The sequence below is a fragment of the Carya illinoinensis genome, chromosome 16 (genome assembly GCF_018687715.1).
Source record: "Carya illinoinensis cultivar Pawnee chromosome 16, C.illinoinensisPawnee_v1, whole genome shotgun sequence".
NCBI classification, from domain to species: domain Eukaryota; kingdom Viridiplantae; phylum Streptophyta; class Magnoliopsida; order Fagales; family Juglandaceae; genus Carya; species Carya illinoinensis.
Window position 1 is genome coordinate 19,045,780 of NC_056767.1, and position 71,721 is coordinate 19,117,500.

The 71,721-nt window shown below is 37.0% G+C and overlaps 3 protein-coding genes and 1 non-coding gene across 7 annotated transcripts; 1 reads left to right on the forward strand and 3 right to left on the reverse strand.

Annotated features, from left to right (window-relative positions):
* Nucleotides 1–10,840: 10,840 nt before the first annotated feature.
* LOC122299041 (small glutamine-rich tetratricopeptide repeat-containing protein 2) lies at nucleotides 10,841–29,425 on the forward strand. 3 transcript variants are annotated; one of them, XM_043108879.1, is made up of 6 exons: nucleotides 10,844–11,411; nucleotides 11,540–11,589; nucleotides 11,939–12,026; nucleotides 19,643–19,759; nucleotides 26,861–26,986; nucleotides 28,496–29,425. In XM_043108879.1, the coding sequence occupies exons 1-5, from the start codon at nucleotides 10,953–10,955 to the stop codon at nucleotides 26,909–26,911; spliced, it is 765 nt and encodes a 254-aa protein (XP_042964813.1). In that variant the 5' UTR covers nucleotides 10,844–10,952; the 3' UTR covers nucleotides 26,912–26,986; nucleotides 28,496–29,425. The 3 variants fall into 3 exon arrangements, with proteins under 3 accessions (XP_042964812.1, XP_042964814.1, XP_042964813.1); XM_043108878.1 differs by lacking the exons at nucleotides 26,861–26,986; nucleotides 28,496–29,425 and adding an exon at nucleotides 26,236–26,346 and having other exon boundaries at nucleotides 10,841–11,411; XM_043108880.1 differs by lacking the exons at nucleotides 26,861–26,986; nucleotides 28,496–29,425 and adding an exon at nucleotides 25,336–25,371 and having other exon boundaries at nucleotides 10,842–11,411.
* Nucleotides 29,426–30,061: 636 nt separating this feature from the next.
* On the reverse strand, nucleotides 30,062–34,197 carry LOC122299040 (kinase-interacting family protein). Of its 2 annotated transcripts, XM_043108876.1 has the most exons (3): nucleotides 33,974–34,197; nucleotides 33,083–33,263; nucleotides 30,062–31,137 (listed from the first exon to the last, which is right to left on the reverse strand). In XM_043108876.1, the coding sequence occupies exons 1-3, from the start codon at nucleotides 33,995–33,997 to the stop codon at nucleotides 30,200–30,202; spliced, it is 1,143 nt and encodes a 380-aa protein (XP_042964810.1). In that variant the 5' UTR covers nucleotides 33,998–34,197; the 3' UTR covers nucleotides 30,062–30,199. The 2 variants fall into 2 exon arrangements, with proteins under 2 accessions (XP_042964810.1, XP_042964811.1); XM_043108877.1 differs by lacking the exons at nucleotides 33,083–33,263; nucleotides 33,974–34,197 and adding an exon at nucleotides 31,312–31,952.
* Nucleotides 34,198–45,794: 11,597 nt separating this feature from the next.
* LOC122298548 (dehydrogenase/reductase SDR family member FEY-like) lies at nucleotides 45,795–60,705 on the reverse strand. The gene is made up of 8 exons (XM_043108354.1): nucleotides 60,327–60,705; nucleotides 60,114–60,234; nucleotides 59,868–59,985; nucleotides 56,825–56,961; nucleotides 55,820–55,921; nucleotides 47,877–47,969; nucleotides 47,238–47,310; nucleotides 45,795–46,560 (listed from the first exon to the last, which is right to left on the reverse strand). The coding sequence occupies exons 1-8, from the start codon at nucleotides 60,590–60,592 to the stop codon at nucleotides 46,307–46,309; spliced, it is 1,164 nt and encodes a 387-aa protein (XP_042964288.1). The 5' UTR covers nucleotides 60,593–60,705; the 3' UTR covers nucleotides 45,795–46,306.
* On the reverse strand, nucleotides 54,075–54,193 carry LOC122299945. Its single transcript, XR_006239798.1, has one exon. It is a non-coding gene; the product is annotated as a 5S ribosomal RNA (ribosomal RNA).
* Nucleotides 60,706–71,721: the final 11,016 nt, after the last annotated feature.

Sequence of the window (71,721 nt, forward strand, 5' to 3'; positions counted from 1 at the left end):
GAGGCTACAGGCAGAGAAGGTATGGGAGACCGCGAAAGTGGTGTCACTCCACTGTGCTGTCTCCCTCTCCTTGCTTGAGCTCTCTCAAAAATAAAAGAAAGCTAAGAGAAACCTAAATCAACTGGAAAAAAAAAAAAAAAAAAAGACTTCGCATCAGAGACTCTGCGTCCTTCTTTTTATAACTGAGCGTATCAGCAAAAGTGTTGTAACCCATGCTTCCAGTAGTCAAAAGAAAAGAAAGTGGAACCGCTGCTTTTTATCCGTGCGTCCACATTAAAAACCAAAGGATATAACCGTGCATCCATGTGCCCATGTTTCCATGAGAGAAAAAGCGTGCTTGCTCTGTATCCCAAACCCGACAAAGAGGACAGTTGCATTCGGACAGCTGTTGTGCATTGAACCAAGACAAGATCTATAGCCTACATTGCTTCCATCCAAAAGCAAGAAAATAATTTGCAGCATGTGTCTTTTGCATTTTCATCAGGACGTCTGCTATTTTGCGTGTGTGAGGTTCCCAAAATGCTAGAAAATCAGCTGCCCCATTCGGTTTTTGCTTCAACATGCTGCGGGGTCCAAGGTGAATTATACGGTCCAATGTGCTGTGAAAAGCTGAAACTTATAAAGGTATTTTCTTTTGTCTGATTACTTTTTGGCCAAGCGTCCATGTGCATTTATATGTGAGAGAAATAAATTCTTTGTCCACTTCATGTTAAAACATATATATATATATATATATATATATATGTGTGTTAAAAAAAGAAGTTGCCTTCCATTTCCATTTCTCTTGTCCTTTTTTATTTTTCTTGATCTTCAAGGCTTGGTGGTCCCATGTTTCTTTATCTCTTGTGAAACAAACCAACGGGTACTTATCTTGATAGTGCCATGTGCTCTTGTTGGTCTTGCCATGAAAAGAATATTCAGCTTCTTGGTGGATGAACCAAATTGACCATTTCTCTTTTCTTTATTTCAAGCATGATCCATTTCCTTGATGTACTTTCCCATTGAAAGTGCTATACGCATAAATTAGATATATATTAGTTTTATTTAAAATAATAAGAAGAATAAATAATACACTTAAGTTTGAACTAATTAATTTTATATAAATATTAAAATCACAATGTTTCTAAAAAAATATAAAACTAACTACAACTACAAATTACAATCCAAAAAATAAATATACCAAAATTAAGATCCCAATAATACCATATATGATAAATAAAATAACAAACTCATAAAGCCATGCATGCTGCATAGTGCTATAGTGCATAGTTACAATTCCAAATGTTACACACAAATTTAAAAAAATTATGAACCCACAAAAGGAAGTGTAGCGTCCTCTTTGTTTTTATTGTTCTCCAACTCTATTATATCTTCAGTTAACTTTTTCAATTACATTTATTGTGTTTCTATTAAAAAAAATGGCATTAGTAACAGAATTAAGATAGAATTTAATAAAATAAATAAATAATGTTACCCTCGACTTCGGCTTCCTCGCCATATAATCTGTGTAGATTAATACTTCAACAATATCTGATTTCAATGCACTCCTAAACTGATCAATGATACACCCACCAACACTAAAAGTAAATTCAGATGCAACTATAGAAACTGAAACACTCAACATGTCACGAGTCATACAAGCAAAATGAGGATAACGAAATTCATTTCCTTTCCAAAAAGAAAAAAAAATTAATCTTTGCATTTCTATCTGCCCTAGGTTCATCTAAGTAAAGCTTCAATTGACTTTTTTGCATATGGGCAACGAGATCATCATTTCCAAAGGAATCAAATTCCTATACCAAAAAAAAAAAAAAAAAAATCCATTGAGAATATGTGATATAAAATAAAAAAAAAATATAATATGAATCATTAAACAAAAATTATTATTTAAATCTACCTGAAACACTTGTTTATTGACCCTATTCCATCTACTAGAAGATGATTGACTTTCTATTGTACTAACACTTCTTTCAAAAGTTGTAGTAGAATTTGTGGGAGCACGAGAAAATTATATTCCATGAAAAGAGATGTTATTTTGGTACGAACATTCAAAAACTCCAAGGAACCATTTCTAGAAAGCTTCTTATAAGAAAATCAACAAAATGAAACTTGTATCGAGGATCCAATATAACTGCTTTAGCCAAATAATACATTAAACTCAATCCAATATTTCTCAAACTTAGCAAGCATTTGACAGGACATTTTTTTCATTTAGTCATCTTCACTTTCAGAGTGCTCCTTTAATGTAAAATAAATCATAAACACTGCTAGAAAGTACAAATTAGCTGTAGGGTATTTAGTTCCAAAAAACTCACAAGTGGCATCATAAAAAGCTCCCAAGAAAGTGTTAATCTTCTCCACTTTTTCTCACTCAAATGTTGATAGACAGGGTTTAAATTTGGAATCAGTTAACTCCAAATGACAAAAGGCATGATGATAAAAAAAGCACTCTCAAACATAAGAAAATTTGAATTCTATCTAGTGGGGACATCTTGTCTCAGCCATTTTTTACCATCCAAAGACATTTATTTTGTTGAATCTAAACATTTTTGTTTCCTTGATTGTGATCATTTGACGTACTTGATACTATTACGAACTTTTTAGATAGCACAATCAATTTTTTTAACCCATCTTGTACTATTAAATTGAGAATATGACAACAACAACGAAGATGAAAGAACTCCCCATCACAAACAAGGGCTTACTTAATGTTCAATTGAGTTCTTAACAACTCTACTGACACGTCATTAGAAGAAGCATTGTCTAAAGTCAATGTAAAAATCTTGTGTTGAATTCCCCACTCACATAGCAAATTATAAATTTTCTCATATAAAAATATGTCATCATGTGCTGGTGACATAAAAGAAAAGTTTAAAACCATTTTTTGTAAAACCTATTTCTTATCCAGAAAATGGTTGTAATGCACATATAACCATCAATGCTTATAGAACTCTACAAGTTAGATGTAAGATAAATTATACCAAGAGCATCACTCAACATGCATGTAATCCTTTTTTTCTTAATGATATTGCTTAACCAAATCAGCCTTAATAGTATTTCTAGAAATAATTCGAAGATATGGACGCGCATATTGTAATAAAGATCTCACCCCTGAATATTCAACAAACTGAAAAGGCAAATCATGCTTCACAATAACGCATACCAAAAGTTTTTTATATTGTTCAGGATCAAATTTAGAAGCACTTACTGAAATAGATCCACTATTTTGTGCTAACACCAACTGACCAATATCTCGTGAACTTCTTCTAGGGCATGTATTAATGTAAAGCTTCAAATTTCCAGTTCTATATTTGCTCGCTACCAAGTAAGTGGCTCCACACATCTTGCACTTGGCTCGTGCCTTACCATCACCTTTCTTAGAATTAGGAACCATCTCAAAGAAACTCCCCACGTTTGACCTTTTTCCTTCGTTTTGTTTTAGCGTCTTCATTTGTGAAACTTTCCTAATCCAGCTCGTCCAAGTCAATCAAATCATCATTTCTCCTGCTGCCTCACTCATCTCACATTTTTAAAAAGTCAAACATGAATATTAAAAGAGTAGGCAATCGAAATGAAGAGTCAAGCAAGGATTTTAAATCCTTATTCTCTTGTTTCAATGCTCCTACTTTCATATTAGACTCCTGAAGAAGTTGTTGAATGATAGAAATTTTCTTATTGAGTTTTTCAACTTCACAAGTTTTGGACTATAATTGCAAGGAAAATGTGATAATGGTTAATGAGTATCCAGTACCAAGACTCACAAGTTCATAAATGACATCATCATCTGACTTATTAGTCAGATCATTTTCATATTGCATTATGACACTTATGGCAGATGCATATATAACTGACTGAGGTGAAGAATACCTCATATATTCATCACGAGGGTTATTGAAAGAAGATTGCTAAGTTATTGTTAAAAAAAAATTACAAAGTAAGAATACAAACTGATTACAGAAAAGTGAAGAAAGATTGGATGTAGATGAAGATGAGTTGAAGACCCTTTTTATAGAGATAAACATGAAAGCAAGACAAAAATATATATGTTTTCGTATCTTTTTTAGTCAACAATACAAGATATGCTGAACAGAGATAGTCAGTAGTTATTTACTAGATGACGAAAATAAATGCAGCTTGTCCCTACTCTCTTAGACGTTAGACTTCTTCAGATACCCACCACTGCTAATCCTATATTTGACCTCTCTCTCTTTCTCTAGCTCCTGTATTAGTGGTTGAAGATCACGGGCCTACCAGTCTGCAAGCTATTTCAGCTCCTTATGCTCTTGCTTCAACCTTTTATTCTTTCTGCTTTTATTAGAAAACATTTGATGCAATGCAATTCAAGTCGATCAACCTCACTCACCCTCACTAGTAACTTCTGAGACATGGTCATGACAAATGCAATATATTGAGCACTGAGAATTTTTGTTTATGCAACAATATCATAATTAGTCATATCAGAAAAATGCATCTCTGCTCGTATCATGACATTAACAGCCTCAGAAGAGAAAATGTGTGGTTAAGGCATGAATAACCTCTTGATTCAAATCTTAAACATTGGCAGAAGGAAGCTGCCCAGCCATAATATTGTTATGGATAAACAAAGGCAAAATCAAAAAATAATCATGTGAGGATTTCCTCTCTTGTGAGTATCTGATGAGAAAGGACAATCATTTTTTAAACAAAAAATCTAGTTTTTCAAATCTTCACAACATCTTAATTGACAAAAATGATAGACGAATTTGAATCTCTATAAAAGATAAGAGAGCTACCCTCATAGCCCTCCAGCTCTTATCTAGCCTTAAATAATAAGAGAGCTATTCTTAAATGATATTCACTGCTTTTCTCATTAGATTTTTCATTGGTAAGGTTTTAACAAGGTATATTCTTTTATATATGGTCATCTAAGGAAGAGTTTTATAAATATATACATTTAGTAGATGACCATATAGACTCTATTATACTGAGTTGGATTACACGTAAAGCCTAATTCGTGAGTAGAAAAAGCACAACCCTTGAGTTCGCTTGATAAGCACTGGCACACCGCCCGAAAGGAGCACTAACCATAGTGTTTGCTTGAGCCCCTCTCAACATACCGCTCGACCCAATGTTCGATTGCAGGTTCGCTCGCTGCGTGCCCAATACACCCCTCAAGCAAAGAAACAATGCTTGACACTTGGCTCGATTGAAGAACCTAAAATTCCTATCAAACTTTCTTCTTTCGATTCGAATGGACGAAGAATTTCTCTATAAATAAAGAAGCTCTTCCACAGCTCAGTATGTGGAGAAATCAGAGAGGAAAATAAAGAAAAGAAGAAGAGAAAAGATGAGGGAGATAGGGTGAGAGCCAAAGGTCCTCATAGGGACTCTTAATAAATATGTGTACTATACAAAAAAAATAAAATTTTAATAATTAATAATATTGAACTCTTGAAAAGTCAAGTTTATCTTAAATATTTTTATTATCTCTTTTTAGTTTTACGGGAACTAAAATCTTATTATATTTTTATCTTATTACGATGATGTTGTTATGAAATCATAGAAAAGAGAGAGCCATAACGTGTTATAAAACTTTCAAAATGAGAGAGAATGAGATAGAGCTCAGAAAGGTTATGAAACTTATGAATTTCTTAAAAAATTCAACGATATATATAGGCGTACAAATGGGACTATACTTGCTCACTATGCTAGCACTATGCACTATGCATATATCGGCCAACTCACTATGCTAGTACTATGCTAACACTATGCACTATGTATATGTCGGCCAACTCACTATGCTAATACTATGCTAGCACTATGCACTATGCATTTAACGACTAGATAAATGTGGTCATACAATTCAAGATAGTTTATAACACTTCCCCTTTGGATGACCATATTTAAAGAATATGCCTCGTTAAAACCTTGCCAAGGAAAAACCCTGTGGGAAAAAACCAATGGCTAAGGAAAAAGAGTACAGTATTCATGTGTATCACCGAGTGCTTTAGGATTGCCTCATTAAAACCTTGCAAAGGAAAACCTAGTGGGATAAAACCTTAGCGAAGGAAAAAGAGTACAATCAGCACAAGTCTTCAAGACATTACTTCCCCTGAAAAGTACATGATAACAGGTCTTCAAACCTCTGCATTCCAATGTTTTGCATAATCTTCTAAAATGTTGCAGTTGGTAGTGCATGATAACAGGTCTTCAAACCTCCGCATTCCAATGTTCTGCATAATCTTCTTAAATGTTGCAGTTGGTAATGCTTTAGTGAATAAATCTGCCAGATTTTTACTTGACCGTACCTTCTTGATATCAATTTCAACTTTCTTCTCATGAATTGCAATGATCTTCTTGTATGTATCTAAAAGATAACTAGCATCTGTACATCCAACTAACTGTGGACTTGATCCATGTTGATAAAATAATCACAACTGGATCTTTCTGCTCATCACTACTCTTCTGGAGTTGTACTCTTCTAGAGTTCTTGTAAATAACACAGTTAGTGGAGAATTCATCAACATTAAACCGCTAACCTCATTTTTTAATAAAAACGGTGGCCAGCCTTTTAAGATCAGACAAGCACCGCGGATTTTCAACTCCTCTATAGGTGTCAGGTGTGCTGTCAGGTGCCGCAGCTGTCAGGCGCCGCTGAGCTATGAAGTTATATTTCTTCTCTTTTCTCTTGCTTTACGAGAGATGCTGTATCATAATTTTCTCTATAAAAGAGATATTCAGCTCATCTTCATTCGCATCTCATCCTCTTCAATTTTCTGTAATCATACTGCATTTTTACTCTGCAATCTCTTTCTGCATTCTTATCCTACAATGGCTCAGCGATCTTCTCATGACCAATATATGAGGTACTCTGCACCTCGTTCATCAGCTGTACTTGCTTCTACCACAGGTGCTATTATGCAATATAATGATATGACTCATAGGTCAGATAATGAAGCTATTTATGAGCTTGTGAGTCTCGGTACCCGATACTCATCATCCATTGTCGCATTTTCTCAGCGACTGCAATCCAGAACTTGTGGAGTTGACAATCTCCACGAGAATATTGTTATACTTCAGCGACTTCTTCTGGAATCCAACATGAGGATAGAATCAATAAAGCAAGAGAATAGGAATTTAAAATCTTTGCTTAAATCTTCTTTTCGATTGCCCACCCCTTTAGATAGGGATGCCATGCAGATTCTTGAAGAACAAGAGCGTTTAAAGAATGAGGCAAAGTGCCTCAAATTTCTGTAATTCTTGCTTCAAGATAATAAAATAATATTTCATAAATATTCATATTTGTGTTTCTATCTTTTGGTAGATGTTCTGTGTGCTCCCTTTTATTTCTTCTTTAATAATGCACACTTCATATCAAACCCATAATATGAATCTGAAATACTAATTGTATTAAAAGATGGTATTTCATGACTAATAACATCATCTATCTTCCCCTTGAAGCCGTAAGGGTTTCAGATTTATATTTCAAATATGTGCAGTTTTTATGAGCTCTTATGGAGCCTCAATGACATTTAAATCATATATATAAATTGCAATAATAGCTTGTTTCCATTTGCGTTTGGATTGCTTTAGATCATATAAGGATCTTTGAAACTTGATAGAATACATATTTCCAAATGTATTCATATTAGAAGTTTCAGACATTTTCTATCTTTCAGGGATTTTCATATACATGATCTAATGATCCATATAAATATGCAGTTAATCATGCATATCCAAACTCTCAGTAACTTTCAAGCTAATAAAAATCTCAATATGATTTCAACCACTTTAAAATCATATTAATATTGTTTCTTCGAGAAACTAACTTGTAATTTCTATATCACATTTTCATATTAAAAGTTTCAGGTTTTTTATATCATGTATATAAATATCCACTGATATTTAACAAAAATCACCTCTTTAGGTGTTTGGACTTCAAGTCCATATTTATCATATTTTACTTAGTGATATCAATTCTGCAGGAATTGAGAAACTGACTCGTGATTTATATATCACATTTTTATTTCTTTTCTATAAATACCCACTGACATTCAACAAGCATCACCTTTTTAGGTGTTTGGACTATAAGTCCCGATGCATCATAATTTACTAGTGAATCAATTCTGCAGGAATTGTTTCTTTCAAATTTGGCCAATATTTTACGTTGTATTCTTCGACGATTCTTGATTCACTTTCATCATTACTTCTGGTAATGTCAATTGCCATCTCATATGGAAATACATTGTCGACAACAATTTTATTTCTATCCATAATTTCTCTATTATTCATGAAATGTAACGAGATCTCGTTATTTTCAGGTACCTGTCCCTCTTCAAGGGAAGACATTTTCATGAAAAACCTCTTCAGGAGGCACTCTTCAAGAATTTATATAGGAGAATTTTATACAGAGAATTTGGATAGACTTTATTACTTGTTTTGTGGGTATGACCTCTTCAGGAGTACCAAATTATTTATGCATTTCTCTTTTGAGATACTCTGTCTTTTGTATCGATAAGTCTCACATGCCTTTATACATGTCTTTAGACTGCTGAATTTCTTAATTGTCCTACAGGGACTTCAATCCTTGCTGGAATTTTAGCAGCTAGAATATGAGACATTTTTATCTTATTGTATCCAAAATTTAATTATCATCCGAACTTCTGGTTCACATATGATAATCAAGATAACGTCGAATAATTTCATCTTATTTGTTTCAAGCAAATTTTTCTTTCCACTTCTGGTGGTAAGACTTTATAGTAAAAGAATCTTCTGGTTCTTTTATGGACGTCCATATGAAAATCATTTGACTTATCGTAATTGATTTTGGATGATCAAGATAACCATGAAAAGATACAAATATTTTGAATCATATCACCTTTTGATGCATCATAATATTTGATTCAATAATTTGTATAATATCATCTCAAAGAGAAAGCTTACAGCTTTTCCAATACGAGCTTCTGGCCCGAAAAGATATTTATTATCACGTCCAATTTCTTAGTTTCTTTGAATGAAACGCATCATTCTTTTCATTTCAGGGAATAGAATGATATAAATTCATTATCATTCACTTTAGGAAATGATATATATCTAGTAAGACGTGACTAATGATTCTTATCAAAAACTCATTATTTTGCTCAGTCACTGAAAGACCTGATACAAATTTAGAATATATTGTTAACGTTTGCATTTTATATTGCTACTTTAGGAGCATACTCGATATTGCTACTTCAGGAGCACATTTGAGACGTTCATTCAAATATATATTCTTTCCACAATTTTAATTATGCAACTTCAGGTGCATAAATCATAATGAGCTTTTGGTACACGTATTACTCATTTAAACTATGAGATACTCAAAAGCTATTATTGATTTAGGGCGATCCTTCAGGGATGCTCTATTTCTATTCTCAGATAAATCATATTATCAATAATTTATAACAAGTATAAAAGAATAAATAAAACTTGTATCTTAGAGATTTCAAATAATATATTGAAAAACTTACTTGAAATAGAAGATCAGTAACTTCAAAATTAACAGAACCTCTTGTATAAAGATCAAGTACACTGGAAGCAGCCCAAAGCAGTTGATTGAACTCTTCATCTCCTTAAGCACAAATTGAGTCCAAGGTCGTAGTTGGTGTACAGAGGAAGGCTCCATGTGATAATTCTAAGGATGTAATTGGTGTATAGATAAGTTGGAATAATATTTTCAATCCTCCACGTATCCTCATCAAAGCATTTCCAAAAAGGAATAATGGCATAGCCCCACACAAAAAGCAAAGTCAATAAAGTAATTAGAAAGGAGAAAAAAATAATCCAAAACATCACGTTATTCTACAAAAGAAATGATTCGAAAGCAAAAAAGTAAGATACAAAAGAAGGTGGGTTTTTAGTCGGATTTCTCTGTTTGAGTCCAAGAAACTTTTATCAGGATATTTTGATGTTTTGTCAAGCTAGCCAAGGCCTGATTAGTGAAGCCGACCCCACAACTAAGTATGATTCTACCAATAATGAGCATGGCAAGGTCTTCTGGTTGTGTAGGAATCGAAGAAGGTGGAGAAGACAAAAGAATAGAGAGAGATGGGTAAATTCAAGTCTAAGGGAGCACCTTCCTTTTGAAATCCAAACTCTCCAAGATCTGGTCCTCAAATCTCAGCTGAAAAGCTTTATTAACAATGGCAATTTCATCATTGTCTATAGATTTGATCACAAAACCAAAAAGCTTGGCTTTGAGTTTGACCTCTGTTTCTCCAACTGGGTTTTTAGCAACCCAATCGTCCACAAACCAAGATCCTTGGTTGAAGATGGTCTATAGAAAAACTAAGATTCGAGGTACATGATAGCAAGACACACAACGAGGAAGAAGATCGAGTTGGGAGAAAGAAATAGTAAAATGATGAGAATCGTGCTGATAACGTGTTATGAAATCATAGAAAAGAAAGAGCTGTAACGTGTTATAAAACTTTCAAAATAAGAGAGAATGAGATAGAACTCAGAGAGGTTATGAAACTTATAAATTTCTTAAAAAATTCAACGATATATATAGGCGTACAAAGGGGACTATACTTGCTCACTATGCTAGCACTATGCACTATGCATATGTCGGCCAACTCACTATGCTAGGACTATGTTAGCACTATGCACTATGCATATGTCGGCTAACTCACTATGTTAGTACTATGCTAGCACTATGTACTATGCATTTGACGACTAGATAAATGTGGTCATACAATTCAAGATAGTTTATAATAGATGTAATATTATTCATTAATTTTTTAATTATTTGTTTTTAAATTAAACGATGATATAAGGATGATGTAAACTGACACGTTTATAAAATGAAACGAAAAATTAAAATATGCATAAAAGAGTCCCAAAAAATAAAAACTCTATCGTTCTGTGCCTGGACGTGTGGCTCTTCTCAACTGGTCGACTGCTGACCTATACCTCTAGGGCGAGAGGCACATATGGAGGGTGGTCTGAGTCTGCTTCGCAACGCCCGACCTTCCCTCTCCTCCGCTTCCTCCAATATTCAACCGATACGGCATAGTATCAAGGCGGAAGTCCAAGAAATCCGGGTTTGCACGAACCGGACATGTCGCAGGCAAGGTTCCTTGCAGATCTTACAAACTCTCTCCGCTCTGGCTCCTCCCAACGTCTCCGTCAATTCCTGCGGCTGCCTCGGCCGCTGTGGCGCCGGCCCCAACCTCGCCGCCCTCCCGGAAGACGGCGGCGGGGTCATTCTAGTCGGCCACTGTGGTACCCCGTCCCGAGCGGCCCAGGTCTTGGTGGGATTATTATCTTGCGGTCTTGATTCGGACGACGCTGCTGCCAAGACTGGCTTGGAAGCGCTTGCGCTGAGGAAGAGAGCGGAGAACGAGTCGGATATGGGAAATTTGTCCCTGGCAGAGCAACTGCTCTCGCAGGTACGGTTATTCCCCTTCTACACGTAGAAATCGAGAGTTGCGATTTTTCCGGTGAAATGGTCTTGTTGCTGAATGCATTTGTCAGCAAGATTGGCGAGTTTACATTCTTGTTGTTCATATTGGTGCAGGCTATACAATTAAAACCGTTTGGTGGCATCCATGTTTTATATAAAGACAGGTTCGTTCAACTATATCTTATCCGCTACGGGTAGTCAGCCGTTTGAGTTGTTTTGTTTGGAGGAGTCATGGATGTCTACTGTAGTTAGCTCTCCAGTAGTTACTCCACCACAATTGTGTCTGCATATACGTCAGTGGTGTGTATTCTGTCTTGTCTCCCGGAGGAAGTTGAAGGTGTGCATGAAAAATAAATGATTTTGTTTTCAACTGCATGTCCCTGTCCTTCTAAATGCTCCGCTATGCTATCTAACAACTATTGCCTTCTACATTTTGCCTGTTCTCCTATCAACGAGTGCCTATCGTGATACAAACGAATTGTTTATGAAATCCTTTTCCCCTCCAACATTCAGGTCTATTGCACGGTTGGCATTGGGAAATTATGCTGGGGCTCTTGGAGATGCCAGAGAAGCTTTGAGACTTGCTCCACGGTACCCCGAGGTGAGCAAAATGCCAATTATTGTAGTCGCCAAATAAATGGGCCCTACTTCTGTTGCTCTTGAATCTGGCTATGTGAGAACTATGGTTTTGGTTTCAACACCAAACAACTTTTTATATACCATTAGATTCCCAGAACCCCCAGTTACAATTTAAAACTTGGAAGAAGAAAATCTAAAATGAACTACAATTAAGTCTAGCTACAAACATTAGTCCAAGGATTCAAGGGTCTTAAAAGATTTTAGCAAATTGCGCTGAGCTTAATACCATTAATGTTCAATCATTACACAATAACCATGGAATCTGCCTGACAAAGAATAATTGCTCACCCATATACTATTGGTTGCATTACAACTAAATTGCCTTTTGAGCAACTCTGCAGATTGAATTACATACATGTCTAAATGCTTATTCTATCAAGTATGGAGTAATTAGAAGCCCTGACTTCCATTTGTAGAACTCATTTACTTCCTATAAGGTAGTCAATGCTGTGAAGTTAAGACAATTTGAAATCCATGTACTTCTGTTTGCTTGCATAGCTAAAGCTCCCAATTTAAAATAATAAAACAAGGAATCATTTTTCATTTTAAAGGGATGGGCTAATGTTTGTTAAAGATCACAGAAGACAGTGTTTTTGGTACAAACCTTCTGAAAATGTCATCATATGAGGTCCTGGTAGAAAATTGTTTAGGTGGAATTTTACAAATTGGTTGGGTATGTGAGAGTGGCATCCCAATGCTGTATCATAGTATTTCCAGTTCTAAGTTCCATCTGTCAAGAGAAAATATAGTAAAACCATAAAGAAAATGTACAATTTATTGCACAATCTGTGTACATACTACAGAGGACCATTTATTTAATGGATGTGGGCATGTACAAATAAGGAAATTGTTTAGGTGAGAGCAGTTTTACAAAACCCTTGACTTCTGAAGGTCTTCTAAGACTATCCATGTTGGGCTTAATTCTATATGCTTTCAATAGCTGGTCCAAAGCCTCATTGAGAAAAGTTTTTGCTAGTTTAACGACAATGAGGCAAAGCCTTTTGATTATCATTTGTACATAAATCATGTAAATCTTAATCAAATGCTAAAGAGGATAGATATGTTCTTATATAAGCTGAATAGTGTAACACGATGAGCCTGTCCATTCTTTTTTTCTTTTTCTTTTTCTTTTTCTTTTTATTTTTATAAAAAAGTCAAGACTTCACCAGTAATCAAAGGTTGTTATCCATGTACATGGGCGCATGCATGATAGACACCTAATCTGTAACTGAGAACAATAGTAGAAAAACCAAAAAGTATAAACTGAAAAACAAAATTGAGCAGCCAGCCATTGGTATAGGGTTTTGATGAAAAGATCCTTGACTTCTGCCAATGGCTTCTCACAATTCAATGTTTTGATCATTCCTTTCTCTCATTAAGCATCACATTATGCATGATAGATCAACTTCCATGGAGTCTCCTTCTCAGGGCTAGCAAACTTTTCTTTCCAATATTTCAATAAATCTACCACTCTATAAGGCCGAAACAAGCCAAAGTTCGATAGAGCACTAACTATCTCATGGTGACGTAATAAGTGAACAATCAATTCCCCACTCCTTTTGCAGATACAGCACCTTGGTGCTGCCATTTTCCTATTTTTAAGATTTTCGTAAGGATCTTCCAGAAAGCCGTTGTCCAAATAAAGAAGTCAGTTCTCACAAAACATTATTTCTCCAAATTTATTTCCTAGGGAATAGAGTACCACTCTGATAAGAAAATTCTTGATGGAATGATCTTACTTGAAACTCCTATCACTCTAAGGGAACACAACAGTGCCTGTCCTCGCTGCCCTTTATCAAATCGGAGCAAGGATCATCAGAACGGGAAATAATAATCCTCACCTTCCAATCATGAACCTCTTGAATAAGGTTCTCTCTTCAATTTTCATTTTTACCTATAAAAAGAAAAAATGAACCTCTTGAATAAATTCAACATCCTACCATAAAATCCCTACAGACATATGGTAATGGTTCACTAGTGAAGCTTTCTTAGAACAAGTAATAAGAAAAAGTTCCAGAACCTACGAATAATAAGAAAAAGAAAAAGTCCCCCCTGCCACTCCCCCAACAGCTTCCAACCCTACCAAATGTTTTCCCAAAGATCAACACCATATGAATTAACTTCAAGACAACACCACCCATTTTTGGAATCACCACCATTCTTCCAAAACTCTCTGTTAGAAGCATATATATATATTTTGATAAGTAATTAGAAATTTATTACCAAGAATAGGCACAAGTCCAAGTACACAGGATGTATACAAAGGAAATACGTACTACACTGTAGAAAACAGGAAAACTAAAACAGAAACAGATTCAGTACATTATCATCATTCCTTACAAAGATCTTAGCCCACAAACTCAAAGTAGAAAAGAAAAAATTCTGAAGATCTTCAAAAGAACGCTCTTTGTCTTCAAAACATCTTTCATTCCTTTCCAGCCATAGACACTGCATTAAACACAAAGGAATCATTCTCCATCTGGCAGCTACACATTTCCTTGCCTCAAAACCATGCGAACATGCAAGAAGATCCCCAACTTCCTTAGGCATCACCCAATATAAACCTGTCCGACCAATAACCTCATTCCACACAGACTTTGCCACCTCACAAAGTAAAAAAAAGGGGATTTACAGATTCACTATTCTTCTTGCACATGACATGCCAATCAGCTATACACAAACCACGTTTTCTAAAGTTATCCGTGGTCAATAATTTCCCTAGAGCAACCACCCAACTGAAGAACACCACCTTAGTAGGTACCTTCACCCTCCAAATGCTTTTCCAACTAGAATGAAAATTAAGCACCTTGTAAAAAGAATTGACTGAAAACCTGGAATTTCCAGCATGGTCCCACAGTAGCCTGTCCTCTCTTCCCTGCATCACTTTTGAATTATAAATTCTTCCCAAAAAATCTGAAACAATATTCACTTTCCACTCATTTGCATCTCTAATAATGTCAACATTCCATAGAAGATAATCTGACACAGCAACATTTTGATCCCTTGCAATCCTATAAAGAGATGGAAAATCTGATTTGAGAGCTGATTCCCCACACCAAATGTCATGCCAAATGAGAATCCTCTTCCCTTCCCACACCTTAAATTTATTATGTTTAGAAAACTCCCCCCAATCTTTCCTAATAAATTTCCATAAACTCACCCCATATGCCTCTCTAACTTCATTAGAACACCAATCCCACCCACTCACTCTCATATTTAACAGCAACAACATTCTTCCATAAAGCATTTCTCTCTTCATGATATCTCCAAAGCCATTTTCCAAGAAGTGCTTTATTAAACAACCTCAAATTTCTCACCCCCAATCCTCCACAAGAAACCGTTTGGTAGACCTTGTTCCAACTAACCAAATGAAACCAAATTTTCCTCTCCTATTCCTCCCCATAAGAAATTACGATAAATTTTCTCAATTCTTTTGGCTACCCCAGCCGGCAAAGGGAAAAGTGAAAGAATATATATAGGAAGATTAGACAGCGTACTCTTTGTCAAAGTAATTCTTCTCCCTTTAGACAAATATAACTTTTTCCATCCAGCCAACCTTCTCTCGATCTTCTCCATCACCCTATCCCATATCAAAATAGATTTGTGAGAAGCACCCAAGGGAAGACCAAGATACTTCAGCGGCAATGAAGAAATCTTACACTCCAAAATATTGGCCAAATCTGAAATATTGCCTACGGCACCCACAGGTAGAATTTCAGACTTGTTTAGGTTAATCTCAAGACCTGAGACAGCTTTAAAACATAACAACATGGCTCTCAAAGTTCGAATATGTTCTTGGTTGGGCTCATTGAAAATCGATGTGTCATTGGCAAAAAGAAGATGAGATAATTTAATGCTATTTAGTTCCTCATTTCCCACCTCAAAACCCGACAAGTACCTTCCTTCTACCGCCGCTTCAAGCATTCTACTCAATGCATCCATAACAAGGACAAAAAGAAAAGGAGATAGCGGATCTCCTTCTCTCAAACCACGTGAACTATTAAAAATCCAACCGGGGTGCCATTCACCAGAATAGAAAATCTCGATGTCAAAATGCAATGCTTGATCTACATACATCATTTCTATCCAAAACCATATCTCCCTAGCAAATAAAAGAGAAAATCCCAACCCTCTCTTCGCCTCTATCTCTAAAGGCACTTCCTTCCTTTGTATTGTAATCATTAGAGCACAATAACCTCTTCATATCCCTCTTCTTCTTTAAAGCGGATCTTGCCAATGAAGGTTGACCAGGCTCTATAGCTATTAGAAGTGCTCTAAATTGTTCCTCAAATCTGACACGAGATTCCCACACAATACTTGATTTCATCCACTTGCCTCATCACCCAATCAGATGAAGAATTGGGCCAATCAATTTTAGGAAGAATAGAACATAATGGATCAAGGTCCATTTCTTCATCAGACTCCCTCAGCTCTCCTGACTCACTTGCCTCTACTTCCTTCTCACCTCCAAGAACCATCTGCATCTCAGAATTAAACCTCTGGGTGCAAGGGACTCCAGAAACAGACTCCTTGGTGGACCCAGTGACATTACCACTCATTTCCCCATCTCCCTCCACCACTTCCACCCGTTCGGAAACCCACTCAGTTCCTCCAAAACCTAGCTCAGTAGGAGCCAGTAACGGCTGAGAGGAGAACCTCCTGACACCGAGATGAGAATCTACCATTAGAAGCTCAGGCTCCAAGGAAGGCAACAAGCTCCCTTTTGCCGAAGTTGAACTCACCACCTAAGTACCCTATAAGGGATTGACTACCACTGTTGTCCCTTTCTGTGAAGAAATTGCAACCTCTTGTGCCATCGATGGTTTAATCTGGGCCTTCGTAGAGTTTCCATTCTCAAATTTGAGTAAATGAAGAGTTGCTGTGGGATAAGCCCCCACGTCGGAGAGCCTCTCGAAGACTCGCCTATTGCCACCGACCCTGTTTGTGCATTGAAGTGCGTGTTAGAGCCACTGTTTCCTTGGGTTGGACCTCCACTCCCATCGAGCTTATGGAGAACTGTATTTCATGTAAGGGCTTTACCCTCCAATGACCAGGCTTGTTTGCTGGGCCTCAATCCGGCCCATCTGCTGTCTGAACTTTAAAACCCTCAAGCCCATTCCTAGCTCCCCCATCCTTTTTCCTTCTTCCTTAAAACCCATAAACAAACCCAACCCTTCATCTACCTTCTTCAACAATGACTCCAACCTCTTCTTCCAACCAAATAACTCAACCCTTAAATGCCACAGAGAACCTTTGTCTTCTAAAACTTTCTGCAACACCTCAACAAGCCAACCATTCTTCCTTCCATCCATCTGTTCCCACCACAAAACATCATTCCTTTTGTTACCATCCAACATTGACTCATCCTTCCTAAATTACCAATGCCATAATTTTGTCGAGGACTAGAATCCTCTTGCCTTGAATTTGTTAAGGCCGAGAGGTAAGAAACTTCATGATGATGATTAACACCTCTCGAAGATGTATCAGAAATCACCTTCTTATTTCTGGAATCCCATTCACCACCACATTCATTGGAACAACTCTGTTTTCAAAAACTGAGATAGAGTTCCTAAAATCAACCATCTCTCTCATTAATAGCACAAAATCTGCCCAACCGCCCCCTTTACTCCCTTCTGGAATCATGATTCCATTCCCCATACCAATGCCAAACTCAATCAGCTTTACAAATCTGCCAAACGCATTTTGACATTTTGGACCATAAAAACTCTATTACCTTCCCTTTTAGGTTTAGTCTGAAAAGAATCTTTATTGCCTGATAACCTCAGAAAATCCTCCTCCACCTTTGCCATCCAAATAACCATTCCTCCATTGAGATGAAGAGACTTAGACATCTACTTGCTCCTCTCAGTAATACAGAAAAACTTACCACCTTTCTTACTAAACACAAACATCTTAGCTTCAATCCAAAAACTATGATCAATCTTCATCAAACTAAAGATAAAACTAAAAGAAGAAAAAAGAAAAAGGGAACACGAATCAGGAAATCAAAGAAATATTAAGGATTATCCCTGGTGAGAAGTGCTAGGAATGGAAGATGAAGGTCATACTGAGAGAAGAAATTACATGATGAAGAGTGGTGCTCTAATGCATACACAGAACTCTGCTAACTGTGTTTCAAATGAGCCAAAGGATAAAAAACAATGTTCTATGATGATTTCACCAATAACAAAATATACATATTGACCCGGGGTGGCGACTAGGATTGAAAAATTTTTTCGGGCTTTTTTGTTGGGGGGAGTGGGGGAGGAAACAAAATTTCACCTTGTTAATTAGAACAAAGTTTGTTTCCCAAATTCGTATGGTGGATTGGGAGTTTGCAATTTGAGGAAGTTTGTGGTTGGAGAGGGTTCCCGAGTCAGATTTTGGCATGATGTTTGGTGTGAAGATTGTGCTCTCCACAAGGCATTTCCAACACTGTATCGTATTGCAGCTAATCATGAGGCTTCTGTGGCAGATATGCGGGTATTTTCTCATGGTTCTTACCAGTTGAATGTCCTTTTCAATAGGGATATTCATGATTGGGAATTGCACATCGTTTCAGAATTTTTCAGGTTGTTATACTCCCTAGGAAATACTACGGCAAGGGAGGATAAGATATAGTGGAGGGCCAATGGTAGCAAAAAATGTACAGTTAGGGTGTACTACAAGATCTTGATAGCACAAGGCCATGTTTCATTCCCTTGGAAGAGGATTTGGAGGTCTCGTGTGCCCACTAAGGTAGCTTTCTTCGTATGGACTGTCGCCCTTGGGAAGATTTTGACCACAAACAACTTTAAAAAGAGGGGACTCATTGTGATGATTGGTGCTCTTTGTGTAAAAAGCATAGAGAATCTGTGGATCACTTATTATTGCACTTTGAGGTGACAAGGGGGCTGTGGAATGAGATCTTTAGAAGAGTGGACGTCACTTGGGTGATGCCATTGAGGGTAGTGGACTTACTGGCCTGCTGGAAGGAAATTCAAGGCTGTCCTCAAGTGGCGGTAATGTGGAAGATGATCCCGTTGTGTATCATGTGGTGTACGTGGTCGAAAAGAAATGAGCGATGATTTGAAAATAGGGAGCGCATAGTGGCGGAGCTTCAGAATTTTTTTATGCACACTTTAATGCTTTGATTCTCAGCCATTGTACTTGATGGAAACAATGCTTATGATTTTTTGTCCCTAATCTAGAATGTATTTAGGTATTCTTTTGTATACTTCCTGTGTATATGGACTATGCCTACTTCATTCATATCAATAAATTTACTTCTTACATATCAAAAAAAAAAAAAATGTTGGATCAGTCATTTAGCTCTGATTTTATTGTTTGTCATATTTATCTAAAATGGGAATTAGAGGGAGCCGGCATCAAGGCTTCTTCCATGTGGTGAGTTAAAGAATGTACTTGTTTTTACATTTATCAACAAATGCTTCTTGATCCATAGATTCTATTTGTCATATTTTGCCTTATTAAGTAAAAAGGTTAATCGTTCAATCATGATTTTCGTTTATTCATGCAGCACAGTGAGCAATGCATCAAGATTTAATTAATTTCTGATGTCTAATATATCTTTTGCAGGCTTATATCTGCCAAGGCGATGCTTTCTTGGCTATGGACCAATTTGATTCAGCTGAGAAGTCATATTTAATGTCTTTGCAGATAGATCCTTCACTTCGCCGTTCAAAATCATTTAAGGTATCTGTCTACCTCTATGATTATCCACAGATTGCAGTTACATTTTAATTTTATTTCTAATTTATCAAAATATTTGGTTTCTTGCCTCCAAAATTTAGTTGAACAGTGGATTTAAAAAATAGAAGGATTGGTCACTTTCTCCCTTTTTGCGAACCAGTCTTGATATTGAATATGGTCTATTAGCAAGTTCTGGCCAACCTTTATGCTCACCACGCTGATGGCCTTTTAGTTTGAACCACCTTTATATCCTTGATTTGCATCAGTGAAGTACCACTTATGGTCATTGATAAAGTCAGACACTCGTTACCCGCCTTATCTCTTACAATTGCAGTCTTGTGTGATATAGTGTGCCTGGTATATTTTGCACTTTATGGTCGTTTTGATTAGTTAGAATGAAAATCAAGAGGATGTTTTGTTATAGTTTAGACTAAACTATACCAGTTCTCATCTTAGATACTCTACCCAACTACTAAACTGTTTATTAGGGGAGGTTTGGATAGAGAGTTAAGATGAAAGTTGAATAAAATAAAATATTGTTAGAATATTATTTTTTTAATATTCTTATTGTTTTGAGATTTGAAAAAGTTAAATTGTTTATTGTATTTTGGTGTGGGAATTTGGAAAAGTTATAATGATGAGATGAGATGAAATACTTCTTGTATTTCATACACTTCTTGGTTGGGTAGAGCATCTAAGATGAGAACTGGTATGCTATTACTATCTGCCTGTATTTGCGTGCTTGTGTTCATAACATAATTTCATATATATTACAAGGAAAATGACCGATGGCAATTGAAACAGATCAAATGATTACTTACGAAATAGCAATTAAATCATCAAGTTTGTGGAACCTGAGGATTACAATTAAATACAGCTCTATTCCTAGATCAGTCCAAGTGAATCTGATATATAAAGTGGTTGAGGATTCCATCACTTGATTGTCCATCTCTCCATGCCATATTTGAATGTCTTGAAGTTTGTTAATGTAATTGTCCTCTCGAGTTGCTTATAAAAAAAATGTCCTCTCTGAGTTTTCAGAAAAAAAAAAATGCCCTTATTCCCGTAAGGTAACAAATTCTGAAATGAAATGGTGGGCTTAAAACTTACAAAGCCCACATGTTTAATATTTATAGATGAAATGCAATCCAAAGATTAACATTTTTTCCACTAGCAAGATTTTTATTTTTTTTTTATAGGTAAGAGAAAATATTATTGAAGTGAATGAAAAATGCATAAGCCATGTACACCAGAAGTGTACAGAAGAACACCTAAATACAATCTAGCTATGCTGAATTAAAGACAAAAATTCATGAGCATTATCCCCATTTAGTACAATAGCTGAAAACCAAGACAATAGAGTGTGCAGAAAAAAATTCTTCAGCTCCTCTCTTGTTCGTTCCTTATCCTCGAAACAACGTGCATTCCTCTCTAACCAAAGGCACCACATGATACATAGCGGAATCATCTTCCACACCGCAGCCACCTGATGACAGCCTTGCAACTTCCTCCAACAACCCAATAGATCCACAACCCTCAGGGGCATCACCCAAGGAACATCAATCCTTTGAAAAATCTCATCCCACAACCCCCTTGCTACCTTAAAATGCAATAGCAGGTGGTCCACAGATTTTACATTCTTTTTGCACATATAGCACCAATCTACCATGACACAACCCCTCTTTCTCAAGTTGTCCGTAGTTAAGATCTTCCCAAGAGCAGCACTCCATACAAAAAAAGCAACTTTGGATGTCACCCAGGACCTCCATATATTTTTCCAGGGAAACAGAATATGATCTTGTGTTATCAAGATCTTGTAATACGCCTTAACCGTGCATTTCTTATTATTAGCACTCCACTTCACTCTATCCCCCTGTACTGTTGGCAATCCCTTGGAGTATAGCAAGCTGAAAAAATCTGATACATTAGTTAGTTCTCAATCATGAAAATTCCTATTAAAAAGAATATTCCATTGATGAGAGCCATGCAAAAAGAAATGCATATCTGCCACTGAAGCCTCCCTATTCGCTGCAATACTATAAAGAGCCGGGAATGCCCTTTTCAAAGCCCGGTCTCCGCACCACACATCTCGCCAAAAACTGATACGGTTGCCCTCACCTGCTACAAAACAAATTTTTTGTTCAAAACATGGCCACCCCATCCTTATAAACTTCCATAAACCCACACCATAGCCCCCTCTCACTTCATTAGAACGCCATCCACCCCAAGCCGCTCCATATTTAACATCGATGATTGTCTTCCACAAAGATCCCCCTTCAGAATGATATCTCCACAACCATTTCCCCAACAACGCTTTATTAAAAATTCTCAAGTCACACACTCCCAACCCCCCTGCTCAATTGGGGCACATACTGTCTTCCATTTAACCAAATGGAATTTCTTCTCCTCCCCTACAACCCCCCCAAAGGAACGCCTTAAAAAGTTTCTCAATCCTATTCACCACCCCTACAAGCATTGGAAATAGGGATAGATAATAAATGGGAAGATTAGTAAGGGTACTCTTAATAAGGGTGAGAGGACCTCCTTTCGATAAATACATCCGTTTCCATCCAGCCAACCTTTTCTCAATCTTCTCCACTACCCCATCCCAAATAGCTCTAGCCTTGAATGTTGCGCCCAATGGTAGGCCCAAATATTTCATCGGCAAATCAGACACCTTACAATCCAAAAAGCTTGCTAAGCTGGGAATATTAGAGACCGCACCCATTGGAACCATCTCGGACTTCCCAAGATTCACCTTGAGACCTGACACTGCTTCAAAGCAACGTAGCAATGCTCGTAGAGTTTGGATCTGACAAATATCTGCATCACAGAAGAGAAGGGTATCGTTTGCAAATAATAGATGTGAAATGATAATAGAGTCACCCATGCCATTGCCCACCTGATAACCCGATAAGAGACTACCATCCACAACCGCCTTTACCATCTGATTAAGAGCCTCCATGACTATAACAAACAGAAGCGGAGATAATGGATCACCTTGTCGCAAACCCCGAGAACTATTAAAGAAACCAACAGGTGTTCCATTAACAAGCACCGAGAACCTTGCAGTAGAAATACAATGACTCATCCATGAAATCCACCTCTCACCAAACCCACACCTCCGAAGTAGATATAATAAGAATTCCCAGTTCACATGATCATACGTCTTTTCCATGTCTAACTTGCAAAGAATACCTGGAACTCCCTCCTTCAACCTGTGATCCAAGCACTCATTAGCAATGAGCACTGAGTCAAGAATTTGTCTCCCGCGAATAAAAGCGTTTTGTGGTTTGGAGATAATCTGTTCCATCACAGGGCTTAACCTGTTGGCAAGCACCTTCGAAATTATTTTGTATATACCACTAACCAAACTTATAGGGCGAAAATCCTGAATGATCGATGCCCCTTGTTTCTTGGGAATAAGAGCAATAAAAGTCGCATTAAGAGATCTTTCAAACTTTTGAAACGAATGAAATTCCTTGAAGACCTGCATAACATCACCTTTCACTATGTCTCAGCAAGATTGAAAGAAACCCATAGAGAAGCCATCCGGTCCAGGTGCTTTATCCTTCGCCATCCCAGAAATGACCTTGTAAACCTCGTCTTCATCAAAAGGTCTCTCCAGAACATACACACTCTGAGTATCGATAGACTCAAACCGCAGGCCATCAAGCTTCGGCCTCCATTCAACCGGTTCAGTAAGAAGGGACTCATAAAAATGCACAATATGATTCTCTATATCAGTCTTCGAAGACAGCACCTCGGTACCTGAATGTAGAACCTCAATGGCATTACTCCCCCGATGAGAGTTTGCCACTTTATGAAAAAAACTTCGTGCACCTATCCCCTTCTTTCAACCAAAGTGCCCTAGATTTTTGGCACCACGAAGTCTCCTCCGCCAACAAAACTCTCTCCAAATTTGCCATAACCGTGCCCTTCCTCATTAACCCCTCCTCTGAGATGTCTCCCTGTAATTCCTGTACCTCTATTTCCTGCAATTCCTCCAGAAGGACTAATTTCTGATAACCACCAGTCTAGATAACGTAAAAAAATACTCTACACTTCCCTGCAAGTTGAGGAATATATATATATGTATATTATATTTACATGACCATATATCGTATCCTAACTTGGAACAAATAAATACAGCCATATGTGAACAAATCTGCCAGTTGATCTTCTAATTTCACATAGGTAGTGACCATTTCTTTATTAATCAACTTGCTTTGAACAAAATGACAATCTAGTTCTATATGTTTTAATTGTTTTGTGAAAGATTGGGTTTGTTGCTGTTTGAAGAAAATTCCTTAACTGCTCAAATTCACAAGAACTATCAGATGTATCTCAGTATCAATGTCATGCCCTATATCCAGCAACAACAGTTCATTTCTTACTTTTCCATGTTATCAGATTACTTCCAAGAAATGTATAGTAACCAATGGGATATTCTCTATGAGGGTGAAAGCATAGTCTGCGTCTGTAACCTTCAATACCCAAGTAATGATTACTCTTGTCTGATAGCATGAGTCCTCATGACCCTTTTAAAGTACCTGAGAATACGTTGTGCTGCAAGCAATGCAGTTTTCCTGGTTTCTCAATAAATTAGCTGACCACACTCGCACTACAAGGGAAATATTGTCAACATATACTGCCAATAAAAAATATTTATCACCACAGAATATAGAAGATCGAGTGTCCAGTTTTACATCATGACATGCTAAACAAAAGTATTGCCTCACTGGATTGTCCAAACCATGCCATGGGTGCCTGTTTAGACCATATCGGCAGTTTTTAAGATGCACACATTCCATATGCACATTTAGCAGAAAATCTAGGAGGTTGCTCTGTGTATACTTGGAAAAGATCCCCATGAAGAAAATCAATTTTCACATCAAGTTCAATTTAATGGCAAGTGAAATGTATGACCATGAAACATATCATTCTTCACATCAAGTTAACTATCTAGTTGTAAATGCCAGAACAAGCCTATTGTACGACCATTAATACCACAATCATTGCACTGTTTGGAATCACAATAATGTCTTGCTCCTCCCCCTGAATCTGCCAAACCCTTTACCCCACAACCAACCTAATTTCCGTGACCATCATATCCAAATGTGATAGCAAGAGTACATCGTTCAGTAGAGTGATTGGGATCTAAGAACTTGGAGTCCTAAAGCTCGAGAGAAGACTTATTTGAATATGACCTCAATGGAGATGGGTCATATTCACATTGTTTTTTCAATATGACCTCAAACCTAACAAAATTGTCACTTGGCTAACAATTAAGTTGCAATTTGCTTTTCATTTAAGATCCGAAAGTTAGGATTGTGTTATATCACCTATCTTTTGTTCATCTTAATGGCCATATTGATGAGGGTGCATGTTGAAACATGTTTCAAATTGAGGTGCCTGGCAACAACTTCGATAGTTTTGGGATCAAATTGCAAAATTCGTGGTACTTTTATTTTTGGGCGAGGGGGTGGGGTCGGTGTCTGTGGGGGAGGGGGTAAGTGTTCTTTCCGCAAAACTTCAAATAAGAATGGAATTGCTTCCTAAAATTTGTGACTTGACAGGTTCATACTTGGAATGAATAGCAGAAATTGGATGACATGCATGTTTTCACACTGTTTTCCCATCTGCTTGATGTCAGTAGTAGGCTGGTACCGATCAAGCTCCACAGAAGTCCAAACTATTAAAATATGACCCCTCCAAGTCTTTCATTATCTTCTTAGAATGAAAAGCCTTCATTAGATTTCTAATGAACTCCGGTTATATTATTGACACCATATACAAGTCAGCAGCATGACCCCCAACCTCCTTAACTGTCCGAGCAAAGTAAGGTCAGCTGCTATTTTTTTTAACCACTCTATGACCAAGTCATAATAATCTGTGCATCTTCCTGCTCCCAAGCATTAACCTTAGGGTCAGAGGAAGGAAGATAGTGGTTAAATAGATGCCTTATCCTTTGGCTTGCGGAAATACCTCCAAAGTTACTTCCATTATGTTTAATGGAAGCCATTTGAATTATGGACCAATCAAGAGGAACCAATGTACTGGACTTTGTCTTTGTAGAGAAAAAGCAGCAACCAAGTTCAATAAAGCCAGCCACTCAACTAGAAACAAGCGTTTTGTAGACAGCCAAATCTCCAACCAAAAGCAGAAGCAGAATATGTTGTTGCTGAATGAAGAAAATTGGCAGAAAAATACCTTGGATTGCTCAAACTATACAGAAAACCATGAACTGATTTAAACCAGCTGAAAAATATCTTTGGACCAGACTAGGTTGGAGTTGAACAGGCCAAACAGAATGGAGTTGAAGAAAAACCAGCTGGGTTGAGGGAATGGGTAGCAATTGGGGTTGGCCCAATCTTTATTGACCAGGACTAGTCATGAATCGAAAAAAATTAGTAGACACTACCTCAGTATTCCCTTTGAGCATTAAACTTAAGCGATTGCTCTATCTATAATTCCAGCAAGTCACCCTGGTGAAGCTGATGGGGACAACTGGCAGCACTCTTATGAAGTTTATTAAAGGCAAGGTAAAGATTCTTCCCAGGCCCAAACTTTAAGTTGGCATATACTAGATGATGTAAAGCCCACTTGGGAGTAACATCATGTTGGGCTATTGAATTGGCTTTGAAAACAATCTAGCCTAGAACACTTACTTATGCCTTGGTTAGCCTGGTCAGCTTATGGCAAAATTGGGGGGCTTAAGGGTAAAAATAGATATGATCTTCACTCATTTTAGCATTGGTTCAATACAACCCCGGCAATTTGGTATTGATGCAGTTTTGGAAGGGATGTCCAACGTTGATCTTATCAAATAACTCTGCATTTGCTTTGTTGTGTATGATGAAAAACTAATATTTGTGCACAAAATTGGTCATGCTGTTATATTGTGTAAGTACGGTATGTTTTCAGGCTTGCAATTAGTACGCTTATTCATTTGGCTTTCTATCTTCTTGATTATATAATCACCTCTAAATACTAATATTTATTTAACAAGCGTAGGCATCGGTTCTGTCTTAATCTTTTTTCCCTGGAGTTCTTGTTATGAATATCAATATCATATTGTGGGATTGTTCTGTGTTCTTGCAGGCTCGGATTGCTAAGCTTGAGGAGAAACTTGCTGCTACTGATATGCCTTGAGAACTTTAATGTGACTGAAGTCACTGTTGAATCAATGAAAATAATAACATAAGAAGTTAAGGTTCTGCTTTCCAGGTTAGAACTTTTAGCTTTAATAATGTTTTAAAACGTTTTGACAAAATATGTTTCAATGCATCTGGAGCATCAGAGGAAATTATAAATTCCTACTTACAATTAAGAAGCACTACGAGATTTAATATGGCAGTGTATTCTGGCTCCATTTCACTAGTCACTCATGTGTGGGTACTGGGTATCACACTTGTATATGTCCCGTGTACTTGGGCTATGCCTATATCACATGTGTGGGTACTGGGTATCACACTTGTATATGTCCCGTGTACTTGGGCTATGCCTATATCAATATCATCAATAAAATCTTGTTTACCAATAAAAAAGTTACGGAATACGACACCTCCATAAAAGTTCTTCCACCGTTTCTGTTTGGTTGCATTTGTTTGCCAACATGTTTTAGCAGGCACCTTGAAAATTGACCAAGTTTTTAACTGGACCAAGTTTTAAAGCAGAATTGGCTCCTAATATATATAGATTTTTGTTATATTATGCATATCTGCAAGCACCTTGAAATAAGGTAAGTGAGTGAGGAGTGCCATGGCTGAATATCATGATCAGCTTTACAAGGAACAGTGCAACTATGTTGAATCATGAGGGTAATGACACGGGTTTTTATGCCCATTTCGGTCAAAGTTCATGTTAGTGTCAGTCAATTCTCATACCAGGAGGCTTGAAAGATGGGCTTGCTTCCTCTTTAAGCACAAAAAGTGGTCCCAAGCCCAAAAAGTGGACCTCACAACCCATCATACATAGACGAAGTGTCATGGCTTAGAACCCACCTGAGCCCTGGGAGCTGACCGACTCCTCTGAATCCTCCATCAATCAGTGTGTGGTTAATAATATTACAACAGAAGTAAATGTTGAACTGGCATTATAAAACAGCTAACCTACCTTAAAGTCATTTTTTCATCTCTTACTCTATCGTTAGATTCAGTCTCTTCTCCACAAGGGATCCACGCTCCAACTTTCACCCATATAGGTTCACTTAAGGAACCTTGGCTTCCTTGGCCAAGTAATAAGCCCATTACACGTAGTGTCATTTAAAATCGCGTAATTAAACCCCACACTAGCTCTTTGTCGACCATTAAAATGTTTAGGTCCTAATCATCAAGTATGTGTTGGGGTTTGTGGAAAGCATTTGACAATGAATGGGTATGGCCTTGAGGGTTGGTTTCGTCTGTATTAAAAACCAAAACAAAAAATGAAGTTATTAGTCATATACAAAAAGTCAAATCTACATGCATATATAGTGATGGTATTGGTTATTGGAATGTATACTAATTTTAGCTAGTCTGGATATCCTTGAAAAGCAAGTACGAAATTGTTCTCATATTCTATGAATTTTTATAAAGTTGCATGCTAGAGATAACATTGAAGAATATTTTGAACGAGGTCAATTGAAGATTTTTTGAATTTTTCCTACTCTTTGAACTTACGTGGAGTACAAAGTTCCTTATGATGTTTTACAATTTTATTTAGAATTTTAACATAAACATTCACTGTCTGTTGCAGAATGCATAGAACTTCTGTAGCCTGGGCTTATGTGATGGAAAGGGTCACACCTGGTACAAGAAATCTTTGGGAGCAGGCTTGTGTATTTTAAAAACTGTTATTTTTTTAAGTTTTATATGGTTAGGAATGCTCATTGGCGAATCAAGTATTACAAAATGTGGTTAGGAATGCTTTTAATGTCTTTTAGTTTTAATTGTACAGAAATTCTATGTAAGAACTTGGGTACTTTTATGATTTCATTCTTTCCAGATGTTTTTATAATAAATTCATGACTTGATGATGTGGATAGTGAAAAACAACTAATGGCATTGTCAGGGAGTCGGGATTGGTTTGGTCAGGGAGTAGGGTGATTATAACATGCAGAAATAGTCATCTATTGATAATACATAAGGTGAATGATATCTAGGAGGTTGAGTTGCTTCCAACCGCCAATGCTTTGCAACTCTTTAGTATGGTGGATTGAAGACCGACAAACTAAAGTGTTACTTTGGAGTCGCAAAGTATCGACGGTTTGAAACAGCTCAACGTCATAGATATCATTCACTTTATGTGTTATCAACATATGACTATCTCTGCATGTTATAATCACTCTACTTCCTGGACCAAACCAATCCCGAGTCCCTGATAAGCCATTAGTTGTTTCTCACTATCCACATCATCGAGTCATGAATTTACTATAAAAACATCTGGGAAGTATGAAACCATAAAGTACCCAAGTTCTTGCACAGAATTTCTGTATAATTAAAGCTAAAGGGCATTAAAAGCATTCCTAAACATATTTTGTAATATTTGATTTGCCAATTAGCATTCCTAACCATATATAAAACTTACAAAAATAACAAAGTTTTAGGTGAGTTTATTTTATAAGTTTCATACTTGGTACCAGTACCATTCTAATAAGAAAGGTCACTCATTCACGCTTGGGTCCAATTTTTTATGTGAGTTTATTTTATAAGTTTCATGCACCCGAATTTAAGCAATACAGATGCTTTCCCCCTTTCCTTTCGTATCCTATGTGATCAACTTTATTAATCATTGCTTTTATAATTTTTAAATGAGAATTGGTAAAGCCACAAAGAGAGTTTACTTAAACCTCTTATAAATTAACGTGATTTTATGTAATCCGTTAGATCTACTTACAATAAAAATAACTTTACAATTTTAACAAATTATAATAAAGCACATTAATTTGCGAGATTATCTTTATATAATTCTTTTGTGAATAAAGTATTTCTCTTTTTAAATTCACCACCTGTTTAAAGCAAGAGAGACGCCCCAAAGTTAGATTGCGAATCTCATATATGGAGTTTAAGGAGTTTGATATGTAAGCTTAAGACATGGTTAAACTTCTCTTTTATTGTTTTTTTCCTTTTTCTCTCATTGATTTCACAAAAGATTCGACTCAGATGTTGCAAAAGCTCAATGCCTTTAAATCAATAAATCCATAAAGTACAGGGAATTTTTACTCTGTCGTTTCTTCCTTGATTCCTTTTGGTTTTCTTTTTTGTTCCTTTTTCTTTTGCTATTTCTTCATAATTCATTCGTTACTGGTAAAAATACACGACATTTTATCAATACATCATTAATATTGAGAGATTAGATTGACTATCAAATGTTCCAGAAAAACCTAATAAAAAAGAAAGTTCCAGGGGATGCTACGCTATATCATAACACCATGTAATAGTTTGACCCAAATACACATTGTCAAGTACAACTTAAGTCGAGCCCACAAAAAAACAAGTCCATGTTCTTGAACCTTTTCCACCATCCATGACCTTTCTTCCCACGGATACTACCCTTCTTCAATCTCAGATTGGGCTGCTTCTCCCTTTTAGAGCAATCATCCACGACATCATCCTCAACAACATTCTTTTTTCCTGTGCATTCTTTAACACGTTGGTCTCTCTGTACAAGCTGCTCATAGTACTCCTTGTTCCTCTTCTCCAACCCATAAATCTGTGCCTGAAGATCCTCTATTCTACGATTGAGCATGAAAACCCTATGACCTTCCCTCATCTTCAGCACACATCTTGCCAACTCGCTAGCCTTCCTCTTCATGAGTGTAGATTCTGACGCCAACCCTTTGTTCTCATCCACCAATGCATGCACCCTATACCGTAACCTTGCATTCTCATTCAGTAGTATTAGCCTCTCTGACTCTAGCACTTCAAGCAAGCTCTTCTGCAAATCTATCTTCCTTGAGGACTCACTACTGCGCTGCTCTATAACGCCCATCTCATGCTGTAATATGTCATACTCAACGTTCTTGATCACGAGATCTGCAACAATGGCATCACCTACCGATGTGCCATATCCATCAAGCATTATCTGAGGAGGTTGTTGGTAAGACAGGGAGCTCTCGGCATCCGAATCAAACACGTTGGTCATGCCATCTTCTTCTTCAAGATCAGACTTATCAAAATCCACAGCTGAGATTCGGGACGAATTACTTCGATGAGATTTGGCCAATGTTTGAATGTAACGATCAGATAAGGTGATGTAGCCATTGTAGAGGTCTTGGAGTAGGGCAATTAGCTGAGGCCGTTTCTGATAGTAAGATTCAGCACGCTCCCGAAAGGTGTCACCGGTGTTGTCTTCTACAACCGTCTTCATTGTCAATGTCATCATCCTAGCATCCAAATCTATCATACCATACGAAAATTCAAAAATTTAATTACAATGCAGTCAACAACAAAAAATAATATTTAGGCATAAATTCCGAAAATGGACAAAAAAAAAAAAAAAGGTTATCAGCGTAAACTAAATGAACAAACATGTTGGAACAAGGAACATGCGGACTCAGACACATGACTCACTTGATTGGTTCTCAAAAAGTCATTTCATCTTCCCACCAGCATTGAAGCTGTCTGAGCTTGGGTCATGAACAGAAGGGGACTGAAGGGGAGAGACATGTGCCGTTTGTACTTAAATTTTGACATAATCCCATTTTTGTATATAGCTAAATGTACTAATTCCGAGGGTGCCCTTGCAGGAATCTCTTTATCTGCATATATATATTTATATAAATATATATATAGTAGAAAGCCCTATGGAATTGCCAAAAACAACCAAATTTAACTTAACCCATTTATTTTATGGACCATGTAACAAAAAAGGCTCTTATCTGCATCTCCTAAAAAAGTACAGACCCTATCTCCTACTTTTTTATTTTTTTGAGATCCGACATCTTTCAAATCTCATTTGGGAAACCATGGACAGCAAGCACCGACGAAATTATAAATGTGTGAGAAAACGAAAGATCTTACTACATAATCTTTTGTATACAACATGGCAAAAACAACAGAGACAGGTCTGTTCGCGAAGTTTGAAAAAAAATTTGAATTTAATTGTTTGTTTCGATTGGAACATGGAATGGGACATCTATCTACGGCTACGCCAGAGTTGTTCTCAGGGTAAGGTCAACATCATGGTCCCATGTGCTACTCTGTGTACGCTCCAAGTTTTAGGAAAAAAAAATACATTAAAATATTAGTTCATATATATTTTTACAGTTTTAGTATGAGAATGAAAGAGAAGATAGGACCCAAGTTCAATTTATAATATAATTTAAATCCCATTAAAATTAAAATAATATTAAGTAAATTCTTAAAGAAGTAAAGGATGACAAAATGTAGGAAATTTGAAAGAAAATTATACAAATACAATTTTTTTTTATAATTTTTTACATAATTATGTTTTAAACTAAGAATATTCTTATAAAATAATTTGTAAAAAGAAAATTTATTTAGAAATCTTATTAATAAAATACCTAATAAATCACTGATTTTTCACATTGTTTTATAAAAATATTATGAATTTAAAATATAAGAAATTAACAACCGTATCACTCATTTTACATCGTTTTCCGATGTGTTGGCTCGATCATTACTCTTTCGAAATACCACGCAAAAAAAAAAGGATAAGGACACGAGTAAAGAGGATGTGGTAGGAAAAGACTCACGAGGAACTGAACATTGACAACGACGAAACACGAAAGAACAGAAAGGTCGCCGTTGCGAATACCAACCAAAAATAATTCAATAGTACACTGCATTGTATAATTTTATTTATTTATTTATTCTGGGTTTGGCCTTGGGATTGCTTTCTTTATGCGTCAAGAGTTTGAAATTTAAACACACAGAGGAAGTATACACTGCCACATACGCTAAAGTCTTCAAGATGTATATGTATTCTATGACAGTACTTTTTCAACTTGGCTTTTTCAAATTCAAACTTGTTTCCCAAAGTGTCCCATTTGAATCAATAAGAAAATTGTTGTGGTTTAAGCCAGACATTCGCTGTCCTGAGCTGACAAACAACACAAACAGCAACAATAATTCTTAAAACATTGTCACAAGACATTATATTTATACAACATATATTGTTGTTGTTCAAGTTCGATTCAGTTAATTGGTTTATTGTAAAGCATTAGATATTAGTAGCCCATGTCAATGAAGATTCAGATAAAAAAAAAAAGATGGGACATGGGAATACCCTTATCCTGAAATCAAATACATTGGAAGCAAGGAATCAGCACAGGCACAAACAAGTTAAGACATACTTGTTAGGTGGAGTTAGGATGTGTACCGGAAAGGGTGGACAGAAGCCAGGATGGCTTTGAGCGACTTTCCCTGAAACTGCTTCTTCCTCTTGGTGTAGGATTTGCCTCATTTTGATCATCAGAAGTTGAAAAAGATGAAGCTATTTTCTCTGTTGTCATGTCTCCCTCCCACAACCCCATTATTATTGAATTCACCCACCTCTCAACCTGCACATACGAAGGTTCAATAAATACAGATAATAATTTTATGGGGCCGCAGCCTTGTATTTTACGCAAGATTGTTACTTTCTTTGGTACTGTCAAACTCGCTTAAATCTTCTGCATATTTTCTTGCTAGTTAAGTGCCTGACATTGCATTTAACAGGGAGACCATACGACATATAGTTCGCGGTCTCGTAATGGAAGTAGAAAAGAAGATAGGAAACATGAAAAGCGCGCATCTCGAGGAACAATAAATAACCAAATAATCGAGGAGCCCACAAGCAATCAAATCCCATGTAGTAAAGTGAACATTCAATGTGTTGGAATGGTAATGAGTAATGACCCAAAACCACCCGCATGTATGGATCGCCTTCAAACCCCTTTTTTTCATGTTTTTCTGCTTCATTAGCAAATCACAAAACATTGGAGAAGGGGGAAAATGAGAGCTTTTCGATGTCCTCCAATTTGTTACTTTTGAAAAATAAACGAACCCAAGTCGCAAAGAGATGGCTAGTGTTTGAAAACTAAGACGAGGAGTATCAGAAGAGAGAATCATGCAAATATAAGATATCTTTTCGAAAACTTGTTTAAGCAACCAGACAAAGAGATATTCCAAACAAAAACTTGCCAAGAAGTCCTACGCAGACACAGAATATCGTCGGAGAAGACAAGGGTAAACGGCTGAGGTTGAGAAAGACACAGAGAGAGGGACTTACAGGAGAGGAGAGGGCAGATAGCATGCACGCGAATGGCTGGTGAAGGTGACGAGAGAAACGTATTTGAAAAGTAAGCCTGCAGAAAATCTTGCGAGAATAAGGTAGAGAACTGAGAAAGGAAGGTGCTGGGGAAAGAGATACAGTAATCTGTATAGGGTTGCAGTACGTATCATGGAAGCAGGGGGAGATCGTTCCAAATCCGCCTCACAATTTATTTTGTGATTTGACCACTCGAAAACGGACACCCCCTTTTATGTTTTTTTCATCTTTTTCAATTGTGTCAGTATGGTTTTTTTTCCTGATTTCGTATTGTATTTAATTTTCAAATCTGCTCATTTAATGCTTAAGGTTAAAAGTTGATGAGGTTAAATAAAATATTAATTTTTAATATTATTATTATTTAAAATTTTTAAAAAGAATTAAATTAATATTTAAAAAATTAAAATGATTTATTATTATAATTTATATAAAAAAATTTATAATAATAAAATAAAATTAGATAAATTAAAATAATACATCGTGCTCTATAACTTTTAAAACTTTGACTTTTCAATACCTACTACTACTTTCCCTCGCACATCCATCATATCCCATTCCATATCTTAAAATTTATTTATTTTAAGATTACAACGCTCCATTTTTTTAAAAAGATAATGTCTGATAAATTTTTTATACAAATTTTATATTTAGTTAATTTTTTCAACAGTTGTACTACTTTACAACTTAAATATTATTTTTATTTTTTAAATACTAATTACTAAGAATTTATTTTGCAACCAATTGCTTTCAAATAATTTTAGATATTTCATTCTTAAATATAAAATAATTTTTAATTTAAAATCTTCAATTTTTTTATTTAATCATTATAATTTTTCTAAACTCTTAAACAAAACACAAAAACAATCATACTTTTTTTAAATTTTAAAATAATACTAATAAAAAATTATATTCAAACAATTTTTTAATTTTATACTATTTTTTATTTTATAAAATTGAATAAATCATCTTAACTCAAATTATTTCACTATAATTAACAGATATACTGCGATATTCCAAGTATTCAAATGAGTCCAAAAATCTCAAAAGTCTAAGCTTGATAGTCCATTTGTTATACAAATCCAAATTGATACGAGATATTTAGGTTCAGATTCTACATTTATTATATTGAAATACTACTTTGAAGGTGAATTTTTACAAATATGGAAGAAAAAGTTTAGTATCTTCCTTGGACTAAGGGCATTATTAGTTATTTTCCCTCAAATCATATATTTATACTCATTTTTGTCTTATTAGTAAATATTTAGTTTTAAATTTTGGAAGTGATTCTGATTTTAATTTTGGCTAAAACTTTAGTAAAATTCTTGTCTATTTATGTATTTATTTCTCATACAATAATTTAGATTTTTTCATTTTTAAAAAATCATTATAATGATTACAAATTTTACTATTAATCAATATTATTCAGAGTTTTATCTATGTTTTGGGCGAATCTCTTATCTTCTTTATTTTGATCATTTGTTTAAACTAGTTTACAGAAAAATCTCTATTATGTTCATCATCAATTGGCATTAGAGTTTAAGCATCTTTCTTGAATTAATATCTCGTCAGTTTTTATGGTTGGTGGTCATCGCGAGTAGGTTCCGAACGAAGAAGTCCAACATTGTGATTGTAGTGTTCAAGAACTAATGATTGAAGATTTGCAGAAACAGGTTGCAAAGTTATCCCAGCATCTAACGGCGCAGGATATCGGTGATCATGAAATGAAAGATCACGATTCCAATTCTAGTCTTGAGAACTCGTCTCACAATCATGCTCTATTTTGATAACACCGTGATTGAGAGGAGCATTATGGGATCTTAATTTTAAAGTGATTTACCAGAATTTCATAATACTCTTCAAACTGAAGGTTTTGTTGATTTATTGTATGAGGTTGAATGGATTTACTACTATAAGGAATAAGAGTTTGAGGATGAATATTATTCCATAGGGCGGAACTCTATACCAATCTACGATATTTATCATGAGGAAGATAACGTAATAGATGAGGTAACTATTTTAATTGAAAACATAGAAAATTTGGAAAAAGAAAATGGTATTGAAGTTTTGAAGTTTGAAGATCATGAAACAAGTTTTAAGACAATTAATTATGTTGATTTTTTTGAAGTTGAGGATTTTTTTCGAATTCTCCTATGCAAAATATATATATTTTTATTTGAGATGTGGGAAATACACTTAATTTTGAAATATAAGATGTTTGATATTATTTTACTTTGATATGATCAAATCAATTTTAATTTTTTTATGATCATCGAAACGATACAATAAAACGAAAAAAAGTTTAGTCTAATTGGATATCCAAAAGATCGAGGCAAAAAAATTTAGATTTCGAGGACAAATTTTATCCAACCTGGGGAGAATGATGCAAATTCAAATTGATATGGGGTATCTACGTCCAGATTCTACATTGATTGAATTTGTACAAATATGGAAGGAAAAGCTTAGAGCCGATTTGGTTACCAGATACATATAAGATGTTTTCATCTCATTTATACCATACACTGATTTTTCCTATCCAAACACACTATATTTCATCTCTAAATTTTAAAAATATTCACTTAAATAAACAATAATGAACAGTGAAATCTGGCAGTGAATAGTTTATGAATAGTATAAAAATAGTACAAACTGACATAAACAGTGCGTGAACAGTGACATAAACAATACGTAAATGGTACACAATTCGGTTGAAAATTAAAGATGTGGGACCACACCTTTTTCAAATCTCAAAAATTAAAAACTATATGATTTCATTTCATCTCACTATCCAAACACATTTTTTTTTTTACAAATTATTTCACCTTACCTTAACTCAAAAATTTTAGTACTATTCAAAATATCTTATCTCATCTCATTTGAACTATGTATCCAAACTGAGCTTAATATTTTCCTTGGAATAAGGGCATTATTAGTTATTTTCCCTCAAATCATATATTTATGCTCATTTTTGTCTTATTAGTAAATATTTGGTTTCAAGTTTTGGAAATGATTCTAATTTCGGTTTTGGCCAAAGTTTTGGTAGAATTTTTGTTTATTTATGTATTTATTTCTAATACAATAATTTAGATTTTTTATTTTTAAAAAATATCATAATTTCAAATTTTACAACTATTTAAGTCCGGCTTGTGGGTTTTATAAAGTGATTTTGAATTTTACTATTAATTAATATTATTCAAAAATTTCTCTGTGTTTTGAATGAATCTATTGTCTTCTTGTTTTGATCATTTGTTGAAACTTGCCTTCAGAATTAATATAAATTCTGGTCGGCATCAATTTGGGAACACAATCGTTCTCAAAAGTTCTTAGACTATTTCATCACTATTCATAAACTGTTCACTATTATTCTCACTACTATTAACAGATTATCTAATATACTCTTAGGTTTTATTTGGATGTTGAGATGAGATGAGAAATCTGTAAATAGTAATGAGATAATTTGTCAATAATAGTGAATAATTTGAGTTAAGATGATTTATGAGATTTTGACAAACGAGAAAGAAAAAAAGTTATTTTTATTTTGAAAATTGAAAAAATTGAATTATTTTTTATGTTTTGTTTAGAAGTTTGGAAAATTTGTAATGATTAGATAAAAAAAAGTTAAAAATTAATTTGTAATTGATAAGTACTTGTTTTTTAGGGAATATGGAATGAAATGAGATGAGAGTTTTGTAAATAGTAATAAGATAACTTGTAAATAGTAATAAGATGATTTATGAATAGTAGTGAGATAGTTTGAGTTAAGTATTTATTAGATTTTGAAAAATGAGAGAGTGAGAACGTTGAATAAAAAATATTATAAAGTTAAAATAATAATTTTTTAATATTATTTTTGTTTTAAGATTTGAAAAAATTGAATTATTTTTTATTTTTTATTTGAAAATTGAGAAAGTTATAATGATTAGCTTGAAAATGTTCTAATGATTAGTTTAAAAGTATTTGTATTTGAATGATATTTGAGAATGGAATGAGGTAGGATGAGATGAGCTAAGATAGATTTTTTTTTTTTCCAAACATCACCTTATGGTGTTTGGGTTGAGATTAGGACTGGTTTTCGACTCTGACAGAGTCGAAGAAGTGCTTTTCGATTGGAACTTTGACCTCCGATTGGAATTTCGATTTTGTAATGGGCCCAATTGGCCCATTGGGCCAATTTTGAACCCTAAAATAAAAATAATAAAAATAATGTAATACATCATTCAAGAACTCCTATACAATAGTTCAAAACATTGATAATAGTAAAAACAATCAATTTATAACAATTGGCCCATAAGGAAAAACATATTGAACAATCTATAAAAGTAAAAAATATCTGCAACATTGTAATTGGTCATCGGTGGTATTTGAAATTAAGATAAAAAGTCACAATCAATAATAGTAAAAAAAAATTTGATGCAACTTCTTCTTTTTCAACAGTAGAAATATATCATTTGTGAGTTTTCATTTAATTAGAAAAGACTTCAAAATTATTGCTAATTCATCAATTTTTCTAGACTTATTACATATATATATATATATATATATATGTGCTCATGCAGGAGATCGAGAAGATTTATTGCTAATTCATGATCAATTATATTCGTAAGGTTTAGGCCATCCTGAAATGATTTATAATCTCAAGATTTTTCATATTTCCTTTTCAAACATCAATCAAATATAAAATATTTTTTAATTTCAAGTTTTTAACTTTTTTCTCTAATCATTACAATTTTTTTAAATTTAAAAAAAAAATACATCTCTCTACAGTTTCAAAACAATAATAATATTAAAACATTATATCGAAACAATTTTTTAACTTCATATTATTTTTATTCAACTTTTTCTATCTCATTTTTCAAAATTTAATAAAAATATCTTAACTTAGACTATTTTACTAGTATTTACAGAATTATCATCTTATTATTCAAACATGTCATAATTAATCCATTTCCTAATCATTTGCTTGGATTTGTTGCTTAGCACGCAAGTGTTTGGTGAGGAATTCTAGCTTCTTCTTCTTCTTCTTCCTTATTATTATTATTATTTTTTTAGCTTTAGCAGCTCATCTTTTTTTTTTAAAAAAATTTATTTTAATTTATTTTTATTATTATTGGGACCGTCTACAGGGAGCCAATGGGCTCTAGCTTAGGAGAGTAATAGATTGCTGGCAGCCATGAGAGAGCATTGACTCGCTTATGAATCTCTTTCGAAAGAGTTATATTATGATCGCTCTGTGGTCTCCATGGAGAAGCCCCTCGGACAGTGTAACACTACTGTGAGTAAAATATGTGAAATCGTAGAAAGAGGGAAGGAAATCACAATGCTATCTTCGAGGGAAAGCGCCTCCAGAATCAAGAGATGAGAAAATAGGATTTTTGGATAAAATGTTCGATGCCATTTCTGTTCTAGGTATCCCGCATAAGAGGGACTCTATTAAAAGCAGTAACATAGAAGGCCCTCAACACCCAGCCCACGCCGGACTACTTTGGACCATAACCAGACTTAAGCCCACGTGCTAGACAACCCAGTTCATCAGAACACCCGTGTACTTCCTTCTGAACTTAACACCGAACCTCTTCACTTCTTCTTCTCTTTTCTGTCGGCATCAGTCTCCTTTAGGTAGGGTTCCACTTCCATTTTCTGCTGCCACTTTCTTCCACCGTGTGTTCCTCTTGCCTGGCCAGAGTTGTTACACGTCCCCCCTCCCCCCCCCCCCCAAATTCAAAACACCTTGCCCACAAGGTGAGGGAAGTCCTCCTTGAGTTTCGAATAGCCCTCCCATGTCGCGTCGGCCATTGCCTGACCTTGCCACTGGACTAGAAGCTCCGCCCGAGCCTGATTTCCAGCTTTTACCATGCGCCTGTTCAGGATCTGTATGGGCTCTAGCCGAATAAGCCCTTCCTCGTCTACGGGTGGTAGTGTGGGTAGTGCCGTGACCTTGGATCCGAGTTTCCGTTTGAATTGGGAGACATGGAAGGTGGAGTGAATCTGTGAAGTTGATGGAAGGTTAAGCTTGTAAGCCACCTGTCCGATCTTCTTAGTGATACGGAACGGACCAAAGAAACGAGGGGATAGCTTCAGGTTACACCGCTGTTCCACCGTGCTCTGTCTATAGGGCTGTAGCCGCAAGTATACTTCATCTCCCTCACTGAATTGTTGCTCCTTACGCCTGAGATCTGAGTATTTTTTCACTCTATTTTGTGTACTGAGTAGATTTTGTTTGAGCACCTTTGAGATTTGGTCCCGTGTCCTTAGAGTAGTGTCTACGGCTTCATGGTGCGTTGTTCCTGGCACATAATCTAGTAGCCTAGGTGGTGGTTGGTCATAGAGGGCCTCGTAGGGAGTCATCCGTGTGGAGGAGTGCTGAGTGGACTTGTACCACCACTCGGCTAGGGAAATCCATTTCACCCAATCCTTAGGCCTGTCACCACTGAAACATCGAAGATAATTCTCCAAGGTTTTGTTTACCGCCTCCGTTTGACTGTTCGTTTGTGGGTGGTATGCCGTGCTCATAGAGAGTTGAACCCCCTACAAGGAAAAGATTTCTTGCCAAAATTGGCTTGTAAAGGTGCTGTCACGGTCAGAAATAATGGATTGTGGTAGCCCGTAGAGCTTGAAGATTTGTGTAAAAAACAGATTAGCAATATCCCTAGCTGTATAGGGATGCTTGATAGGGACAAAATGGTTGTATTTGGTCAGCCTATCAACCACTACCCACAATGCGTTGAACCCTTGGGAGTTGGGTAACCCTTCTACGAAATCCATGGTTATGTGGGCCCATGGTTTTGTTGGCACTGGTAGTGGCTGTAAGAGCCCACTTGGCAGGGTGTTGTCAACCTTAACCCTTTGACACAAATCACAATTCTGGATAAAAGCTTTGACATCCTTCTTAAGGCCTTCCCAATAGAAATCTCTTCGCGTTCTGTGAATAGTTTTGTCATACCCTGAATGCCCTCCCCAAGGGCTACTATGCAACAATTCTAGCAGTTTATTCTTGAACCCTTCGTGTTTGGGAATGTACAATCTGCCCTTGTACAGCGGGAGGCCCTCCCTCATGGTGTATTTAGGACCTAGCTTGCCTTCTGTGAGTAGTTTAACAAGACTCTGTATTTGTGCATCCCTTCCACAAGTTGACTTTAATTCTTCTAGCCATTGCACATTAGGAAATGAAATGAGCATTAGTTCCACTGTCCCATCCATCTCCTTCCTTGATAGGGCATCGGCGACCCTATTCTCCACCCCTTTTTTGTACTCCACCACAAAGTCATACCTTAGTAGTTTAGTAATCCAGCGTTGTTGCATTGGAGTGCCCACCTTTTGGTCCAAAAGGTGCTTGAGACTCTGCTGGTCAGTACGTACCACAAAAGCTTGCCCAAGTAGATAGTGTCGCCACTTAAGCACATAAGAAACTAGAGCAAATAATTCCTTCTCATAGGTAGACATCATAAGGGCCCTTTCCCTTTAATGCTTGATTGAAAAAAGCTATGAGTTTACCCTGCTGCATTAAGACAACCCCAATGGTATTGCCCGAGACGTCACACTCAATAGTAAACAGTCTTGAGAAATTTGGAAGTGTTAATACCGGTGGTTGGGTGACGGCCTCCTTGAGCTTGTGAAAGGCCAGCCGTGCTTCCTCACTCCACTTGAAGACATCTTTTTTCGTCATTTGGGTTAAGGGGGAGGCAATCCCGCCATATCCCTTTATGAACCGACGGTAGTAACCCGTTAGGCCCAAAAAGCCTCTCAAGCCCTTAAGGGAGTTAGGTAGTGGCCAATCCTTCATGGCCAGTAGCTTATCGGGATCTGCTCGAACTCCTTCCACTGAGATTAGATGACCCAAGTAGCCTACTTCCTTGCATCCAAAGTGGCATTTGGATCTCTTGGCGTACAGCCTATGTTGTCGTAGAATGTCAAGGGTCACTTGGAGGTGCTGGACATGTTCCTCCACTGTTTTGCTGTACACAAGTATATCATAAAAAAAACAAGTATAAACTTCCTCAAGTAGGGCCTAAATACCTCGTTCATGAGGTTTTGGAAAGTGGATGGTGCGTTGGTCAGCCCAAAGGGCATAACTAAGAATTCGTAGTGGCCCTTATGCGTCCTAAATGCTGTCTTGGATATATCTTCTGATTTGACTAAAATCTGGTGATAACCCGACCTCAAATCTAGCTTGAAAAAATTTTTTGCTCCATACAATTCATCCATAAGCTCCTCCACCACAGGAATATGATATATATCCTTGATGGTGGCCTTATTGAGGCCGCGGTAGTCGACACATAGCCTCCATGTGCCATCTGCCTTACGGACCAGCAACACCGGGGATGAGTAGGGATTTTGACTGGGCCGTATAACCCCTGTAGAGAGGAGTTCCTTCACTATTTTTTCGATCTCTTCCTTTTGATAGTATGGGTAACGGTATGGCCTTAGGGAGATGGCTTTGGTTTCGGGTACGAAGTTGATGGCATGGTCATGAGTTCTGGATGGGGGTAGTCCATTAGGTTCGGAAAACACATCAGTAAACTATTGTAACAGTGGCTAAATCACTGCTGGAACTTCCTCTACAGTTGCTGAATTGGTGGCTTTAACTCCTTCCATCACTTGCAATATAATGCCTTTCTTTTCCAATCCATTGGGCCTCTTAAGAGTTCCTTCCTTTATCATTTTAGTCCCTGTCAACCCGTGAATGAACACTGACCTTCCAAGGTACTGAAATTGCATAACCAACTTCTCAAAGTTCCATAAAATTGACCCTAAGTCTCTTAGCCAATTAATTTCCAACACCATGTCGCAGCCCGCTAAGACAATAACATGAACATCCACTGTGAAAACAGTTCCCTGGATTAACACCTCGACCCCATTGCATTTGCCTTCACTAGGGAGCACTTCACCATTTGCCACTCTCACCTTCACCCTCTCATTGATGTCGAGAAAAAGTTTATTTTTACTTATCACTGCTGGGTCCAAAAAACTATGAGTAGACCCTGTGTCCACCAAGATAGTAACCCATTGGTTGCCAATTTTTCCTTTCACACGCATGGTTCTTGGGCCGTGGGACCCGGTGAGCGCATAGAGTGAAATTTCAGGGCTGGTTTGGGCTTCAACACAGTTGGCTGAGTTTGTTTCCTCATTTAGGACATCTTCACCAGACCCTTCCTCACATGCAGCTATTGCTAAATCAACTTCCAACAACACCTCTTCCAATACATACAGCTTAGGCTTTTCGCACTTGTGCCCCGGTTGCCATTTTGAATGACAATAATAACATAGGCCCTTCTCCCTCCTCTCTTGCATTTGCTGTTGATTGATTTTCTGTATGGGGAATGTGGGTTTTGAAAAGGGTTTATTGGCATATGGTGGGTTTTTTGGATGGGACAAGGGTGGTTGGTTGGGGGTTTTGAGGATGCCTTGGCTTGGGGAGTAGTTATGGTTAAATCTAGTTGGGTTTTTCTTGGTGAGGTTGTTTTTCTCTTCTTGTATTCTGGCTAAGCTGTAGGCTGAGGTTAAGTCAGAGGGGTTGAATATTTTCATGGTTAAACGGATGTCATCACTTAGTCCACTAACAAAACAACTTAGCTTGTAGGGATTTGTTAATGTTTTTAATCTGTTAGCTAAGGATTCAAACCTTGCTTTATAGTCCTCTACGGTTCCATTTTGTCTCAATCTTGTCAAGGCCTCCATGAGGTCATCATACACACTAGGACCAAATCTTACTAGTAATGCCTTAGTAAATGTTTCCCAATCTGGAATCTGACCAGATTCTTCCATTCCTTTGAACCAAGTGAGGGTCGTACCCTCCACGTGAAATGACACCAGCTTAAGTTTGTGTTGTGGTAGTGTATTATGAAAAGAAAAAAACTGATGCACCTTGTAAATCCAACTTGTAGGATCCTCTCCGTGAAACACAGGAAAGTCAAGTCTAATGGTGCAAGCTTGGACCTCACCATGTGGCCGATGTGGGTCCACTACTTCATGAGTCTCCACCATGGAGGAAGAATCTCCACCTCCCTTCCGTCGCCGCTGCATTTCAGCATGTATAATTGCTAGCTACTGTATGACTACCTCAAGCTGTCTTTTGATGGTCGATACTTCGGTTCCCAACCCTTCAGTTTTTTGTTGTACAACATTAAGACCCTCTTGTAATAGACTTAGTCGTGTGCCTTCAGCTATGTTGTAATAGTTTATTTTTCTTTGTGTTATTCGAGAAATAGAGAATCGGTGTATCTGGATACCACTTGTAACACTGCTGTGAGTAAAATAGGTAAAATCGTAGAAACAGGGAAGGAAATCACAATGCTTTCTTCGAGGGAAAGCGCATCCAAAATCAAGAGATGAGAAAATAGGATTTTTGGATAAAATGTTTGATGCCATTTCTATTCCAGGTATCCCGCATAAGAGGGACTCTATACTGGGCCACAGGGGCCTTACATATGGACTACAAAAGAAATACTAGACTCAACCGCATGACCTTTGACACAGACTCAACAAGTAATTAAAAGCAGTAACATAGAAGGCCCTCAACACCCAGCCCACGCTGGACTGCTTCAAACCATAACCAGACTTAAGCCCACAGAACTTAAGCCCATGTGCTAGACAACCTGGTTCATCAGAACACCCGTGTACTTCCTTCTGAACTTAACACCAAACCTCTTCACTTCTTCTCTTTTCTGTCGACATCAGTCTCCTTTAGGTAGCGTTTCACTTCCATTTTCTTCCACCGTGTGTTCCTCTTGCCTGGCCAGAGTTGTTACAGACAAATGGAGATTGAGGCAATTAGACAAGCTGTAATTGAGCAGACCAATACGGGGAGGAAATGAGGAAACTAGTCTCCATTTGAAACTTGGATTAAACTATTACAGCCTAATTTTAAACTGAGTCTAACATCCAAATATCTAACTTTTAAATCACTATATTCATCTCAACTCAAAACTTCTTTACACATTAGACTCACAACTTTTTTCAACTCAATATCTCCTTACATACAGAACCCAGAACCTTACATCTAAACTCATTTTAACATCCAAACATATCTAAACTCATCTAAATTTATTTTAGATGGATCTCATAAATCTTAATTCATCGTTTTAACTCACTACTATTCATAAAGAATTTACCTCATCTCAATTTAATTCAACATCCAAACGAGACTTTAAGGTATTATTAAAATATTATTTTTTAATATTATTATTGTTTTGATATTTAAAAATATTGAATTGTTTATTATATTTTATGTAAAAATTTAAAAAAATTATAATAATGAAATAAAATAAAACGCTTTCACTATCTAAATGATGAGTAAATCCTAAAAGGGAAGTTGAATAAATATATATATATATATCTACCACCCAAAAAAAAAAAAAAAAAAAGCGTTAAACCCCATTCATTTGTAACATCGACGTCTTAATAGTAAATTGTACCCAATTCCGTGACAATATAATATATAGAGTAGCGCTAGAGCTACCGAAAATACATCCCGAAAAAAGCTCCCGAATGCACCTTTTTATTTTGATTCATTCATTTTTTTTATATTCTTAAATATATATATATTTTTTTAAAATTCACACCATCACTTAAAAAAATTTACTTAATCACTAAGTTAAAAAAAAAAAAAAAAAAAAAAAACACATACCGTAAAAAAAAAAGCTCCCGAATTCGGGAGCTTTAGCATTTCTCTCAATATATATATATATATATATATATATTTAATGAAGTGAAACTTGAGAAATCCAAGCTTCAACGGGACAGAAAAGGGTTTCAGATGAGAGACAGACGCTTCTTAATATATAAGATATAGAGGTAAAGGACAATAATATCATTTTGATGGGCAAAGCCTCTGTGCTCATATGTAACTGGAAGTTGCTAAATCTAATTCAAGAGGCTAGTTTTGCAGCTTATACAGACAACAGACGGATATATATGTAAAATCAATTCATAACCATAGAGACAAAGTAGCATCCTAACTGTTACTTTTGGTGTTAGCATTGTCCAAACTAATGACCTTCTTTCTGGAACTTCACAACAACATGAGTGTACAGCAACAGAGACAAGATGACCAGATAACAAAGAGTAAATATGCACCTATTCCAATTTCGGGCTGCCACGGAAACAAAATGGTGATAGCAGCAGTGGTGCAGAATGATGGAGGTTTCAGTTTTCCCGTCCATTTCATAGAGAGAATGGCCATCACTTTGCAATCAACTAAAGAACATCCCTTAACAGCATCTTGGATGAGTGTTTGGTAAGTGTGCACCTTTTTGAATATGATTTAGCACTTCAATAATAAAGTGAACATATTAAAACAGACTACCTCCCATATCGGCATATAACTTCTTCCCCTTCTATAAGCCTCTCCACAGCATCTGAAGGAAGGCCAATCATCTCTAATGTCTTCTCCCAAACTTGGTATGATGTCTCAACGTTGTGTGCTTCCTCTGACGGATTTGTAGGACGGCAATCTTGAGAAAGGAAAGCACAAACAGGCCACTCGTCTGCTTTCAACAACTCACAGTACTCTGGGACTTGAGGATCTGTGGCCGCAAAAAGAGCACTCCTTGAACCTGAAATGGCAGTGATATACTTATGATGTGAGTTCACATTTTTAGTTGCAGGATAATCTAGGTGTATTTAACACTTATTCTTTCTTTATTGTCTTCTTTATACATGAAGATATTCTTCTGTTTCCTTACTTGAAAAGCCCTTAAGATTTTATTGGAATGCTTGCGGTTATAAACTGTCGATTGTTGCCACTAGGGAGGATATAGTGTACACGTCATAAAAACAGTGATGGTTACACTTCATTTCTTTAAGAAACTCTTCAATTCCCACATTAGGATGAAAAACGTATTTATGTTTTTCTCATTCCCGCGCCACTTCTAAAAGAAGTAAAGCAGGTCAAAGTTACAGGGGCCTTTAAATAATTGGTTATCAGCTTCCATAAGAAAGAGATGTCTCCTTTGGAAAGATATCTACACTTCTCACGAATTACCAGGTCCATCAACAAAATCCCCTTCAACTTTATGTTCATTTGATTAATGAAAAGACCCTAGGACTTAAAGATGAGAGGAGGAAGAAACATAAACGGGAAGAGTACCCATGCATATCATTGTTACCCAACTCTGGATGACGAAGAAATCAGACTATATTAATGCATCAATGAGACTAACAACACCATGCTTATAGACGTCTCAGTAAACCTATATAATTGAGAAGGTAAAAAGGATGTACTACGACTCACCTTCTTGGGCATTAAAGATAAAATAGGGTATCAGATGATAGGCTGCTTGAACAATTTTGGGAAGATCCCGGGCCTGCAGTTAAATATAGTTAAAACCATGAAAAGAAGAATATTCGTAACTCAGCAACATTTTGAGATTATGAAGCAAATATATTGAGCAGTTTGTTATTAGTGAATGAAAAGACTATCAAGAAAACCTTGAACTTCTTGAGAAAAATTCTCAAAATCAAATGGGCTTAACTATATAAACAGAGCCTACATTGCCTGGTTAGGGCCCCTACATAGGTCCCACACTTCATTTTCCAGGCCCATACACTTGTTAAGTGTACAGGAATATAAATTAACCATGTATAATCAACAGGTGAGGTTGTTCAGGCTCCAAAATTTTAGCTCAGTAAGATAATTTTTCTTTTCACTATACACAACTATTTGCACACCTCACTTATATAGTGCCAAGCTATAATGTTGAAACAAGGTATAAACGATGGGATTCTCTAGCTGGGTTACCATCAAAGCCAAAACATTCAAGCCTGTGGTAGTGGAGAGGATCTCAGTATTTACGTGTAACAGAGAGTAGAGTAAAGGCCTTAAGTGAGCAGATTTCCTGGGCAAGTAAGCATAATACGACAAGAGACTTACAACATTAGTATGGACAATTCCAGGAGATACACATAATACGCTAATGCCAGATTCAGCAGGCAGCCGCTTGTGGAGGACACTGCTAAACATAACCTGCAATGTATAAGCTTCCCCCTTCAATTTGTTGTTTACAATGATAATCCATTTTTCACTATGTATGATCCTGCAGCTTGAGAGTTAATATTCCAATTTAAGAAGCTAACAATGATGGTAGCAGACACAGAAAAGGAAAAAGGATTGACCACAAGGGCAATGAAAGGCAGAATAATTACGGTAATGTAGGTATGCACTCAAATGGCAGAACCACACCTTAAGAAGCTCTTGGCTAAAGGTAAAGACCAATAAGTATAAAAGATGAAAAGTTTATGATTGTGAAAAGTAACAATGTATACAATGTAGATAAGCATGACCAGTTATTTCTTTGGAAATATAGGTAATTAAGGATGGTAGTTATTTAAAATCTGCTAATGTAACCTCAGAAAGAAACTATTCCAGCATGCCTTAATTTTTTTTTATAAGAAAATAAATTATATTAATCAAAGAATAGGCAAAGCCAGATACAATGCACAGTTTGCCCTAGCTAAGTAGGTGCAATAGAGATAAGAAAATCATGAAAATCTAGGCCATTAAAGTCAACAGCAATGGCCCAAGTACAAAAATTCTAGTAAAGAAAGCTTTTAGTTCCTCCATCGATCTCTCTTTGTCCTCGAACATCCGTTCATTGCGCTCTTGCCACAAATACCACATGACGCATATAAGGATCATCTTCCACACAACTTTAATCTATTGAATACCTCTTAGGTTTGTCCAGCTGGCCAAAACTCCCACCACTGTCTCAGGCATAACCCAAGCCAAGTCTAATTTACCAAGTACCTTATTCCATAACCCTCGAGCTGTCTCACAGTGTAGTAGGAGATGGTCCATAGATTCACCCACATTCCTACACATACAACACCAATCTGCGATGATCACCCTACATTTCCACAAATTATCGGTTGTGAGGATCTTACCTAAGGAAGCAGTCCGATCCACACAAAAAATGCTGCTTTGGGGGGCACCTTATGTCTCCAAAGCTTTCTCCATGGAAACTAAATATGAGGCTATTGAGTGAGGGACTTATAAAAAGAGTGAACCGAGAAGGAGCCTTTACTTGCAAGTATCCACCACAACATATCATGTGAGCTACTCAGTTTTATGGAATACAAAAGGCTGAAAAAGGCTTCAAAACTGCTCATTTCCCAATCTTGTGCAGACAGATTGAAATTGATGTTCCACTGGATTTGCTTCCCTGATCTCACCATGACTTTGGCCATTGAAACATCTTTGTCGCTTGCAACCCGGAGTGGTGAAGGAAATGAATCCTTTAGAGCACCGTTACCACACCAAATATCATACCAGAATTTAAATTCTAACTCCCTCTCCTAGGCAAAGTCTAGTGTGAGGAGTGAAGACCTCCCACCCTCTTCTTATATGTTTCTGCAACCCCACTGCATATGCCCTTCTCACTTCTTTTGTATGCCAACACCCCCCATAAATACCCATATTTTCTCTCAATCACCATCTTCCAGAGGGCTTCTAATTCCTTAAGGTATCTCCACTACCATTTTCCAAGTAACGAAGCCCTCTTTTGATCTTTTCATAGAATATATGAGTTAACTTGTTCTACTACCATTACTAATGACACTGTTGAATGTTTATTATTGACATTTGTAGGATCTTAGCGTTCAAAGATAAAAAGAACTCAATGAAAAATCATGGGAAGAGCTAAAGTCACTCTCTACCCTCTAGCTATTGCATATTATATTTTTTAGGGTGGATTTGACCATTTTCATTTTTTGATAAAGATACTTTATGACTACATACTTGGTACAATTACATCCTCTAACACTCCCCCATCAAGCTGGAGGACATATATATATATATATATATTTTTTTTTTTTTTGATTGGCACTGGGTGTCCAGGAGCAGCATCCTGATTAATCTTGGGGGGCTCTCGGCAAGGAGTTTCTCGCAAGTGTACCTCAGGTAATTAAGGGGAAAATCCCTCAGTCTGATGACTCCTAGAGATTGTTTAAACTCAAGGGGATTTGAACCTTAGACCTGGGGGGAGCATACCCCCCAGCCTAAGGCCTTTACCACTTGAGCCAACCCCTAGGAGTTAAGCTGGACAACATATAAAAACTCAACTTGGAACAAATAAACTTCAACTAATTATGACATAGAGACTTGATAAACATATTTGCAAGTTGCTCAGATTTCACAAAAGGAGCAGAAATATCTCCACTTAGTATCTTATCTTGAATGAAGTGAAAAAAGGAGATGGAAAATTAAATACAACGTACAATACAACTTGATCATTAGGATAAATGGAGAGGAGGAGGAGATGTGAAACCAATCTCCTAAAGAGAGTGTTGCAACCATGTCAACTCATTAGGAGTGTGAGCCACTACTCTATATTCAACTTCTGCACTAGACCGAACAACTAGTATTTGTTTCCTACTCTTCTATGTAGCCAAATTACCTCCCAAAAAGATTCAATATAAGTAGATCTTTAATCTACTCAACGAAGCCAACTTACACCACAAACAAGGGTGACAAGCTAGCAACCATATTTACAGGCACCATAACGTTAATAGATACCACTAATACTCACCGAGAGCACTGGTGCACCATCAACCACCACAAAGGATTGAAGACTGCCATTGAGCCCTACTAACCAAGTGACAATGGCATTACTGGTCATCAACAGCCACGCACACTAACCACAACCACCAATAGATTCAATTTTTTAGGAAAATGACAGAAAAAAGGGAAACTACAAAAGGGTGACACTTTGTTTAACAACCTGCTTTGATATGATGGAGATCTTAAGGTTTAGAGAGAACAAGATTTGGAAGTGAAAATGTGAAAATTTAGGGCTAGTAACTCTCCACCCTCTTGCCATTGCATTGTATATGCTTTAGGTTACATTGGACGATTATCCCCTCATGGGTATTCTTGGTAGTTGGTACAATTATACCTTTAGCAACATGAATCCAAACAAATAGTCCTAAAGCAAAGCTAAAGTCATTAAGAGAAATTGGCAAATACCTCATACATTGAACTTTTTCTGCTAGTTCCCCTCATAGCTTTTGGTTTTTTGTTCTTTTTGAAAAAAAGAAAAAAGAAAAAAGAAAAAAAAAAAAGAACAAGAAAAAGAAAAAGAAAATCGTACATATTTTACTGCAAAAGGGAAGCAACCTAGTGTGCAAAACTGAATGTAGGGCAAAAGGCAGGTGACAGTCTTGAATGCATATAAGAATAACAATTTAAGCTCAACAGTAGTAGCCTCCATGCCAGTGAAGTGAAATTATTTTTCTCTCCATACTATCCACAGCGCAGAAAGGGCCTGGTTCACCTGGTTCCAAAAGGGACTACTCCTATATCTTTTAAATTTACCGTTTTAGTTCAAAGGCAAAAAAAGACATCACGACATTTTATCCATGGCAAGCTAAGGTGTTAGTCCATGCAAATTTCTAATTATTTGGATAAAAAATTAAAAATACTAAAAAAAAATAACTGTCAGATTGTTATTATTATTACTACTACAAGTAGTATTATAAATTGTAGTAGCAGCTAAATGAACATAATATATTGATAATACAGTATCTTGATAGATCTTTCCTTTAGTCATAGTTTGGACGGGAGATGGGCCAGCCTTTACAACTAAGGATGGGTTTTCTCTTTCATCGCCACTATTATTCCATAGTAAAATAGAACATAAATCTAATGAGTCACGTCGCATGAGAATTGAAGCTTGGCATGCACTCATAAAGATGCCATCATGCAGCTAAAAATCAATCTCAATCATTTAGGATGGCATGCGACTCAAGGTATCTTAAGTTTCACAAGTTTTTCAAAAGTTTTTAGCAATATTTTTCTCTTCCTATCCAAACATTTATTAAACTTAAAAAAAATCATTTCTCAAACTTCTTTTAATCTGATCATTTGCATTGGTTTTTGTGACAAAAACCAAAACAATTTAGACAAAACCAATAAAAAACCCATTTTAAAAAATAAATAAATTTTCATTCTACATACCTAGTTTCACAAAAACAATCCAAAACACATCTCAAAAATTTTATTGAAACAACTTTCCATTCTATCTATCTATTTTTACAAAACCAAATACAAAAAACATCTCAAAAAATTTCCAAGAATTCTCACAAATCCAGGAAGAGGAACAAACCCATTTTTTGACCATGAGGCATCGAGGTTGCACCTTAGGTTGTAAGTATAACTTATAAACTACAACTGCTCTGAAGTTAAAAAATCGCAACTATGATAGTTAGATTGTTGTGAGTTAGACAATGATCAGTTTGTTTTTGCTTTAAAATGAAAAATTTACAAACTGCTCGTTGTCATTTGAATAATGGCATTCACGGTTGATATATAATTTGAATGCTGATTAAAATCCTCAATCTGAGAAACATCATGCAAAACACTTTTTTTTGGGCTAGGCAATTTTGAGGAGAGCATTAGAGCCTCATTGAGAGGGGGATTTAGAACCCCCCAACTGAGAGCCCAATGGTCCCTAAGGACCAGGGTAGATGCCACTAGGCCAACGGAATATATTGTTTGAAGGACATTTGTAGGCCGGTTTGAATGTTGGGTCAAATAGCTGTAAACCTCATTAAAATTACCTAATCGCATCTGAAGCCTTGTTCAAATGAGACATTGATTAACAAATCTCGGTTCTTATTTTTTTAAGACGTTCTAGAAACCAACATACTTTTATCGTTTATGAAACCACTATGCTTCATTCTATCCTCACACTTAATTTTTGGATGTTATTCTATTTCTCATAATAATAAAATGTGTGGAGAACAGGACATGAATTTGATTCAGAATATTAGAGAAGGAAAAAGGACTGTTGAAATGGCAATTGGTGAAGAAGCATGAGCGATACAATGTAAGTCTCAAGAGGTCAAGTCAGTCCACACAACTTATGCGGGTTCAGCAAGGTATGTATTCATTACTCACCAGTATTAATATCACATTCTTAATGAAATGTCATTATTTTTCCCATTTGGGGCTTTCAATGCAAAGCATATCGCATGCCCAAATGTTGATCATAATGGGAATATTAATTATCAAGGCAAAATGAATCATATTTATGATATTTGAGTTAAATATAGATGAATTAGTCACTCTAGGGGCACAATCTTTGGTGTGGTGATAGAGCCCCAAAGGATGTTTTCTCCGAGCTTTATAATGTTGCCCATAACAAGGAAGCTTCGTAGCAGACAATTTGGAGGTTCATAGTGATCCTCTTCAACAGAATATAAGCTTCATCATAGCAGCTCAAGATTGGGAGATGGAGGCATTAACTGAATTTTTCAATCTTGTGTATTCCAAGAGATTGAGAAGAGAAGGCAAAGATAAGATTCTTTGGGCCTAATCCAAAAGAGGAATGTTCAGCGTTTGTTCCTTCTATAGTACCCTTATAAATCACGATAATAATTATTTATCAAAAAAAAAATAAATCACGATAATAATCCATTTCAAGGAAGAATATTTGGCAGACAAAGGTTCCCTTAAAGACTGCATTTTCCTTCAACGGCTGTTTAGTGAAGATTTATGGAAGACACATTGTGATGATCATTTGGTGCTGTATGTGTAAGAGTGGTGGGTCCTTTGATCATCTTCTACATCATTATAAGACTGCAAGTGCAATGTGGAATGACTTTTTTAGTTGAGTTGATTTGGCTAGGGTCATGCCAAGAAAAATCGTGGACTTAATTTATGCCTAGAGAGGGTTAGGTGGCAACTCACAAAATGCAGCTGTGTGGAATATGGTTCCTACTTGCCTCATGTGATGTATTTGGAAGGAAAGGACTGAGAATCTTTTGAGGATCACAAAAGGACATTGGAGAAGCTCAAAACATTTTTTTATCATTACTCTTTTGTCCCGGCTTGTATATTTATCTTCTTCTAGACAGGCATATCTTTTGTATACTTCTTGTGCACTTGTTTGTGTTTATTAATGAAAGATTATTGCTTGCTATTCACCCCCTCTAGGTCAAGCAATATAGGGTATTTGGATTCTTTAACTGTGATATCTAAGGTTTTAATTATTTTTGGCAGTCTCATACCGCTTACAAATTTACCTTGCAAGAATTTAAAGTGTCACAAACTTTTGTTTTGATAAGTAAACGAGGGGTACAACACAAGGACTTCCAAGGAGGTCACCCATCCTAGTACTACTCTAACCCAAGCACGCTTAACTGCAGAGTTCTGATGGGATCCGGTGCATTAGTGCTGGTATGAATGCACCCAAGGTGTCACAAACTACGGGATATGTAACTGCATATTAGTTGTATTGGTTTAGTGGAACCCACTTGATTTCTAATGATTTTGGCAATTTTGCTATTGCTGCCATGGAAGAAATGTCAAGTTGCTATCCTGAATATGATTTTCAATTTTGTTGGCTTCTAGCTTTCAGTGTGCTAAACCTGCATGCTACGTCCAGTTAAACAAAACCAACGTGGTCTCAAAGCGGATATCATAAACGCCTAATGTTAAAAAAGTTCTCACATTGAGATATTAGTTTGAGATTTGTCAATAATTCTACATACACAAAAGTAGATATGAAGTTTTATAAATCTCCACCAGTATTTATTTTTATTTTTATGAGTAATTTTCTAAGTTTCGTATGTGCGTCTTTCCTCTAGCTCTCTTCTTCTTCTTCTTGGGGCATTGGGTATTGTTTATTTTACTTTTTACAGCCCCCAAACAGTCTATAAGTTACACCTTTCTTGCTGTTCAACCCTAAATTGTAGCTCTTCTCAAACATCTATAAAACCCCAAATACACATCTACTTTCCGAAACCAATCAATATCAAATAAAAAATAAAAAAACACTGTTAAAACCATTACTACTTAGGAGATACTGCCCCCGATTTCTTCAAGAATAGATCTTTTGCCTTTAAAGTTGACACCAAAAGCCCTAGGGGTTGGCTCAAGTGGTAAAGGCCTTGGTCTTGGTGGTATGCTTCCTCTAGGTCTAAGGTTCAAATCATCTTTGGTACAAATAATTTTTAGGCCATCGGATTGGGAGAACTTCCTCTTGAATCACCCAAGGTGCAATAGCGGGAAACTCCTTGTTGAGGGCTTGTACACCTCCGAGATTAGTTGAGACTTTGTTCTCGGGCACCCGGAGCCAATAAAATAAAGTTGACACCATATCAACTTCCTAACATTCTACAAACCCCAAAGGTACACATGAACAGATTCCTTAAGTCTGTCCTACATGGGAAAGACCTCTCAAGATATGTTTGAACAGCATCCTACAAAATCGTGGTTACCATACGATTCAATAGAATAACCCAGATTCCATATATGGTGAATAGGATCCCGCATTTCCTTGGGGGGAATTCAAAGGAACTCCAATTGTAACATTGACTAGTCTAGTACTTAGAGTTGATCACTGGCAAAAGTGTAGAACTTGAGCTGTGCCGCCTACAATAGAATGGCATGATGAAGATGTCAGGATTTTGGGTATAGAAGGTGTACGAGGTGGTGAATGAAATCTCACATTGTCTAGGATGGAAAAGTTCTTATCTTTTATAATTATTCCAAGGGACTCAAATTATAACATTGACTAGTCTGTGCATATGGAGCTAACACTTTCTTTTCTTTGGATCGTTACACTAATAGTATTTCTCTAGGAGAAGGGAGGTATAGAAAAAAACACAGCGCCCAATAGTACGAGTTCAGGTATGCTTAGTACACATAATATCATAAAACATGCAAGGGATATAAATTAAAACAACCCAAAACATAGCACAAGATTCTTAAAATTATCTTTCAAATATGAAGTGTGAAAACAACCATAATTGAATGCAAGAGATTTTCCAGGCCCACAAATATTTGAAGGATTCAATATTGAATTCAAAGTGTACCTCTGCTAGCTTGCTGCTCGTGTATCCCACTAAGCTCGAATATTTCCTTTTTCCAGAAACACAATTCATATCTTCTACGTCAACAAAGCCAACATAATGCATCTGAAGGGGAAAAAGGCAGGCCACTCTCAAGCTTAAAAGTGAAGACCAGTAAAAAACGAATGCTTCACATGTTGTTTAATGTATTAAGTGCTACTTTATTACTTTAATACTTGGAAATAATTATTTAAGCATCTTATAACTGAAACATAGACATGCATTTACTGACAAATGGGAAATAATAAGACGTTTGCAAATATTATTGAACGTCATGGCAAACGGGCAGAGTGCCTTGTGCAATGAAATTCAGTAGTTGCAACTCCTTAACAGAAAATGCTAAATGCACTTAAGAAAAACCTACAAAAAACTTCCGTCTCCATATGTCAGTTATTGATATGCTGAAAACCATGAAATTTGAATTTCTAAAGAAAACTAACAAAAGGAGTCTTATAAGTAAAATTGTAAGTACACATAGCAATACTCATTAATTATTCAGTTTTTTGGAGAATTCTAGCAGTTAATTCACATACATGCCTAGTTTTGTTGCCTACATGTCTTTATCAACTTTCACGGCAATAGAAAAACAAAACAAGAAAACATAAAACACACATCTAGTTTACACATATTTCTTTTCCAAAGCAGAGAAATAGGTACAAGAAAGGATAGTCAGTAATCACCCCTTTCTAACAGCTTGCTAACCATAATAATGAGTAGTACAATAAGAAAAAACCAAAATTGTAGGGGAGAAGCAATACAATTAAATCATAAATTATTGAATGTACTTTAGACAAAAATATAGATTTTTTTTTTTTTTTTCCTCATCCCTTTCTAAGGATACTTTCTATAAATCTATTCCATACTCCAGCCAACAGTGCTGGAAAACTCTATGCTTTGCAAAAATTAGTTGTCGTAGCAGCCAATGACAGAAGGAAGATCACTGGTATGAATGATCATGGTGGAACTTACAATGGAATTAACATTAACGATTCGACTCGGAGAGCCTCTGATAAGAGATGGCAGTAGCAATACTGAAAGCAATGCTGGAGCAAGGTGATTCACTTGGATGTGTTCTTCATACCCATCTTTTGAGAATTTTTGTGGCTCTGGATACAACAAATCCATTCATATCATTTAATAGACAAAACCATAACAACTATTATATTAAACATAAACAGTCTATGTTCAAATTCTTTACAGATAACAAGATAGGAAAGCACCCAAATTGTTGAAAACAGCTATAAGATTTATATTGGAAAAAGTACCATATGAAAGAAGGATACAAGACATAAAATCCCAATCATATCCATCTGGGGAAAATGGTAAAGCTACTCCAACAACGGTGGAAATTGTCAAACAAGAATGAAAATTGCAAGGAAGAAAAAAAAGGTTCTAGGAATGCATAGAGCTTAAACCAGCTGTTGTTTAGGAAGCAAATGAGAATTAATAATTTGACTGATTCAAGAAACAATACATCTATACACAAACTTTCAGATAGACATGAATAGCACGTCCACATGGAGGAGAAATTACCTTTGTAAATCTTCCAAAAGGAGGACCTAGTGGTCACAATGATCATTTTCAGGGCTTGGAGTAGATATAATTTTTTTCTTTTTTCTTTTTATCAATGAGATAAGTTTTATTGATGATCAAGAGAAATAAAAAAAGGTAATTTCTCCTCTCTTTCTTTTTTCTACTATATTCTATATTCTTCAAATTGACACCAGAGCAATCAAATTCTCAAAAAAAAAAAAAAAATTGTCTTGTGCAGTTGCTAATGTCAGCCAGACAAATTCTGCCGCTGACAGAAGTGTAGCCTAGGGCTTTGATCAAATCTCGTGTGCTTACCCACCAATGCTGTTTGAGATAAGTAGAAAAGATCATCCTTACAAGTTTTCTTCTTGTTTCTTTTTTGGTTAAATCTGAAAAAGAAAAAATGCACGAGAGGTGGGCTCGATTGGAGTAACTAGCATCTTATAGGATAATTCTTGGATCTCTAGCTCCTAACTAGGTGCATTCTCTTGTATACGTTCTATATACTTGGTTTATGTCTATTTCTCATATTAATAAAAAAAAAAATATTTTACTTATAAAAAAAAATCATTAAAAATAAAAGGTTGTAGTTCTTGGTGGCAGTGATGGTAGTTCTAGTGCTTGGACAGTGGAGAAAATAGGAGAAAGAAACGGTCCTTTTGTACAAGTAAATGACATATCGTGTGACATGTAGGAATTATAATCCTATAACATGAAAGAACCAACATGCCATTCAATGCAAGGGAAAACAAGTTATTTGCTGCAAGGGAAAATGACATGTCATTCAGTGCAAGAGGAAATGACAAAAAATCTAAATGAGTAATATTTTCAGTTTTAAAAAAACCCATCATCAGACCTAGTGTTTGCACTAATTATTAGGTAAGACGACTACTCTACTTGTCTTGTTTATGTGGTATGATTTGCATTGACTAGTTTTAGAACATTATAGTTATCAAGTCTAGCTATTGTGTATTGGAGCTATTTGGTTGGATGTCTGATTTAAAAGCCAAAGAGGAGTCATGCCTCAGAATAAGGGTAGAGACTCACATGACCTCCCATAATGAAAATTTAACTCTGCAAAACACAACTATTATATTTTTTTTATAAGTAAAATTGATTGTATTAATAATAATAGGCATAGCCCAAGTACACAAGAGGGTAAACAAGAGGTACCACCTATTTAGGAAGTAGAAATGGAAACAAGACAATCATGAAGATCAAGGCCATTGAAATCTAAAAGCTTTGGCCCATAGAAATAAAGTTCTAGCAAAAAGTAATCTAAGCTCCTCTAATGAACGGTCCTTGTCTTCAAATGTCTGGTCATTACATTCCTGCCATAAGCACCACCTAATACAAATAGGAACCATCTTCCACACATCGGTGATTTGTGGAATACCACCTAGATTTGTCCAACTGGCCAAGAGCTCAAACACAACTAGTATATTACGACCCAAGAACCAAAATTAGATGCTCCCACATATGAAAAGGTTTTTTGGATTAGTCAATGGATTTTGTTTCTCAAAGCAACCAGAGATTAGACAATGGAATGCATCTCAACACCGGAAAAGATATTTGGGATGCAACCTCTCAAACTTATATGACTAGGGAATGCAACACAAATCTATGAACTGAAACGTCAAATTCATGGGACACCTAAAGCTGGGTGGTCAGGAGCACCTTCTTTTCATGGGTTTCGTGCTTTGTGCAGGAATTAAATCTCTACTGCAAATTTTACAAGCTGAGTATGCAGAGAACACAATTAAACTCTTGAAAATACTGGAAGAGAGACTCATTTATGGATTCCTTGCCAGATTTAATTTGGAATGTAATTTGGTTAAAGTTCAGACCACAAGAAACAAGCCCCTTCCATCTGTTTGATAGGTGTTTGCTTCAAGATGAGGGAAGTCGTCGAGGTGCTCTGCTTCATTCTTCCTCACGGAACAATCTACCTTAGTTACCACATCTCAATGTAATAGATGTTGCTCCAGATTTAAAGGACATTATTTTGGAATAGATCACGACATATTTGAGAGAGATACTGGAGAATTAAGCTGAATGATTTAATAGTCCACTAAGAACAATGCAATTTGACTCAGTTCCATTAGCTGGAGGGGAAGCTTTTAAGCTTAACCTGAGCACGGGTATAGAGTAGCAAAACCATATCAAGCCTAGTTTGGAATTGTTCAGCAACCTCAGATCAGGAGGTTGAATTGTTTGAACCTCTCTCTCTCTCTCTCTCTCTCTCTCTCTCACACACACACACACACACACACACACACACACACACACTTATAACCACTACAGATCAAATGAACATCGTTCCCAAACAAAAAAAACATAGCACATACATACAGATTGATAAATAATGCGGTTATGAACCAGAAGTAACACTAGTGGTCTAAAATTCCCAGGGTGGCTAATATGTCATTCAAGACCAAGAAGAGAGAACAAATAATGCAGGGACATCTTAAAGACTAACCTCCGATGGAAAAAATCCCCGCATTGTTAATAAGAACGTGCAAAGGTCCCAAACGTGCATTCCATTCTTCGGCGAATCTCGCAACGGATTCCAAAGAGAGAAGATCAAGCTCCATCACCTTAAATACAATTAGCAACATCAATAGAGGTGAGTTATGTACACCACAAAAGCATATTATTATTATGTACCATTTTGGGTAAACAAAATTTGCAGAATGCTAAAATAGAGGTTTATGAGGCCAATAACCTCGATATTGAGAGGAAGGCCCATTCCAGCCCATTCGTTCTGCCACTTCTGGATCAATTCGCTAGCCGCTTTGGGGTTCCTCACAGCCATCACAACGTACGCCCCTGCCTCCGCCAGTTGCCTATTCCAAACGAGAAAAAAGAGTAATAACAAACAAATATTTCTTTGATTTGGAGATGAGCTTCATCCAGACACGGTGAGGGAGACAAGAACCTGGCGATTTCGCGGCCGATACCGCTTGTGGAACCGGTGACAATGCATGTGAGATCGCTGAGTGGAGGCAAAGGCAAAGGGTTCTGCAAGTGGCTGGCGATAATTCTCTGGAACAGCATTTCGTATATAACATTGAACCACCCTCTCATCCATTCTATCCATCCCAAACTCTCTTTCTTCGTCCTCCTCTGTTTCTGCTTCTGCTTCTGCTTCAGCTTCTTCTCTTCCTCCTCCTCCTTCACTTCCCCTGATGCAGACGACGCCATCTTAGATTTCAAACCCTCTCTGCCTCTCTGTGAAGAACGAACAACTCAAGATGGGCACTCCTTTCGTTGGTAACGCTGCGTTGGAATCTAGCTCGACTGTTTAAAAAGGCTGTTAAATAAATTGTATAAATATTAAGTTTGGAGAGAGTATTTTCTTTTTTTCGCATACCAGATAAACTAATGTAGAAAGATGCCCAATTAATCAATATTAAAATACGAAAAATATAGATTATATATAAATAATCTTATTAAATTGAGATAAATTAATTAAATCTTATTAATTTATGAAATGAATTTTATATATTTTTTTGTAAATATAATATTATTCTTAAAATATTATCTAAAATTATTTATAATAATACTAACGGGGGACGACTTAAGGCAAAAAAAAAAAAAAAGAAAAAAACATGGAGGACTTCAGGGGACCGTTCACTTTTCATGTATTGTTTAAATTAATTAAAATAAAAATATTAAAAAAAATTATTTAAAATAGAGATACCTGACACCGACGCGTTTTACAGCCAATGTGGTGACAGTACATTATTTTTCAGGAGATTGCCATGGGTCCGGTGCCGACAATGGTTCCGACTTATTTTTTTTTTTAATATGTAAATATTAAAATAATATTTTTAATAATATTGTAATTTTTTTTTTTATTTTTCTAAATATTTAAAGAATTAAAAAAATGCACGGGGAGGCTTCCTTGGTCGGTAAATGTAGTGCCACATTTTTATATCTACTGTTTATGCTTGTTCAGATTAATTAATATAAACACATTATCTAAATTTACTTAGAGTAATGATGTTAAGGAATGTCTTAGGAATTAGATAAGACGACAAATTTATATATAATAGTAAAATAATTTGAGTTAAGATATTTTATTAAATTTAAAAAAAAAAATTATATGAGAATTTTATAAAGGAAAAATATTGTTTTAATATTATTTTTATTTTAAAATTTAAAAAAATTAAGAGAAATAAGACTTTCAATCATGAAATGCACAAGCAATACTCAATCTTTTTTAAAAAAGTGAGTAAATATAGAATTCAAATAAAAAAATTAATTTTTTAATAATAGAATCATACTCTTCTTTAAAAAGATTGCGTGACACTTACATATTTTATCTCTATATTTAGCATTATTATATAAAATATTTTCTAAAATTATTATGTGCGGTAATACTAACATGAGAAAGGGCTTCACAAGCAATGCATGAGACGTTGCATTTTTTTTCGTACTGTTGATAATTTTCTATTTTTCTATATTCTGAAATATTTTATAAAAATAATTCAATTATAAAAATACTTCAATGCACCTATATATGTAAAAAACTATAGTACCCTTAAGTTTTAGTATAAAACTTACTTATTTCAGATAACATTTTAATTGTCTATGAAACCTTACATTTAATGTCCACAAAACTGTATAAAAGGGAAGGATGTATGACCTTAAAACTTAATATGAGTAAAGTATATGATTGAATGAAATTAACTTTTGTTAAAGCTGTCTTGTTCAAGATGGGGTTTTTATTTGAAATGGATAATTATGTCTTGCGCGGCCTTTGATTTGTTTCTTACTTAGTTTTAATAAATGGGAACCATTGTAACATATTCTTTCTTACTAGAGGGCTTAGATAAGGAGATTATTTGTCCAATTATCTGTTTATTCTTTATACTAAAGCCTGAGGTGTTGAGTTCAGCTTTGTTGAGAGCAAAGCAAAATGGGCATATTAGTGGTGTCAAGATTGGAAGAGGGGGTCTAAGCATTAGTCATCCTTTATTTGCTTATGACAGTTTGCTCTATTGTAAAGCATCAATTTAGGAATGGTGGTGTTTGCAAAACATTTATATGCTTATGAGGCGGACAAATGTTGAATAAAGACAAGACCTCCCTTTATTTTAGTAAAAACACTAGATTAGAAATTTAGCAGATCTTCAATATCTAACTGGTGTTCAGGCCATTAAATGCTATGAGAGATACGTGGGACTCCTTGCCATAAGTGGGTAAAGGTAAATTTAAAGCTTTTAGGTATGTTCTTCATAGAGTATGAGACAAAATTAGTAATTGGAAAATAAAATTTCTCTCACAAGCTAGTAAAGAGGTGCTTATAAAGGTTGTGGTTCAGGTTATTCCTTCATATCGAATGAGTGTGTTTCAGCTTCCCAAAGGATTACTATCAGATATAAGTAAGATGGTGCAAAGTTTTTGGTGGGGTAATCATCAAGAAAACAAAAAACTACACTGGGTTGGTTGGTGATGCAGGAGGATCCGAGTCAGATGATGTTGAGTTGTCAAATTACACATTGATGGTATTGAATTACCTTAAGATGGCATATCAGCGCAAGTATAGTAGGAAATAATGATTTTCATTAATTTGGGACTGTTTTGAGTATGTGTCGGTATTTTGGCCATAATTTTGGCTACATGTATTGAAATTGTGCATATGACCCTAATTTGGAATGCTCTTTCGTCTTGCACATCTTGGTCACCTAACTATGCTTGATGCGCATCATTTTTAAGGCAAAGCTGTTTTTCCATTCAAATCTCAATTTTTAGATATTTTTTGTCTTTTATGTTAACATTTCATTTCTCGTTTAGAAAGTGATTTTGAACTCAATTTTGGCTAGATTCTTGGCAAATTACTTCTTTATTTACAGATTTATTTTTGGTGTGTTTATTGCTATTTGTTGTAAAAATATGATATTTTTGAATTACAACTATTATAGCCCAACTTGTGTGTGTTGATTTTGATATTCTTGATTTTTGATAATTTTCAATTGAACATCAGAGTCATTTTCTTTGTATTTTTTGATGAATCTCGTGTCATCTCTATGTTGATTATTTATTAGAATTAGCCATCATAATTAATCTAAATTCTGTCAGACGTTAATTGGTCAAAATTGTGAACATCAAAGAAAGATGGGTGCAGGGGGGTTGGTTTTCGAGATCTTGCATGTTTCAACAAGGCTTTATTAACTAAGTAACGGTGAAGGCTTGTTCAGCATTTTGATTCTCTGGTATCACAAGTTATGCAACCACAATATTATATTCAATATTGTTTTCTAGATTCAAAATTGGGTTATAAACCTTCTTATGGAAGGATAAGCATTCATGGAACTAAAATGCTATTATAAGAAGATTTGGTTTGGAGAATTGGTAATGGTAGCAAGGTCACAATTTGGAAAGATAAATGGCTCCCCAAATAGTTGGCATTTCCAATTCTTACTCCACCTAATACTCTTGCTAGTGCTACTATGGTAGAGGAATTAATTGATTTTTATAGAGAGATGGAATTCAAAGTTGGCGAGGTCCATCTTTGATGACTATGATGTTGTAGCTATATTGCAAATACCCCTTGGTATGATTAAATATTACTAATAAATAAATTTGGTATTATAACAACTCTGGAGTTTTCTCTATTAAAAGTGCTTATCATGTTCAGAAGTTGTTGATGGATAAAGGTGTAGGGGAGCCTTCTACTGATAATGTAACAAACTCTTTTTGGAAAAAGCTATGGAATTTGAACACCTTCAAGGCATTCAAATTGTCTCTATGGAGGGCTTGTACTAATGCTTACCTACAAGAGCTAACTTATAGTTGAAGTCAGTAATTGACTTAGATCTCTACCCTATTTGTGGACTTGTAAGAGAGGATGTAGTACATGCCTATGGAATTGTGCAACAACTGGGGATGTATGGAGTGTCTGTTGCAGGAAAGTGCCGAAGTTTAATGTGTTAATGGAGATAATGACAGATTTAATTGTTGTAATTTATGATTAATTCTAACATTGTATCTTGTACACTTGTGCCTATATAATGAAAGGAAACCCTATGGAAAGGGTATTCAGACCAATTTGACAAAATGGAGATTTTTAGAATTTTCTTGACTTTATTTTGTTTCTCAGTGATACTCTTGATTCTTAGGATTTTGTAGAAGTGGTTGTCATAATGAGAAATTGTGGCGGCATCGGTTAGGCTATGGCAAATGCATCTGCACCTATTTTCACTCCAGCAAATGCATTTTCGTTACCCACCACCAGATGCTGTGGCTTGCCCTTTGATATTCTCCACCAGCCAGCCCACCAACAGCAGTCAGTCCGATGCAGCCACCCAATCTGAGGCCAACCAATTTCATGTAGGGTAGTTAGCCACCACATAGTCCAACGCAACCCATAGCCACCATGCAGTTCGACACCACCCATAGCGTTGAGACATTGCCCACCGCCACATGACACTAGTTCTGTCTCCACCAGTCCTTCACCCACCAAGCCCACACGTTTTCACTTGTCCATTGCCACTAGTCCTTTGCCCATCCGTTGCCCACTATCTCCATCACAAATGTGAGAATCGCATCATGCAAATTTGATGTTTGAACGACAAGTGCTCAAGTTATAGCAAATATATCTCAGTGTGAAAGTAGTATCAATTAAATTGAGGTTTCCTAAGACTGCAGGATTTGTGAGAGGTGTTAGGGGATATTTTCGTTATGGCCTAAAAGCCTATGATACTGCCCCAGCCTCATTACTTCACCAGGCCCCATGAGCTCCAGGAATGCTGGCCCGAGCCCGGAAGGGCCCCCCCTTAGTAGCCCGGGGCGGGTTCTAGACCCATGCAGGTAGGGCAGGCTCGAGACCTGTGCAAATTGGAGCTAATCATCAACATTGAGATAGGACGTTGCAGAAGGGCGCAGGAAACCATAATCGGAGAAAATGGAAGAGATGGCATCAGGCAGTTCTGCAAGAGACCCACACTGCATTAAATGACTGACATTAAGAAAACTATGCTTCATTAAATGTAGTATAGTGGTGGAGACTTCGGGGAGAGGCGTCCCTCTGCCCCAGAACACAAGACATGGCTCTCCTAACCTGAAAGACCAATTATAAAAGGCCCAAAACTATGAAGTAAGGGGAGATGAATTCAAGTCTGTTGTTAATCATATACAACAGTTGTCTTCTTCTTTAAGCATTTTTTATCTATACTCTATATTAACTTTGGCATTAGAGGTTCCTCGGGCCATCGCAGGGCCACCCCTCTCCCGCCTCAAGATTCGCCATGAGTAAAGACCCATGCCACTAAGCAACCCGGCCCAAAGGCATACTAAACACGACGTTAACATCTGGCGCCATTTGTGGGATCCAACTAATCTTACGGTCGAGCATGTCCTTCGTATGCATGCCAGGACTCGTTCTCAGTTGGTATGGGAGCAGGACAAAGGCATGGCAAGCGGCATGGAAGCAGCAAGGTTGGCCGTTATGGAGCAACTCATCGGAAGGCTCAATAATGAAGTGAAGTACCTTCGGGAGGAAAACCAAGATAATTTCCGTGACTCGGTACACCAAGATGAGCCTAGTGTTAGCGAACACCATTCGAGAAAAGAGGAAGAGGGTGACAATGCCCAGGACGAAAGGAAACGCATGCAGCAGGATCTGTGTAGCCTTCAAGAAAAGTATGAGGAGGTATTGAGGAAAATGGGCAGTTTGTCCTCAGTAGACCAACTACTGGTCAGCACGGCCCTACCGTACAGCGCACGGGTGATGGCGGTCCTATTGCCACCAAAGTTCTAAGTCTCGCCCATGAAAGTGTATGATGGGACCCAAGACCTGGTGGAGCATTTCAAGACCTTCAAGGCCCATATGACGCTGAACTGGTTTCCAGGGGAGGTAGCATGTAGAGCCTTCCTGCTGACCTTGAAGGGACTCGCGAGAACTTGGTTTGGCTCCTTGGCGCTCGGATCCATTGAGAACTTCGACGAGCTGGCCTGCCTGTTCCTCACTAATTTCATGGCTAGCTGAAGAAGAAGACGCCAGGCCGCTTACCTCCTCACCATCAAGTAGAGGGAAGATGAGAGTTTGAAGACTTACCTGATTAGGTTCAACAAGGAGCAGATGACTGCAGAAGACCAAGACGAGAAGATCATGCGGTGGTGTTGCTTGAAAGGGTCTGGCCCCAATTGATGTTCATGGCAGAGTTGGCAAAGAAGACCAATGCCACTCTCCGAGAGTTCATAAATCAGGCCGACAACTTCATTAATGCAGAGGACACCCTTCATGCCCTTACTGAGCCCAGGCAGAAGGAGGTGGAGAGGGCGCGCAAAAGGAAAAAGGCTTTGACTAAAGGCTCTACCTGGGAGAAGGTGGAACGCAAACAGTGGGAGTTAAGAAAGGAGGAGCCTGCTGTGGGAGGCGTGCGGCATTGGTCCGACCGTTCGACGTTCATTGTTAAGAAGGAGGAGAAGCAGTACTCCTCGAAGGAATGTCACCATTGCACCCATCATCAAACTACTTCCCACGACACCGGGGAGTGTCGATCACCTCCAACAGACGCTCTAGGGAGGGGACGCTCTAGGAAAAGGAGTCCTGCCTAGTAGCACCAACAGAGGAGGCGGGAGAGCCCGAGAAGAAGAGACATGCAGTGCAAACCTCCCCACCTTCTCAACAGGTGTACCATATGGTTCCCCCTGTAGGGGAGATTCGCACCATCGCTGGAGGTTTTATCAGTGGAGGGGCAACTTCGTCCCGGAGAAAAGCTCACCAAGAGAGGCCCCGATACTGAGAAGTTTATTCAGCTTCCTATCGACCCACAAAGCACCCCCGAATCAGGTTTGCTCCTGTAATCTCCTTTGGGGAAGCTAATAAGGAAGGGGTATTTTATCCACACAACGACGCACTGGTGGTCACCATGCAGATCTCCAACTTCACAACCTGAAGAATCCTCATCGACAACAGCAGTTTGTCGGACATGTTGTTTTGGGTGTCATCCACATGGGGATAGACACAGCTTGGCTCCAACCAACCTTAATGCCGCTCAAAGGCTTTTCGGGAGAAACGGTCCAGGTTGGCAAGGACCATCGCCCTATCAGTTTTAGTGGGCAACTCGCCCTGCACTACCTTAGTTATGGTCGACTCTCTAGTAGTGAAGGCTCCTTCCTCCTACAACACCATCATCAGCTGCCTAACACTTAACCAGCTACGAGCCATCACCTCCACCTATCACCTGAAAATTAAGTTCCCTATAGTTCGAGGAATCAGTGAGATCCGGGGAGAGCAGGCCTCGGCGAGGGAATGATATATGCAGGAGCTGAAATCCACTAGAAGGGAAGCGACACGCTACCTGGGCATGAACCAATCTTGAAGTTGTGACAGGCTCTAATCAGAATGCAAGCTATCGAGAATAGGAGGGAGGAAGAGGGGCGCATGCCAAGAAGAAAGGACAACCGGGCCCCCTCCCATTTTCTCACACTTTTATTTTTTGTCTTTTGTCTGCTTGTTTTGTAAATTTGAACTAGTGGTAGATTAATAAAAATGCTGGACTCTTTTAGGAAACTTGCAAAACCAATCCCAAACTGCAAATGACTACGATTCTTAATCAATTAACGAAGACTCTCCCAAGGATATACCTTGTGCGGGAAGGCTCCCAAAAGGGAATGAATGAAGGCTCCCCTGAGGGAATGACGAACCTCCCTCTAGGAACCACCTCGCTTGGAAAAACTCCCATGAGAGAATGAACGAAGGCTTTCTCGAGGATACACCTCATGAGGGAAAGCTCCAACGAGGGAATGAGCGAAGGCTCCATCGAGGAAATGATGGACCTCCACCGAGAAACCACCTCGCGTGGGAAAGCTCCTCTAAGGGAATGAATGAAGGCACCTTTGAGGAACCACCTCGAGTGGGAAAGCTCCCACGAGGGAATGCTCCCCTGAGGGAATGACAAAGGCTCTCCAGAGGATTTACCTCAAGTGAGAAAGCTCCCCCGAGGTAATGAACGAAGGCTCCCTTGTGAGAATGACGGACCTCCTCCGAGGAACCGCCTCATGTGGGAAAGCTCCCACAAGAGAATGCTCCCCTGAGGGAATGACGAACCTCGCCTGAGGCCATGCTGATAGGACCCCATGAAGAGAAGGGCCAACCTAGCCCACCTATGGGCTCATGCATGCCATGGGTCAACTTGGCCCATGCCAACTATGTTATTGTTTATTGTTTATTTTAATTTAATTATTTATTTTCCAAGGAACCTATTGGGGGTTTCCAAGTTGTAATCTTTATAAATAGGACCATTAGTCTTTGCATTTACATTTTTTGGCAAACTCCTAGAGGGAAGACTATTGTTTGAGAGATCACAAACCGGTGCCTTGCACTTAGGCTTTTTGGGTGCAATTCCTGAATCCCAATGAGAGGATCACCCTTGCAATTTATGAATATGTGTGATTCATTTATCTTGTTCTTGCAACTTGGTGCAATTCGTGAATCCAATTTGAGTTCTTCAATATATGAGGTTTATTCAATTCTTATGCAATTCGTGAATCAAGTATTGAATTAGTATTATTTATGCTTTTGTTCATTCAAGTTCATAAGTTTGTTCTTTTGTTCTGGAGTGTTCATCATTTTGTTCTTAAGTGTTCTTCGTTGTTCTTGAGTGTTCTTTATATTTTTGCTCTTCCAATCCATCCAATCCATAAAATCTCCCAACATTTGTGTTTGTCAACTTTCCATAAAGTGTTTGCTCCATCTTTTTAGCTTTGGCCAAAATTCACTTCCTTTGGGAATTGAATTCAAATTTTGGCAATCTTTGCCTAATTTGAATTGCCTAACCCGCTCACTCATTTTGCCAATTAAGGTTCCTATAATTTAGGAATCCTAATTGATCAAACGCTCCTTCCATAGCCGGCCATACACCTCATCCCTTAATTTAAGGAATTGTCAATCATTTCCAATCTCTTAAATCCCTCATCCCTTAATTTAAGGAATTGTCAATCATCTTCAATTTCTTAAATCTCTCATCCTTTAAATCTCTCAAGTCCACTTTGATTTACCAAACTAGCCCCACCAAATCCTCAAGGATTTCTACCACTTAGGAATCCTCCCAAAATCCTATTCTCCATCCACTCAAATAACTCAATCCCTCAAACCACCCTATCCCTAAAATCACTCCAATTCTAATTCCTTAATTTAAGGAATTGATAATCATCTCCAATCCCTTAAATCCCTCATCCATTAATTTAAGGAATTGCCAATCATCTTTAATTCCTTAAATCTCTCATCCCTTAAATCTCTCAAGTCCACTTTGACTTACCAAACTAGCGCCACCAAATCCTCAAGGATTCCTACCACTTAGGAATCCTTCCAAAACCTTATCCCCCATCTACTCAAATCACTCAATCACTCAAACTACCCTATCCCTAAAATCACTCCATTCTTAGAATTCATCAAGTCAAGTAAAACCCTAAACCTCAATCCTAGCCGTCCATCATACGTCTTCCAAACCCTAAACCCAATCTTCCAAGTGGCGCCAACCCTAGCCCACTCTAGTGCCATGCGCCTCTCACCATTGAACCCACCACAATCCCTTGCCCATTTCCATCACTCCATACACCCATCTTTGTCCAAACATCTAACTACACCATACCCAAGTGGTCATCTTGACCACCATTACTCGAGAACCAAGCAAGAAAGGAACAAAGATCCGGTCATCACAAGACCACCATTGGCGTGGAGGACTTATTGTCTAGGGACTTGACCAGGATCCCTAAAACATGCACCTCGCGCGGGAAAGCTCCTTTGAGAGAATGCTTTCCCGAGGGAATGATGAACCTCTCTTGAGGTCATGCACCTCGCACAGGAAAGCTCCATCAAGGGAATGCTCCCATGAGGGAATAAACCAAGGCTCCCTTAAGGTAAGGAACAAACCTCTCCCGAGGAAATACTCCTCGCACGAGAACTCTCCCGGGTGCGGGAAAGCTCTTATTAAGGAAAGCTCTCCTGAGAAGATGAAGATCCTCTCCTAGGGGGAATGCTCCTGGGCACGGAAAAGCTCCCGTAAGGGTATGAATGAAGGCTCCATTGAGAGAAAGACATACCTCCCCCGAGAAAATCACCTTGCGTGAGAAAGCTCCAGTAAGGAAATGAACGAAAGCTTCCCAGTGAGGGAAAGTTCCTCGAGGGAGCGAACATGCCCCTCCCTCAGAGGAATGTGGGCAGTTCGGAAACCAGCTCAAGCCTGCAGTGGCCCTAGAGTGCCACCATGCCGAGTCGGCAATGGTCAAGTTAAATTACATATATACATCTGCGCATTGGCTTTTGCAGCAAATTTGGTCGGATTTGACTTACGTGCCGCTCGACCATCTACCGAAAAGATGCCAAGTCAGCAAGGCAACGCATTGAGGGAATCTCAATCGTAGCTTTAGTTATGTAGCATAATTCAAGTAAGATAGGGACCTTATGTGCGAGATCGCAAGCCGGTTCAACTACAAATAACCTCAGGGGTCATCAAAGAAAGAAGGTCAATTATGCCCGGTGGGGTACAAGCAAGGTAATCATCAACTCACTGCGATGTGAGCAAACAAACGGTGCATTGCTGCTTGTGAAAGGCGTGTGTAATGAAAAGCATCACAAGTAAAAGCATAAAAAATAAAGGCGACTGAACAGGAAGACATAATAAGAGAAAATTTATTTTTCAACTGCCAAGACAATTACAACTAAGGGAATACGACACAACAGTAAGAAACCAAGCAAAGAGATACAAAAGAGAAAGATCAGTGTGAAAGTCCAAGTTGGGTCTGACAAGGTACAACGCCATTGGCTAAAAGGAACAACGGCTCCCAAGGTTCAAATAACAACCCAAGAGAGGCACCATCCCATAAGTGCAAAGGCGAGGTTGGGAAGCAGAATAAGAATCAGCTAGAAAGGGGGGCGTGGTCAGCTCGAGCTCTATGGACTCCTCGAAGAGCTCGAGTTGAATAACTAATTGTTCAAAATCCTTCCAGATCCACAGGAGAAACGCTAGCTATTAATTCACTCCCTCGGGAAAGCTAAAGAGCAGGTACAACAATAATGACAGAAGATAAGAATTCAAAGCGTCACCTTGGAAAGGAAAATACTACAAGTAAATAGCAACCAAACAATGCAAGAGGATAAGTCAGAGCATAAGAAGGAAGTCAGGGCATAAAAGAAAGATACGTCTTTATTGATTAATCCATCTACAATTTACAAAGGGATACACAACATTTACTACCAACGCGGCCCCAAGGAAGTAAACAATGAGGAAAAGGACTACGACTGTGGAGGAGGGTCAAGACTAGGAAGCTTTAAGCCCTCTGGTAGATTAGAAGAGCCTGTCTTGGCAGGGTCCCGCTCA

Excerpts from the sequence above, each read along its gene's own strand:
- LOC122299041 (XM_043108878.1), top strand. The coding sequence starts at position 10,953 with ATGGAGGGTGGTCTGAGTCTGCTTCGCAACGCCCGACCTTCCCTCTCC. Across the intron at positions 12,027-19,642 it reads TTGCTCCACGGTACCCCGAG|GCTTATATCTGCCAAGGCGA; the intron begins GTGAGCAAAATG and ends TATCTTTTGCAG. Across the intron at positions 19,760-26,235 it reads GCCGTTCAAAATCATTTAAG|CAAGTCACCCTGGTGAAGCT; the intron begins GTATCTGTCTAC and ends CTATAATTCCAG.
- LOC122299040 (XM_043108876.1), bottom strand. The coding sequence starts at position 33,997 with ATGCTATCTGCCCTCTCCTCTCCT. Across the intron at positions 33,264-33,973 it reads TATCTGCCCTCTCCTCTCCT|GTTGAGAGGTGGGTGAATTC; the intron begins GTAAGTCCCTCT and ends TCGTATGTGCAG. Across the intron at positions 31,138-33,082 it reads GCTTCTGTCCACCCTTTCCG|ATTTGGATGCTAGGATGATG; the intron begins GTACACATCCTA and ends ATGGTATGATAG.
- LOC122298548 (XM_043108354.1), bottom strand. The coding sequence starts at position 60,592 with ATGGCGTCGTCTGCATCAGGGGAAGTGAAGGAGGAGGAGGAAGAGAAG. Across the intron at positions 59,986-60,113 it reads GCCTTCCTCTCAATATCGAG|GTGATGGAGCTTGATCTTCT; the intron begins GTTATTGGCCTC and ends ATTGTATTTAAG. Across the intron at positions 56,962-59,867 it reads GGGGATTTTTTCCATCGGAG|AGCCACAAAAATTCTCAAAA; the intron begins GTTAGTCTTTAA and ends TGTTGTATCCAG.